At 41.3% G+C, this 72,089-nt stretch overlaps 1 protein-coding gene across 1 annotated transcript; it reads left to right on the top strand.

Annotated features, from left to right (window-relative positions):
* Positions 1 to 20,622: 20,622 nt before the first annotated feature.
* Positions 20,623 to 58,329, top strand: CUNH12orf75 (chromosome unknown C12orf75 homolog). Its single transcript, XM_007447304.1, has 6 exons — positions 20,623 to 20,906; positions 35,376 to 35,400; positions 52,060 to 52,095; positions 52,917 to 52,996; positions 54,338 to 54,373; positions 57,453 to 58,329. The coding sequence occupies exons 1-5, from the start codon at positions 20,861 to 20,863 to the stop codon at positions 54,340 to 54,342; spliced, it is 192 nt and encodes a 63-aa protein (XP_007447366.1). The 5' UTR covers positions 20,623 to 20,860; the 3' UTR covers positions 54,343 to 54,373; positions 57,453 to 58,329.
* The last annotated feature ends 13,760 nt before the right edge of the window (positions 58,330 to 72,089 follow it).

Here is a 72,089-nt window from a genome sequence, read left to right as displayed (position 1 = left end):
TTAAGTAATTTTTCCTGTCCAGAGATAAAGACTTCATTTTTGAAAAATGCTATCCAAAGCCTTGGGTGGAGGTTTTGAATAGTCTTCTAGGAAACAATTAGAAGTCAAAAAGCCTGCCAAGAAGCTTCTCTGGGGCTCCCTGCATGAGCAGCTTGTCATCCACTAGCAGTGAAATGTGTTTTTCTGTAGGGTGAATCTTGGCTGGTCAAATTCAGACTTGCTAAGAACACTAATTAAAGTAATGTAAATTGGAGTCCATTTTATCCCTTAGGAAAGATTATGAATGGTGTATGTGTGGGGGGACCTGAGACTATTGGGTCCATTAAATTCCTTAGTTTAGAGGAAAGGACCTGCCCCTTCAACCAGAACATCTCCCAGCTTGGGACAAGTGCTGGACATGATGAGTTCCCAAGGCCTGAAGATCAAGCTTTATTTTATCCACATCACAGTTTCTAAAATGAAAAAAAAAATCAAACAAAACTCAAAAGATTTTTTAAGCTTAAATTTTTTTTTGCCAAACATATACAGGAACAATTGGAATAGAATCTGAGCACTTTCAAAACACACAGAGATTCCAATTTGGATTTTATCAGCCATGGGACTATCCCATTTTGGAAATTACTCCTTTAAGCATTCAAACTGGGACCTCCCTGGTGGTCCAGTGGTTAAGAATCCACCTTCCAATGCAAGGGACGTGGGTTCGATCTCTGGTCGGGCAACTAAGCCCGTGCGCCACAACTACTGAGCACTCAAGCCACAACTAGAGAGCCTGCATGCTGCAGTGACGTGCCGCAATGAAGATCCTGTGTGCTGCAACAAAGACCCGACACAGCTCCCCCAAAACAACCAAACAAAAAAAAGAATTCAAACTGCATGAGAATGCATATTGTACCTCTGATAACTATGGAAGAGATGCATATTTTAGTTTGTACTTCTAGATTGGTTTCTGAAGAAGTACTTATTAATTTATGTATTTATTAGCCACTATATAAGTTATATTCCTTTGGTTATAGTTAGAAACCAAGTCAGGTTAACTTTAAAAAAAGTGGAATGTGTTAAAAGGAAATGACATAGCTTTAGAGAATCAAAGGAGGAATTTGTCACAGATAAATGGCTAAATAATAGCAAAGTAGTTAAAATGAAATAAATGTTTTTTAAAGCTAAGAGTATTTCCTTCTATCAAAATCGTATTTACCTTGAATTTGGGTCCTGGTGAATTGCCTTAACTATGTTAGTTAACAGCAGGCCTTTGGAAAAAAGTAAACACGGAAGATCTGGAGATTCCACGAACAGGATCTTTGAGGCATTGCCGTCAGGATGACTCAGCCCCACCTACTTTCCATACGAGGGTTACTCTGCTCAAGATGCAGATTCCTGGGGAAGAGCTGGATTGGCCCAGCTTGGATCACAGTCCACTGTGAACCAATTCTTCTCCTTGGTGAGCTGTCATGGCTCACAGTCCCATCAGGACCACATTGAATGGGAGATGCAGAGATACCCAAATGAAAGTCTGGTTCTTGTGATAAGGAGAAGGGAGAAGTTCTGGGTACGTCAAAACTAGAGCAGCCCAGAGGGATAAATTGGGAGATTGGGATCGACATGTACACACTACTATATATAGAATAGATAACTAATAAGGACCTACTGTATAGCACAGGTCTCTACTCAGTACTCTGTAATGACCTATGTGGGAAAAGAGTCTAAAAAGAGTGGATACATGTATATGTATAACTGATTCACTTTGATGTACACTAGAAACTAACAACATTGTAAATCAACTATACTGCAATAAAAAAAAAAAAAAAAACTAGAGCAGCCCACTACTGTCACCAAGTATATCAGTTAAGATGATTTCAGTGGCAAGAAGCAATACCTAACAGTATTGTGGAAAGTAGAGGTTTTACTAATCTCACCACCTTAGAAGAAGTCCAGAGGCCCTAGAAGTTACTCAACAAATACTCATGATGAGTAGACAGAGAGATCTAGAAAGACAGGAGGTATGACATAAACTGGGGAAGTGAGAACAGTTGGAAGGAGCAGTAGGGGGATAGAATCGAACAGTAGAATTTATTTCTACAACTGGGAGAGATATTCTCCCTCTGAAAGCCGGAGAAGAGGTAAAAGCTGATGATCTCTGTGGGAAAGAGGAAAGTGATAGAAGTGAGATGTCTTTTTCGGTAGCACAGGGGTGGAGTCTAAGGCACAGGAGGGTGACCTACTTGCAGAAAAAGTACATGTGGGAGCTTTCACATGTGGTACGGGGTAGATAATGCCCATCTCAATTTTTGATGTGCGTGACTGCATAATATGACTACTCCAGCAGCCCAACCCTGATAACAAGGCAAATGAGAGAGAAAACAAAGTTGCTGATTTTAAATGCCCTTATTCTACTTTTGCTGCCATAGGCTTTCTCGTATTAGATGTTGTTCATTCCCAGTGATGTTGGTGAAGCACTTTTCAGCACCATTCAGTGAGGGGATCTGGGGGTCAAGTCCCCACTTCTAATGGCAGAGCCTGAATTGGTCTCATGTATGTCCCTGGCCAGCTATGGAGGATAAGAATTTCATTCTGTGCCAATAGGTGGGAATTACTTCCAATTTATTGCCAAGGGGAATTTAGGTCACGGTCTCTAATAACCTATGAGAGCTCACTGGATGGCAAGAGAAACTCTAATTCCAGGACTGGGTCTCATGGGATAGGAGACTCCAAAGGTGTAGTTCTTGCAATGACTTTTCTCTTTTTGGATGTACATTTCCAGAGTAAGTGCTCCGAAGACTAAGGAGCGAGAAGGTCAGGAAATGCTGCTTGATTTTCCTGCACGAAATTGCTGTGGACGATTCTCTGATCTGGTTGAGTGACTCCTTCTTCAACAAGTTCTCCTTGACTGACTCCATGACTTAGTGAATATTTTCCCAGCATCCACCAGAGAAATAACAGCTCAAGATTATTGAGAGGTTGCCATGTGTTTGTCTAAGCTCTGAAAATGGAAAGTTGAATAGAACCTTGACCTTTGTGGAATTTGTATTTTAGTGTTGGTGGGGGAGGGTGGTGGATAAACAAGACCTAATGATACAATGTGGTAAGGAATGCACCTCCGTTATAGAGGGAGGAGGAATGATTTCTTCCTGGGAAGATAGGAGATGTTACCTTTGCTGAGAAGGTAACATTTGATGGGTCTTGAGGATTGAATATGAAAGTGTTAGATGGAGGATGGGGGAGGGAGACATGCCAGGCAGGGGCACCTCTGTGAGCAAAGGTGCTTGGAGTGCTCAGAACACAGTGCACAAGAAGAGGAGTGGCTGGAAATGGAGCTACAAAGGAGGAAGTGTCAGATGGTACAAAGCTTTGGAATGCCAGCTAGAGAGTTTAGCCTTTGTCTTCTTGGCAGTGAGGAACCAAGATGGGATGTAAAGGAGGGGAATGATATGATCAAGTGTGTCGGGACAGAAAGATGCCTTGGCAGCAGTGTGGGAGGTGGCTGCTTTCTCTCCTGGAATGAGCCCTTGTCTTCTCTATCAGGCTGGACCATTCATATTGAAAGGTTCAGCTCAAGTGTCACCCCCTTTAGAGCCTTCTCTGATCTCCATCTGGGGCGCCATGGAATCCCATGCAAATGTGTACCATAGCACCCCAAACAACCAATGGCACATTTCTTTCCCTGCTAGCCTGAGAGTTGTGAGGATTGGCCTCCTATCCTTGCATCTCTGTGTGGTCATCACCTGCCACAGTCTGCATCATTTCCTAACTGCTCACTAAAAATGTTTATTGTTAAATGAATGAGAATAAGCACCCACTGCCTTTATATTTTCTGAAGCTGGAAATACACAATACGTATCGTACTATTGATTGAATGCTTACTCTGTGAGATACTTTATGATCTCACTTAATTCTCACACAAAACTGTTAGCAATAGTGATAATAACATTTTTTTTCTTCTACCACTACTATGGCTACTACTATGACTACTAATACTGAAATCTCTTATGTGGCTCCTGCCCTGTGCCAGATACCGAAGTGATTTACGTATATTAACTCATTTAATTCTCATGGCAACCTACTGATGTAGCTGCTATTATTTTCCCTTTTTTTACAAATAAGGAAGCTGAGACAGAGAGTGCCTAGATAACTTACTAGTCAGTGGTGAATTAGGATTTGGACCCAGGCAGTCTGGCTCTAAGAGTCTGTGCGCTTTCTGTTGTTATATGATGTCCATACGGTAGGTCTAAAGATGTTAGGGGGTTTTAGGTTATTCAGTTATAAATGTCAGGACAGGGAACTGACCCTATGTCTGTCTGACTTCAAAGTTCTAAGGCTTCAATTTCCTGCCCTGTTTTATCTTAAACATAATATGAGTGTTCACCAGGGTTATCATTAAGGCATTCAGAAAACTGAATTTCTGCAGAATTAAACAAAGCATGGTAGGGAGAAGTCTGATTCACGGAGAGGTTAGAAGCAGCCAGTTGTGGGGGAAGAAGGAGAAACTCAAGGTGAGTGGACTGAGTGTCTGTAAGAGACTGGGATTTAGAGTCGCTCTAGTCGAGGAAGTTTCTGGCCTGAGCCTCTGTATCCAAGATCACATTTTAAGATCTTCAAGCTAGCAAACATCTGTAATTTAATAAATCTTTCTGGTCATCTGTCAAAGCATTTAAAATCAGAAAATGATGTCCTTATTGTCTCCCTGAATCCTGAAAGATTTTCTTTACTAAAGGGGCCTGACTGTGGAAATCACTTTCTTCGGAAATCCCTTTGTGTCCAGACACAGGAGTCCAAATTTCGTGCGCTTTAGCTAATGATTAAATATCCCCCTTTCACCTTCCAGTTCCTTCCCTCTTTTCCAAGCAATTTAATCTTAACCATTCATATATATTGTTTAGTTAGTCATGGCAACGAAGCTCTTTGATAGGCCAATTAGCAACTATATTTAGACATGATATTGACAGTCTGGCCCTGTTAGCCAAATTTTTGATATTCCAGAAGAAAGGTTTGACTGATCTCCATGGATTGCCAATTTGCTTGGAAATGATGATGTTGTATCTAAAGAAAAAAGTTTCCTTAGCATGTTAGACTGTATTGCTTTGGCTTTCAAATACATTGGTAAGGCAAACATAAGGAGTGACAATGCAGCTTGTTTGGTTTCATTTAAAGTAGTCTGTGAAAAAATAATCCAGAAGGGACTTCCTTTGGAAGAAAGGGGCTTTTCAGGAGAAATGTGGATTTGAGGATTTCAATATCAAGCTTCCTTTTATTTTCCTGTTTAGAGAAACAAATATGTAACTGTTAAAATCCCATTTTAAAATATTGAACTTATAGAAATGACAGCCTGTTGTAAGGAAAACTTCATATATATGCATCTAAACTGTCATTTCCAGTATTCTCTAAGGTTTGGTTGTGTTGTATAATTTAAAATACGTGATCTTAAATGTAATTCAAGTAAAAGGTTATCTACAAGTTTAACATTGCTTGTCAATGTTACTGCATGTTTTCTTAAGCCATTGAAGATTATTCAACCATGTTTCAAATCTTCAAAAATAGCATGTAAAACAAAATTCATAAACAAAAAAAATTTCAGGCAAATTACTTCCTATTCTTGGTTTGAATTCTAGCTTGATCTCTCTTTAATTCGTCAGGGCAAAGCTCATCCACTCTACACAGGCTAATTGTTGTCTTTCACATCTTGAATGTTTAGCTGACCAAGGAAAATGCTCACAGCTCCCTGTAGGAAATGAGGACATGCTTCAGAGAAAAGGACGTGACATTATTTATTTTACACGTGCATTAAACTTTCATCATGGTGCTGATTAGGCCCCGAGAAGCAGGTTTGCCACTTGCCCGCTGCAAAATTTTCCCAGCTTCTCTTCATTATTATAAATAGCTACTGACTCCCAATACAACTTTTTATTCTCAATCTCACTTGGACCTATTTAGTCTGTAAATTCATGGGCACACAAAACAATATACGAGCTTTGATAATGTAAAAATACTATGGAATAACCCCAAATTTAAACTGTAATAACATCTCCATTTATATTAAATACTCAGAATAGACAAATCCACAGAGATGGAAAGCAGATGAGTGGTTGCCAGGGGCTGGGAATGAAGGTGGGAGATGGGGAGTGAACACTTAACGGGTGCAAGGTTTCCTTTTCAGATAATGAAAATGGTTGGACCTAGATAGTGGTGATGGCTGCAAAACATTATGAAGATTAAATGCCACTGAATTGTATAGTTGAAAATGCTTTATTTATGTTATGTGTATTGTAGGTCAATTTAAAAAATGTAATGACTTCAAACTGTGAGGGCTGGCAATGACGCCTGGTGAGGAAAATGGTTGCTTTACAAGGAGACTGAAACCACATACCTATTTGTGGTCTCTGCCCCAGTCCCTTCCTTTAAAAATGGCCAAGTAATTAGACGTTAGCCTAGAGAAAAAGAAGTAGATACATCGTGTGAGCTCTAAGATGGGGTCCCCCCGGAGGCCTGATGGCAGGACATTGGACCACAATTCCTGGGATCCTTTCTTGCTCTGAAATCCCAGGAAATTTGCTCAGCACATTTTCCTCTCCACTCTTGGGGCCCCGCCTCTTCCTTGGTTCTAAGCCCCAAGTCTTGGAGTCCTGAGGTTGTCATAGCTGATGAAACACATAGCCAAGAAGCTCTAAGAGCCTAGCTCCATCCTACCCTCAGATGTCACCTTAAAAGTCACCATCACCATGTAAGGAGCTCCTCCACTTGTGTATTTGATCTCAGCCTGTTGCAAGGCTGAATCTCTTCATTGCACTTACCTCAGCTGATGATTTGGGGGCATCTATCTGTGGGGTTTTGTTGTTGTTGTTGTTTTGTTTTATTTTGTTTTTTTGTCTGTCAGCTTCTCTAGGTCAGCGCTACAGTGGCATGGATAGGTGCTCACATATATGCCTGCGTCCCTACTTTGGTCTAAGCACTGAGCGTAGTGCTGGAGAAACAATGATGAAGCCAAACCAAGCCCGATCTCTGTGCTAATGAATAGATAGCCTCATAGGAGACACAGAGGTTAAGCTAAGAGTCACACAGAAACCTAAACCTGCAACTGTGACAAGTGCTTTGGGGACAAAGAGGCTCTGTAATAGGGAAACTTAACCCTTTCAGGGAGGTGAGACCAGGCTTCTCTGACGAAGTAACACTTGAGTAAAGTTTGAAGGCTAACCAGGAATTAATTAGGCAAAGAGGAGAGAAAAAGAGCATTCCAGGCAAAGGGAACAGCTAGTGCAAACCCGTAGTGGTGGGAGGGACACAAAGAGAAACCCAAGAAGGGGCTAAGAGGAGCACAGAAGGAGAGGGGGATGGAGATCAGACCAAGACTGGCCTTGGAGGCCAAGTCTAGGACTTTTGTTTTTTATCATAAGAGTGATGGGCAGCTATTGAAGATTCTAAGATGGGAAAGGGGTGATTTGATCAGATTTACATTCTGAAAAGGCACTCTGGTTTTTTTTTTTTTTTCTTTTTTAGGCCACGCCACGGGGCATGCAGAGATTTTAGTTCCCTGACCAGGGAAGGAACCCATGCCCCCTGCATTGGAAGGGCGGAGTCTTAACCACTGTACCACCAGAGAAGTCCCTTGAAAAGGCTCTCTTTAGTGCAAGGAATGAAAAGGGAAGGGGAGCCCACCTTGGTGCCTGACTAAGGTCTTCTCTTCCCGGCCCCCAGTCCTACTCCCTGCAGCCTGGGAGGAGCGATTTGGGTGAAGTGAGCCTGGCCAATCAAATTGCCACACCCTCTTGTTCTCAATGACTCTTTCATGGATGAGCATGTGATGCAAAATGGCTCAGTCAGAGTGACAATTGGGAATTGAGCAGGAATTACCAGAAAAGATGCCTGAATTTTCTCTTTGGCCTTGAACTTGAGCACACATGAGGCTCTCATGCAGCTGTCTTGGCCACCATGATGTGGAGAGTCTGATCCTACCAGGGGCCACTGAGTAGGACCTGAGAATGGGACCGAGCTGAGAGATGGTGTGAAACTGAGTCCTGATGACTTTTTGTATCTTGTCAAAGCACAGCTGAAATAGTCTTTGCTTATGTGCTTTTCAGTTCCATGAGGCAATGCTTTCCTGGTTTGCTTTTGTCAAATTTCACCCAAAGGGTGAGAGGGCTGATGGGCAGTAGGGGCATGTGGAAGCAGTCTTCATCTGGGCATATGCTATGTGATGCATTAGGACCGTGGAAGAGACGGGAATTTCTGTTTCAACTACTCCAGCTAAGGAGCGTGGACACCAGAGGAGGAGTGAGAGGGAAATGGACCCTGGCCTGGGAAGATGTATTTCTCAATACTTGGTTATCTAGTTAGGATGAGATGTGTAAATTTACCTTTCTTTATGTTGAAAAAATTACGGTGTGGGTGCTGCTGTCTCTTGGTTTCCTGGTAAAGTTCATTTTGGTAGCTCGGGTTGGCTCTTCGCTGATCTGAGGGAGAAAGGGAGGGAATCGGGGAACCAGAGAGGTCAGAATGTCCTGGAAGCTGGGATACCGATGGTGTGGCAGCCACTGAGGCCAAATTTCAGCTCCAGGGAGATGTGCCTGTGGCCGGTCACCAGGGAAAGACATGACTGTCCTCTTCTACCCATGATGGGGGCTCCTGCTAAGTACCTGCCAACATTGCCTCTACAGCCAGGAACTCTGAGTTCTAACTGATGTTCTAGGTTTTCAGAGCCAAAGCCGCCTGCCAAATCTGATGGTTATTTGAGATTCAAAAGTTCACACCCCTCAATCTCTTGTCTACCAAAGGAAGAATAATATCTGCAAGGGAAGAGAACAGTCAGAGGGTTGTCAGTGGTCCAGTGTATCTTTAAGGATAAAAGAGGCAGGACAGTATAGTCTGGAGATGGAGGGTCGGGGGCGTAAATTTCCTGCTCTGCTATCTAACGCAGCAATGGTGAATAGACCTCTTTGCTGAGTTTCCTCACTCTCAGATGAGAGCATCGGAATCAATGTTCTTAAGTCAAACGCTGTACGTGTTATAGTAGATAAATGCCTTTTAAAACTACTGAGAAAATGAGCCCTCTCTCAGGTTTGGGGGAAATCACCTACTAAGTCAGGATGGGAGGCAGAGCTCCCCTTTCCCTCTCTCGATGGAAGGGAGACAGCTTCTTTTTCTCTCTGACCTTACATAGCATTTCACTTTGGATTTTTCCTCCTGGGGCTTTGAGTCTTGCCACAGAGTGGCACGTAGTTAAGTGAGGGTGGGGTGGGGTTTGTGACAGCAGCAGTGGTGGATAGAGACAGAGGCAAATATAGTGCCACTGGTGGCAGGTAGAGTGGCACGTAGTTAAGTGAGGGTGGGGTGGGGTTTGTGATAGCAGCAGTGGTGGATAGAGACAGAGGCAAATATAGTGCCACTGGTGGCAGGTATAGTGGCACTTGTGGACAGGCACAGCGCACCGTGGCTGCAGTGTCCCCATTGCTCAGTCTCCCTTGCCTTCTGACTGCTTCCCAGGTCTGTTCCCAATCTGCCTATTAAGTCTGTGAACCACCCAACAGAATCTACTCCTTAGGATTTTAATTGAATCCCCTTGAGGATTAAATGAGATAATTCATGCAATGTAGTTATCATTGTGCCTGACCACAGTCAGTGCTCAAAAATTCATTATTGTTTTCAGAACAATGATGTAAGTTCTCTGGAAAAACCAGTCCTAGATGAATGATGGCATTTGGGCTAAAATGTTGTTTTTACAGTGAATGATTCTCTTTCTCTCTCCCTCACCCCTGTCCATTTACACTCACACAAAGACATTTTACCTGCTCTCATAGTGCACTAAAGGAAATAAAAAATGGAAGACACATCTCTGTCCTCAAGGAGCTAACGGTTCAATCAGAGAGATGCGAGATACATATATTCAATGTTGTCTGTTAAAAAAATGTCACTTATGGGCTGAATAAGCAGCACATGCCATATGAAAATGTTTTGAAAATGTCCAAATATTAAACATGGAGAATGAGAAGGGAAGTCCCAATATATTTCAAACCATCATTTTCATAGTGATAATTCTTTCCAAGACAAATTAAAATCAGTAGTAAAAATATTAATGCATTTTAAAAAGAAATTCATTTGGAAATAAAAACGTTCTCAGTGATTCATGGATTAATAGGTAATGGAAGTTACAAAATACAACTGAACAATGGTGAAAATATGAAATATCAAAACTTTTGGGATACAGCATAAGCAATATTTAGAAGAACTATTTAAATGAGTTTAGTGATTAACTCAAGAAGTTGTAAAAATAACAAAGTAAACTCAGAGATTAGAAAGAAGAAAATAATAAAGATAAAGGCTGGAAATAAATGAAAACAAAACAAAAAAAGAGATGGTAAAAAAATTAAAAGTGGACTCTGAAGCTCAATAAAATGGACAAATCTATAGCAAGACTAATCAAGAAAGAAAAGAAAGTGCAAATAAACACTGTGGGACAGCAAAAGAGAGCACACCCATGGATATAAAAGAGATCAAAATCCAAGAGAAATACTGTGGTCAATTTTATGCTCATACATTTGAAAATGTGTATTTTACCAAACACAGGTTTCGTTGCTGTATCTGTGTTATGATACATTATGAAATGCTATGCTCTGTTTTGATATGATATGGTATGTTATGATATACCTATTGGTATATTATGATAACCTTAACATCTCAGCAGCTTAAACACAGCAGAAGTGTCTTTCTTGCTCATGCTGCAGGTCCCGTGGGGGTTTGGGTGGGAACCTGCCTGATGCAGTGACTTAGGGTTCCAGGCTGTTGGAGGATGAAACTCCTCCACATGTGCCTCTAGGGTCCTCACAGCTGGAGAATCTAGCACTTGAAATCAAGATTCATGCGTGGCATGTGCAGCAGGCTTGGAGATGTGCTGCTCAGATTTCCCTTCAAGAGAGAACCAGCTGTGAGGGGTGAAGCTGGCTGACAGTCCCCAGCTGTTGGCATCTTCGGGATCTGCTGCTGTAGTCAAGCTGAGGTCAAGATCTCTCTGGGCAGCTTGCAGCCTGGCTGGGATACTAAGGCCTGGCCATCTCTGCCCAGCATGGAACCACCCTTGCAGGCGATCTGCACTTGAAGTTCTGCTGCCTTGGCTAAGACTTTCTCAAAGCTGCACCACAGTCTGAGCTTCTACCTACCCAGTCCTCCTTACAGACCTCTCTTCTTAGTCCTCCTGTGGGTGACAGACCGGCAATGCATCCCTGCCTACTTCTGATCTCTCTTCCCTGTGTATTTCAGGTGTTTCCTGTAATAAATCTCTTGCTCTCCTAACTCCTAACTCCCAGGAGACCAGAACTCATGGAGCCTCTAAGTCATATTTTACTTTTACTCATATTTCATTGGCTAAATCTAATAACATGTCTGTGCCCATCTTCAAGGGGAGTGGGACACCTAATCCAGAAGATAGCTAGATATTGGGGCACATTTGTAATATCTATCACAACTACTGATTTAAGCAGCTATTAATTATTCCTCCTTTTTTTGCCAGCAGAGCCCCAATTTTGTTCAGGTGTCTATCCTGCACTTCCTGTCATGACCGGGGCAAACTGTAACTTACCAGAGCCAGTTATAAGTGTCCTATTTACCTTCCCAGTGGCTGGATCAGGAAGGGGCATGTGATCTGATACTGGCCAATGAAATGGGAGAGGAAGTTCTCTGGGTGCCTCCTGGCTTTAGAAAGGAATATGAAGGGGGGAAAGATCCCTCTTTGTTGCTGAGTATTGTCGTGTGTGTGGTTGAGCTACTCAGAGCTGAGGCAGCTATCTTGCAACCTGTCAACAGGGAAAAATAGAAAAACAAAAATAAAACTCAGGTTGTCCAACTTTTTGTGGAGAGTCCTTTACAGAAGACAAACCATGAAAACTGAGACTGACTGAGCTCCATGTTCTCCTGCACCTTGTTTACTCTTTCTTGTCGGATCCATTTCAGTCACACGCCTTTTCTCTCTCTTTCACACCACATCAGTTCTTGTTTGAAGGATGAAAACAACAGCTAAATGGTGTGATTTAAAACTGGCACAGAGAGAGAAGCTAAAATTGCCCAGTCAGGAAATGAGGCATGCCTTAATGATTTTCTTTTGATTCATTGTTTTTCGAAAACATCCAAAGGCAGTTAGCCATTGTCCATGAAATAAAATAAGTTCCTAAAAAGGAAAAAGGAGACACTAGACTTATTCTTTCCCTCCATGTTAGGGAGAGGACTGACTAACATGGGGCACTTACTGTATGCCTGACATTTTATTAGGAACTTATCATCAAATGATTTCGCATTACCCTTCGAATACAATCTTAACTTCTTCCAAAGCCCATCCTACCCAGTGCAATTTGGCCTACTTTTTCAGTGAACCCCCTCCATTTCTGCTCTAGCCTAGCCATCCTGGCCTTTTTTTCATTTATGAAACATACCCAGCTTGTTCCTGCCTCAGGACTCTTGCACGTCACATTCCTTCTACCTGGAATGCCCTTTCTTTGGTCTTCACATGTCTAATTTCTTCTCATCAATCAGACCTCAGCTAAAATAGCCCTTCCTCAGAGGGGCCTTCCTTGACCATCCAACCTAACACAGACCTCCCTCTTAGGAACCTATTCCAGTATGCTGCTTTATTTTTTTTCCCATTGCACTTATAGTATCTGAAATTATTTTTTATTTGATTTTGATCTGTCTCCTTGCATTAGATTTTTCCTCTATGCCTTGTTCACTGCTGTATGTCAAGCATTTAGAAGAGTGGGTGGCACAAATGAGACACACAATAGTGTTTGTCCAAAGAATAGGCAGATAGCACACTCTATAACCTTATAAGGCAGAATACGTATGATTTACAAGGGCCAATGTCCTCCAGTCAAAGAATTCCAGGAACATCCTGGTAGTTGAACAAGCTGGGTTTATTGCTCATCATAGTGACAGAGAATGCACACCATGGGGAACCATGAAGCATCTCAGTAACAGAGTGTTAGAGAAGGACTTAAACGATCTGGGTTCAAGTTAGGTGATTTTGGCTGGGATTTAAGGCAGCAGCACTTTTATTTCTGGATTGGATGTTGTCGGGAAGCATGGACAGTTCTATGACAGGATATCCTTAATGAATCTCACTTACAAGGCAGGAAGACTGGAATAGTGCTAAAATTATAACTGGTAAAAAAAAAAAGTAGCAATCATTTGTATTAGTCAGGATCGGGTGGTGTTTTTTGGTTTGCCAGTGACTTTGTTTTTGTCATGTTCAGACAAGATAACAGAGTGGTCTTACTTTTGGTCTACTTTCTCAGAGTTATTGAGCCACCATCTCTGATACTGGTGTTCTGTGCAATTATCTTTAATAGGAGAACATGAAGACCTAGCTGTGAATGTCAGACCATTTTCTGGAGGTTGGTGTCTGTTTTTCTCTTTCTTATGAGTGTTCTAGGGCTCCAGTGTCATACAGTGAAGAAATAAGCAAGAGTGTTTCTTTTGGCTGTTTGATAATTCCCCTCTTTCTCCCTCACCAATTCTGTATTTGTAAGCGGGTAGCCGCTGAACCAAGTTGGTGGAGGCCAAGGTAGAGAAGCAGCACTTCTAAGACGGCCGACAACTCAAAAATGCCCTATTTGCCCAAGAGTTAATTACCATCTCAGCATGAGCCCAGCTATACCTAATTTTCAAATGGAGCATGGTGTATCTTTAGTATCCTGAATGATAGGACTACCCACTCCTCACCATTGTCCCAAAGATCATGTTCAACCATCCACCAGGGCCTTGGTTCTAGTTCAAGGTTTCATCTAAACACAGCTGTATGCCTTTAGGAAAGTCTTTGTACCAGTATCCCAGCATGCCCTGGGTTCCCTGTATTCCTCTGTTAGCATTCCTGATATATTCTAATTAATTTGTTTATGAACTGTCTGCCTGGTTAGACTGTCTCCCACATGTTAGTATCCCTGGAACTTAATTTTAACAAAGGTCTTGGCCCAGGCTATATTCTCTATAAATATTAAATGGATTTAAAATGGAGATTATTCCTGCTATATTGTAATTAATTTGTTTATAATCTGTCTGCCTGGTTAGACTGTCTCCCACATGTTAGTATCCCTGGAACTTAATTTTAACAAAGGTCTTGGCCCAGGCTATATTCTCTATAAATATTAAATGGATTTAAAATGGAGATTTAATTCCTGGCTTGAATTCATCTCACACAACATTTATTGAGTCTGTCCTATGAGCCAGGAGGACATTTTAATAAACCAGATAGTCCTTACTTTCAGGGAAATAGTGCTCATTTCTAATAGGTTTTAAAAAAAGAAGAGCTGGTATTTATTTAGGGTCAAGCACTGTGTTAGGTGCTTTGCATGTATCAGAATTATTATTGCCGTTTTACAGGTAAAACAACTGATAAGTTGTGAGTTAAGTAATTTTGCTGAAGTAACACAGCTATTAAGTGGCAGAGCAGGGATTTTAACTCAGACAGTCTGACTCCAGCAATACTTGCCCAACTATTAGGTTGAAAGATGCCACATAAATTCACAGTTCTGTCATTAAATCAGAGTTCAGGTTGATCTCGGGTGGACTTGGCCTGCAGTGGCTTGAAACAGGATCTCAGTTCCCTGACCAGAGATTGAAGCCAGGCCATGCCAGTGAGAGCTCCAAATCCTAGCCACTAGACCATGAGGGCCAGTGGCTAGTGACAAGGCCCTGGATCGTCTGCTTTGGAGAAAGGAATTTCAACCAAGAGATGGAAAGTAGTGAAAAAGTAAAGCATTTATTAGGAGGAAAAAAGTACATGTGCATAGACACGCATGGGTGGGCTCAGAGAAAGTGTAGTTGACAGAGCATGCTATGGTCTAGTGCCCCCTCCCTTCTCTGACCTCTGAGGAAACCTTTTGCTGTGTGTAGTTTAGGAGGTCTCCTTGACCTCAAGAATGAGAAATAGACCAGAGAGCAGACAGCAGAAGCAAGAAGAATTACAATCCTGCAGCCTGTGGAACAAAAACCACATTCACAGAAAGACAGACAAGATGAAAAGGCAGAGGGCTATGTACCAGATGAAGGAACAAGATAAAACCCCAGAAAAACAACTAAATGAAGTGGAGATAGGCAACCTTCCAGAAAAAGAATTCAGAATAATGATAGTGAAGATGATCCAGGACCTCAGAAAAAGAATGGAGACAGAAATTGAGAAGATGCAAGAAATGTTTAAAAAAGACCTAGAAGAATTAAAGAACAAACAAACAGAAATGAGCAATACAATAACTGAATTGAAAACTACACTAGAAGGAATCAATAGCAGAATAACTGAGGCAGAAGAACGGATAAGTGACCTGGAAGAGAGAATGGTGGAATTCCCTGCTACAGAATGGAATAAAGAAAAAAGAATGAAAAGAAATGAAGACAGCCTAAGAGACCTCTGGCACAATATTAAACACAACAACATTCTCATTACATGGGTCCCAGAAGGAGAAGAGAGAGAGAAAGGACCAGAGAAAATATTTGAAGAGATTATAGTTGAAAACTTCCCTAATATGGGAAAGGAAATGGCCACCCAAGTCCAGGAAGCACAGAGAGTCCCATACAGGATAAACGCAAGGAGAAACATGCCTAGACACACAGTAATCAAATTGGCAAAAATTAAAGACAAAGAAAAATTATTGAAAGCAGCAGGGAAAAACAACAAATAACATACAAGGGAACTCCCAGAAAGCTGACAGCTGATTTCTCAGAAGAAACTCTGCAAACTAGAAGGGAGTGACATGACATATTTAAAGTGATGAAAGGGAAGAAACTACAACCAAGATTACCCAGCAAGAATCTCATTCAGATTCAATGGAGAAATCAAAAGCTTCAGAGACAAGCAAAAGCTAAGAGAATTCAGCACCACCAAACCAGCTCTACAACAAATGCTAAAGGAACTTCTCTAAGTGGGAAACACAAGAGAAGAAAAGGACCTACAAAAACAAACCCAAAACAATTAAGAAAATGGGAATAGGAACATACATAGCATTAATTACCTTAAACATGAATGGATTAAATGCTCCAACCAAAAGACACAGGCTCGCTGAATGGATACAAAAACAAGACCCATATATATGCTGTCCGCAAGAGACCCACTTCAGACCTAGGGACACAAACAGACTGAAAGTGAGAGGATGGAAAAAGATATTCCATGCAAATGGATATCAAAAGAAAGCTGGAGTAGCAATACTCATATCAGATAAAATAGACTTTAAAATAAAAAATGTTACAAAAGACAAGGAAGGACACTACATAATGATCAAGCGATCAATCCAACAAGAAGATATAACAATTATAAACATATACACACCCAACATAGGAGCACCTCAATACATAAGGACAACTGCTAACAGCTATAAAAGAGGAAATCATCAGTAACACAATAATAGTGGGGGACTTTAACACCTTACTTACACCAATGGACAGATCATCCAAACAGAAAACTAATAAGGAAACACAAGCTTTAAATGACACAATGGACCAGATAGATTTAATTGATATTTATAGGACATTCCATCCAAAAAGAGCAGATTACACTTTCTTCTCAAGTGCACATGGAACGTTCTCCAGGATAGATCACATCTTGGGTCACAAATCAAGCCTCAGTAAATTTAAGAATATTGAAATCATATCAAGCATCTTTTCTGACCACAACGTTATGAGATTAGAAATCAATTACAGGGAAAAAACTGTAAAAAACACAAACACATGGAGGCTAAACAATACATTACTAAATAACCAAGAGATCACTGAAGAAATCAAAGAGGAAATCAAAAAATACCTAGAGACAAATGAAAACAAAAACACAATGATCCAAAACCTATGGAATGCAGCAAAAGCAGTTCTAAGAGGGAATTTTATAGCAATACAAGCCTACCTCAAGAAACAAGAAAAATCTCAAATAAACGATCGAACATTACACCTGAAGGAACTAGAGAAAGAAGAACAAACAAAACCCAAAGTTAGCAGAAGGATAGAAATCATGAAGACCAGAGCAGAAATAAATGAAATAGAAACAAAGAAAACAATAGCAAAGATCAATAAAACTAAAAGCTGGTTCTTTGAGAAGATAAACAAAATTGATAAACCATTAGCCAGACCCATCAAGAAAAAGAGGGAGAGTACTCAAATGAATAAAATTAGAAATGAAAAAGGAGAAGTTACAACAGACACTGCAGAAATACAAAGCATCCTAAGAGACAACTACAAGCAACTCTATGCCAATAAAATGGACAACCTGGAAGAAATGGAAAAATTCTTAGGGGAGGTACAATCTTCCAAGACTGAGCCAGGAAGAAATAGAAAATATGAACAGACCAATCACAAGAAATGAAATTGAAACTGTGATTAAAAATCTCCCAACAAACAAAAGACCAGGACCAGATGGCTTCACAGGTGAATTCCATCAAACATTTAGAGAAGAGCTAACACCCATCCTTCTCAAACTGTCCCAAAAAATTGCAGAGGAAGGAACACTCCCAAACTCATTCTATGAGGTCACCATCATCCTGATACCAAAACCAGACAAAGATACTACAAAAAAAGAAAATTACAGACCAATATCACTGATGAATATAGATGCAAAAATCCTCAACAAAATACTAGCAAACAGAATACAGATACACATTAAAAGGATCATACACCATGATCAAGTGGGATTTATCCCAGGATGCAAGGGTTCTTCAATATATGCAAATCAATCAATGTGATACACCATATTAACAAACTGAAGAATAAAAACCATATGATCATCTTAATAGATGCAGGAAAAGCTTTTGACAAAATTCAACACCCATTTATGATAAAAACTCTCCAGAAAGTGGGCACAGAGGGAACCTAACTCAACACAATAAAGGCCATATACGAGAAACCCACAGCAAACATCATTCTCAATGGTGAAAAACTGAAAGCATTTCCTGTAAGATCAGGAACAAGACAAGGATGTCCACTCTCACCACTATTATCAACATAGTTTTGGAAGTCCTAGTCACAGCAATCAGAGAAGAAAAAGAAATAAAAGAATACAACTTGGAAAATAAGAAGTAAAACTGTCACTGTTTGCAGATGACATGATACTATACATAGAGATTCCTAAAGACTCTACTAGAAAACTACTAGAGCTAATCAATGAATTTGGTAAAGTAGCAGGATACAAAATTAATGCACAGAAGTCTCTTGCATTCCTATACACTCATGATGAAAAACCTGAAAGAGAAATTAAGGAAACACTCCCATTTACCACTGCAACAAAAAGAATAAAATACCTAGGAATAAACCTACCTAGGGAGACAAAAGACCTGTATGCTGAAAACTATAAGACACTGATGAAAGAAATTAAAGATGATACAAACAGATGGAGAGATATACCGTGTTCTTGGATTGGAAGAATCAATATTGTGGAAATGACTATACTACCCAAAGCAAGCTACAGATTCAATGCAATACCTATCAAGTTACCAATGGCATTTTTTACAGAACTAGAACAAAAAAATCTTAAAATTTGTATGGAGACACAAAAGACCCTGAATAGCCAAACCAGTCTTGAGGGGAAAAAGCAGAGCTGGAGGAATCAGACTCCCTGACTTCAGACTATACTACAAAGCTACAGTAATCAAGACAATATGGTACTGGCACAAAAACAGAAATATAGATCAATGGAACAAGATAGAAAGCCCAGAGATTAAACCCATGCACCTATCGTCAACTAATCTATGACAGAGTAGGCGAGGTTATACAATGGAGAAAAGACAGTCTCTTCAATAAGTGGTGCTGGGAAAACTGGACAGCTACATGTAAAAGAATGAAATTAGAACACTTCCTAACACCATACACAAAAATAAATTCAAAATGGATTAGAGACCTAAATGTAAGACTGGACACTATAAAACTCTTAGAGGAAAACATAGGAAAAACACTCTTTGATGTAAATCACAGCAAGATCTTTTTTGATCCACCTCCTAGAGTAATGGAAATAAAAACAAAAATAAACAAATGGGACCTAAGGAAACTTAAAAGCTTTTGCACAGCAAAGGAAACCATAAATAAGATGAAAAGAAAACCCTCAGAATGGGAGAAAACATTTGCAAACGAATCAACGGACAAAGGATTAATCTCCAAAATATATAAACAGCTCATGCAGCTCAATATTAAAAGAAAAAACAACCCAATCCAACAATGGGAAGAAGACCTAAATAGACATTTCTCCAAAGAAGACACACAGATGTCCAAGAAGCACATGAAAAGCTGCTCAACATCACTAATTATTAGAGAAATGCAAATCAAAACTACAATGAGGTATCACCTCACACCAGTTAGAATGGGCTTCATCAGAAAATCTACAAGCAACAAATGGTGGAGAGGGTGTGGAGAAAAGGGAACCCTCTTGCACTGTTGGTGGGAATGTAAACTGATACAGCCACTACAGAGAACAGTATGAAGGTTCCTTAAAAAACTAAAAATAGAATTACCATATGACCCAGCAATCCCACTACTGGGCATATACCCAGAGAAAACCATAATTCAAAAAGACACATGCACCCCAATGTTCATTGCAGCACTATTTACAATAGCCAGGTCATGGAAGCAACCTAAATGCCCATCGACAGACGAATGGATAAAGAAGATGTGGTACATATATACAATGGAATATGACTCAGCCATAAAAAGGAACGAAATTGGGTCATTTGTTGAGACGTGGATGGATCTAGAGACTGTCATACAGAGTGAGGTAAGTGAGAAAGAGAAAAACAAATATCGTATATTAACGCATATATGTGGAACCTAGAAAAATGGTACAGATGAGCCGGTTTGCAGGGCAGAAATTGAGACACAGATGTAGAGAACAAACGTATGAACACCAAGGGGGGAAGCGGTGGGGGGTGGTGGGCGTGGTGTGATGAATTGGGAGATTGGGATTGACATATATACACTAATATGTTTTAAATGGATAACTAATAAGAACCTGCTGTATAAAAAAATATATAAAATAAAATTCAAAAAAAAAAAGAATGAGAAATATGTGGTCTCTTTATCTTCTATCCAAGCAGGACTCAGCTCATCTTTGCTCCTGCCATTATCTTTATCTTGGAGTATCTGTCCACAGGGGACAGGTTCCAGCTGCTCAGCCTGGGGCCCACCTATCTCCTGCCTCAAGGTTCTGGATCCAGATCATCACAACTGTGGCAGATATCCATTTTAAAGTCGAGTAGGTTAATATGACCAACATGGGGAAGACTTATGTTGCAACTGTGGATGGGGGAACAGAGTTGCATTGGTTTTCTGTTAGAGCAGAAATGGATTTCAGTGCTGGTTTCAGTCTGTAACATATTTTGGGCGCCCACCGTGCTCAAAACAGCTGTTTCCTGACACTTCCTATCTTCCCCACATCCTGGAGCAGGGAGGGGAAGTGGCGAAAAGGAAGAAAAGGCAAAGAGGATGTGGAAGGCAAGCAGGTGGGCATCCCCTGCCACCCAGCCTCACCCTCCAGCCGGCACCGGCCACGCCCCTCGGCCCCGCCCTCGCCCCAACCTACTTTAAACTCCCGCCCCCTCTTAACGACGACCAGTGCCCAGCCGGGGAGCCCGCAGGAGGCTGCGGATTGGCCGGCGCCGCGGTTGCCCAGGTGACGGGTGGGTCCTGCTGGGTCCCAGAGCCGGGCGCGGCGGGGGCGAGGGTTGCCAGGTGGTTTCCGTCCCGGCCCGCCCAAGCCTGCGGCGCCCTGGTTTGCGCCCGTCGGTAGCTGGAGGGGGCTGTCCCCGCGCGCCCCTCCGCCCAGTGCGTTTCCTGCCGGCCTCCCGCTAGGGGCGCGACGCCCTCCGCCTCCGTCTCCGCCCCCAGGATCTGCGGCTGCCAGCTTCCGAGCGCGGCTTCCCTGGACGGCGGCGCGATGGGCTGCGGGAACTCCACCGCCACCAGCGCGGGCGCGGGCCAAGGTGAGCGCGGCGGGCGGCTGGGGGCGCGGTGACTGCGACTCGGGGTCTGTGTGGAGCTCTGCAGGGCGGGCCGCCTCTGCGGGAGAGGCCAGGAGAGAAGCGGCGAGAAGGAAGGATGCAGGGACCTCGGGCAGGGAGGGCGAGAAGCCCCCTCTCCCCGTCCCCATTTTCGGGACAGGAGCCGACCGTCCGGTTTTGGAAAGACCGAAAGCAGGGCATGTCCCCCCTGTGCGGGGGGCGGTCGCGCCGGGACGAGGCGAGCCTGCAGAGCGATCCTGCGGAGGGAGCGCAGGGAGTCCTGGCGGCGGGCTCCCCTGCAGCGCGTAGACCCGGAGCCCTCCTAGGAGAGAGGGTTCCTACTCGTGGCCGGCGTCCGCGCCCCCTCGTCCCGCAGTCGCTCCCCCAGGCCTCGCCCCCAGCCCCTCGGAACCCAGAGGCTGCACCTGGAAAAGTGCAGCAGAACAATTCAGGACTTTTTTTGCGGGGAGGGGGTTGCTAGTGCTTTGGGAAGAACTGCAAACAGGGCTCTAAAAATTCATCCGAGTCTGTCTTGATGCTTAAGACCCGCTGGGCTGCTTGTACGATTTCTCTGAGAACCTGCAGTATTGAGGATGCTTTAGAATATGTGTGACAGAGCTTTAATATTAGCAGTGATCTGTTCGTATATTTTTCATTTAAAACATAAAAAATATTGAAAGTTCTGTTTATACCTCTTCATTTTGTTGGTTGGCAGGGGAAGTCTTTTACAGATTTACGCAGTCAGCCAGGCTTTGTATCGAGTGACTTATTCCAAAACTCAGCCGTTCTCTTTGACCCAGCCAGTGTCTACTGATTTATGAGTCTGGATCTGTTTTGAGTAATATCTGCTGACCTATTTTGGTGTCTTTTGGATAAAGAACTCATCTCATCCAGTTGAGATCAGTCAGATGCCACATTCCATCCTAGCCAGCAAATGGGAACAGCACTCTGATGCTGCAGTATTTCCTAGGCGGGCATGGATGCCCTGTCAATGACTTTGTGACCTTGGGTCTGTCACTTCCCTTAACCCAGACCTCCTGGAAGATGTAGTTTAAAATTTAAGCCTTATTCATTTATTTAAAGTTTATTTTGATGTTCACGTATGGGATCAGATATGGAAATCTGCTCATTTAATTGGCCAAGTTTGTTATTCCTCTTTGGCTGTCAGTGACCACACAAATGGAATATTTTAAGAAACGGTGCTACAATATGTGGGATTCTAGTCCTAGAGCTTTGAATGAACCCAGGTAATAATTCATTGAAAAGTTTATCTCTTGCAGGTAACCTTTACCATCGCGCATTAAATTCTCAATCTTGTGATAGGCAGAGAGCCACTGGGGAACACATTTTTCAATTCCTGTAACAGTGATGTAGGTTAGTTAGCTTAGTTAGTGCCTTAAGGCAAGGACAGCATTCTAACTTGAGAGTGGCCAGAGAGCTCTGCGTGGAAACCTGGAACAGTGTCAAGGCCATATCCTGCACCAGGAATTACAATTGACTCTTGAGCAACATGAGGTTGAACTGTACAGGTCCACTTATACACGGATAGTTTTCAATAGTAAATACTATGGTACTACACGCTCTTTGGTCGTTTGAATCCGAGGATGTGGAACTGTGGATATAGAGGGCTGACCATAAGTTATACTCGGATTTTCAACTCTGTGGAGGGTTGAGGCCCCTAACCCCTGCGCTGTTCAAGTGTCAAGTGTTTATCTCTCAATCTAACATGCACTGTGGCCCTATGCCTTCCACTGCATGTTCACCCTACTTTTAAAAAGGTTAAGAACCATTAACCACAATACACAAAAAAGGAAATCATAGGAAGGATTTGTAACAGATTTCCTTTAAAGTGGAGCTAGTGTACTTCATTTACATTTTTGTTTATTAATGAACTGCTTGTCAGGTTTGGGGATAGAGGGAGGAGTTCCACTGCTAAACCAGAATGATGGTAAGGGAGCTCTGCAATGGTAATGTAACAAACAGAGAAAATATAATCCTCTTTACAAATATTTGGTTGACCTTCCCTCCCCCACCAGGAGCACATCCCTTATTATGTAAAGGGAAATACAGTTATATTGAAAAAAACCACTCCAAGTGCATGTCTTCTTGATGAGTAGCCTCACTTTTGTTCACGAAGGACAGCTCCTGTAAAGAGCATGCTGTTCTCTCCTCAAGCTCGCTCTTTGCTAAAAATTACTGTATGTTCAGAGAAGAGCAAGATGCCGAGGGCAGCCTGTAAAACATGAAGGAGGAGAAAACATTTGAGTTGGGAGTTGTTGCATCACTTCTTTGATGGCTCTGCCCTTGTCTCTGAGAAGTCACCCCCCAAACATTTCTCTGCTAGTGAGTCCAGCTGGCTAGCTTCGGGATTTGTTCATTGTTATTTTGAAATTTTCTATCAGCTGGTGGTAGGACTTCTGTTTCAGAAAGGAGGAGAGATGCAAGGTTAAGAAAAAAGTTCAGAGAAAGATGGTGGGCAGGTGCTGAACTTGAGTCTGGAGAGTGAGGCTCAAGCTTGACATTGGCACTGTGCTGGCTGCGTTACTGTGGGCATTTCATTTTACTTTTTTGTACTGTAATTATTATATTACAGTACTCTGTACTGTAATTATTATATAGTAGTAGAAAATACAACGTTGAAGGTGAAATGGTTTTCCTTGAATATTTTTCTATAAGAACATGGCAAATCTACTTTCAGAGGATGCATTTGCACTTTATAATGATGCCCCCAACCTGAAATCTCCATTGTAAGCCCTGTTTTACTACCTAAGTAATTCAGGTAAAACCAGGTAATTGTTTCTCTTTTCCCTGAGCTATTTGGACAACTGCTTTTCTTGGCTTTTGTCTGGTGAAATTGGTTTCTATGACAAGTTGATATTTAGTGGTGTACTTGAGTAAATTTGATTCTGTATGTCCAACATGTGGAAAAACTAAAATGCAGTACAATGGTCAAATGGCCAGAAGGAATCAGATCATTCAGTCCCTAGGTAATTCAGGTTAGATTTCCTTTATAGTAGATTTCTAACTCTAAGCTTGTACAGAGTCCACCTCTATGTGCAAAGCTTTGTACTCTTTTAGGAAATTTCAGGGCAAGGGTAGGGGCAGCCAGCAAGGGATGATTGTAGAATGAAATCAAACTTTCCCCCTCTTAAGAAGCTGATTGTCTAGGTAGGAGGGTTAACCATTTGAGAACAGTTGCAAAGCAAGGTGTAGTAGAATATACATCGAACGTCCAAATGCCCAGGAGATGTTGAATAAGATGCTAGTTTAATCGGAGAAGTCTTTGGGGAGGAGTCAAGCTATCAGTGCTTCAGTGTAGATGGGATCATGAGAACCATTCTGCTTACACAAGCGCTTTCTCCATTCTAATGTTTTAATAAGATCACCCTCTCAATGTAGGAATTTGATTTTTCCCAACTTAGAATTATACAAGGACTTCTTGTATTTTCCATTCATTGAAGATTCAGTACATTTTTCCTGCATAGTGTAGAGTCTAGACCCTAAACTGTAGAGAAACATCTGGGTTAAAGAGTCCACTTTTAAAAATTGAAGTATAGTAGATTATAACATTTTGTTAATCTCTGCTGTACAGCAAAGTGACTCAGTTATACATATATATACTTTTTTATATTCTTTTCCATTATGGTTTATCTCAGGATATTGAATATAGTTCTTTGTGCTGTACAGTAGGACCTTGTTATTTATCCATCCTATATATAATAGTTTGCATCTGCTAACCCCAGATGCCCACTCTATCCCTCTCTCACCCTCCCTCCGCCTTGGCAACCACAAGTCTGTTCTCTGTCTGTGAGTCTGTTTCTGTTTCATAGGTAGGTTCATTTGTGTCATATTTTAGATTCCACATGTAAGTGATATCATATGGTATTTATCTTTCTCTTTCTGACATAAAGAGTCCATTAAAAAAAAAAAAGTCCATTTTTAAGGAGTTGCATTTGCTATAGGGCAGGGAGCTTTTGCTTTCTGTGTGTTTTTCTCTGCTCTCCGTCCCCACCATTCTCTCACTCAGCAATCAGATTCTCTATCCGTTTGTTTTCCCTTGAATGTATTCTCTAATTAGGCGGAGACATGAACACCCTTGCATTTGAACTGATGATCCACAACAGGTCAGTCGTTTCCTGTATACAGTCATACATGTAGATTGTTGAGCAAGTCTGTAATGTAAACCAGAAAATCCTATTTCATGTGAACCAGAAAATCCCTTCAAAGTTTGGACGGTTCCAGATATCTACAAGAGCCTATTTCGATGCAGGCTATCTTGCAGGCAGTAGAAGCTTTTTGCAGGGCAGTCATTTCAGAAGTGTTCTGCTCGTGGTAGTTGATTGAATTGGTGAGTTGTAGGTTTTCTACCAGAGATGTGTGACTGGCAGCTATCTGACCATAGCTTACTACTAGAATGTTTCTATAATGGTTCTTCTGTTATTTATATACTAATAGCCTGAGGAGGCGTGGAGGAGGAATTTAACAGTTCTTTATCCTATTTTATCAGTGTACCCAGGGAGTTACTCTAATTCTTTTGGGTCCAATTACTTAGGTTAGTTATCTCCTTATCCTTAATTAGATAGGTAATTGCATTCTCTTCTTTTGCTGTAGCTGTAAGGTCCAGCCTTAATCTACATCTGTAAATGGTTTGGTAGTATTAAAATTCTTCCACCGTGCTCAGCATTAGTCCAGGCCATGTTGGGGGGAAATAATATAAAATTTTGCTGATGTCATCAAAGAAGTCATTAATATCTTGTGCTGCTTCCCCCCAGCTCACTTAGGTCCCAGCCCTACCATCCTTCTTTCTGTTCTTTATGCTGAACTCATTCTTGTTTTCTATCTGTTTGAAACACTCTTTGCTGGAGAGCGGATATTTTGTTAATTTATTTATTGTCTTTTTTGTTCCCCTTCCCCAAAGGTAGGCCTCATGAGAGCCTCGCGCATCTTGTTCACAGCTGGACCCTCAGCCTCTAGACCAATATCCAAACTTTCAATGGAATTTTTAGGGTCTTAAAATTTTTTCTTTTGTTGAATGAATAACTATATTGGGGAAACAAAGAAGTTGTAATACTGAGTCCTAGATTTTCATCATGTACCCTGTGACTGATGTAACACTGGAGGGAATGAAATAAAACCTTAAGCAACCAGGGAAGCCTGCTTGGAGGAGGTGGGACTCGATTTAACTTTGAAGAATAGGTAGGATTTGAATAAGCAGAAAACAGAAGGGAGGGCATTTTTAGAGCAGTATGGAAACATAGGGACAGAAATGGGTTCGGTGCATTTCAGGGCAGTGAGAAGTAAGGCCTGACTGGGTTAGTAGTTCATGTTGGTTGCAGGGTGTTGGAAGTAAGAACAGTTAGGAGGGGGGTGAGGAGGACAGAGAGGCAGGAAGGCCTCAGAATTGAGAGGAGGCACTGGAGCCAAAAAATCCTAGTTTGAATCCTGCTTTCATCATTTATCAGCTGCATGACCTTGGGCCACTTGCTTAAACTGTCTGTACCTTAGTTTCCTCAGCTGTAAAATGGGAGAGTAGTTATAGAACCTACTCAAGATTAAATGAGTTAATATATGTAAAGTGCTTAGAGCAGTGCCTCATGTAAGTACTCAGTATGCTATTTATTATTAATATAGGGAAAGCGTAAGGGGAAAGACATTCATGACTGGTATAGAAGGAAAGAGCGAGGATGTAGAGTGACATAATTTAACGCTGTTGTCAGGAGTGAGTGAAGTGAGAGGGCCGTCGGTGAGTGATGGAGGCATTGATGTCAGGGACCCCTGGAAGCCAGCTAGGCTGAGGATGGGCTATATGTGAGGGAGGAAGGGGAAGGGAGAAGGAAAAATGAACCCAAACTGTTAAAGTCTGGGCAACTGGGAGATGTTACTTCCTCTAAAGGAAGGTAAGAGGATGCAGGCGATCCATATACTCTTGGGTGTACCGCATTTGACGTGATGTGAATGATGAGGGGTGTGGAAACGCCTCTGCTCAGACAGTTACCACTGATGCAGCAGAATCAGGAGGTTCACTTGTTCCCACTCCCTAGAATCGATGTTGGTTCACGAAGATGACCCAAGTGAATTACCCAAGTTCTGCCATGAGCCACTTACAGCTCAATCTAGACATGGCTTAACTTATAGCAGCTAACTGTCAATGTGTTACTTTATGTCTGTACTTATATGGCTACCTTTATTTATTAATTTTTACCTGCTGAAAGCATAGCTACTCAGCAAGGACAACCTGTAAGCAAAGAGATTTTCTGTAAGAGCTTCCATGTTCATTAACATAATTGTATTTGCAGTAACATGGATGGACCTAGAGGGTATTATGCTAAGTAAAATAAGTCAGACAGAAAATGACAAATACTCTATGTTATCACTTACATGTTGAATCTAAAAAATGAAACAAATGAATAACTATAACAAAACAGAAACAGATTCACAGATACAGAAAACAAATTAGTGGCTGCCAGGGGTTGGGGGTGGAGTCATGGGTGAAATAGATGAAGGGGATTAAGAGGTACAAACTACCAATTATAAAATAAGTAAGTCACAGGGATGTAAGGTACAGCACAAGGAATATAGTCAATAATATTTTAATGAGTTTGGTGCATAATCTATAAAATATTGAATCCTATGTTCTACACCTGAAATATAATATTGTAAAGCAACTATACTTTAAAAAAATTATATTTCTAGGACACGTTGACCTGAATTTTTTTCTGCATTACTGAAGAAATGACTAATGAATCTGTATCTCTTATTGGCTTATTAAAAAATAAACACTGCTTTAGATGAACTAAAGAGCTGTTGTTCCCCTTCTTTGGGCCAAATTGAGACTATGACATAGTTTTAGAACTATTGTGGGTCAGAGGAGAAGTAGCAAGCTGTCAAAATTAGAGGGAACCCTGTTTATTTTTCTGTAGTTATGTTTATACAGTTCTCAGGGGGATGTTTTTCTTTTATAAAACAAATAAAGAGTAAAATGTTTCTGCATATTTTTATTATTTCCCATGAGAGCCATAATCATTTATATTTCTGATGATTTATGCTGAAAGAAGAGTGATTTGTAAATCTTTAGTACCTTTTAGAAATTCTTCATATACATAATTTATTTTTTGGTGTGTGTGTTTAAATTATCACTACTCAGTCTGAACAAAGAGACATGATTTAATATGTAATTTAGCAATTCATTTACTTGTGAATGTTTCCAGTATGTTACATGAAAGCTATAAAGTGCATAGAGAACAGTGATGAAAAAGGCATTAATAGACTATATTCTCTAATATACAGATGTATGTGACCTTTTAAAAGAGAGAAATATTTTCTTTGTATTAGAATTTGGCACATGTAAGGAAACTCATAACAATAAATGTATGACTCTGAACAATATTGAAAACATACTGGTCAGTACAGCTCAATCTTTTTAACTTATAAGACTGATTAGATTACAAAGGAACATCTGTCTATAGGAACCAAGATGTTATAAATATCTACTTAATATCACTGAACTGACGTAGTATCTTGCAGCTGGCTTTCTCATGCACAAGGAATAAAATTTTGTCTGTGTTTGCAGAATGTATGATATGTCATATTAAACTTAATTCTCCCCCCAAGATTAATTTTGCTATGTATTTCTTTTCAAAAGGGAATTTCTGTTTTTGGAGAGCTGGAGGAGGCCAGGGATGAGAAGGTGTAGTGGGTTGAATGGTGACCTCTAAAAAGATATGTTCACATCCTAATCCCTGGAATGTGTGAATGCTATCTTGTTTGGAAAAAGGGTCTTTGCAGGTATAATTAAATGAAGAATTTTGAGATGAGGACATCATCGTAGATTGTCTGGGTAGGCCCTAAATCCAGTGATAAGTTTCCTTAGAAGAGACAGACGAGGAGAAGACAGAGATACAGAGAGAAGGTGGTGTGAGGACAGGTGTAGAACAGAAAATGCACTATGTGGCCACAAGCCAAAGAATGCCAAGGAGGGCCTACTGCCACCAGATGCTAAGAGGCCTAGAACGGATTCTTCCCCGGAGCCTCTGTAGGTAGTTGGGAACTCCTGACACCTTGGTTTTGTACTTCTGGCCTCCAGAATTCTGAGAGCACGTATTTCTGTTGATTTAAGCCACCCAATTAGTGGTGATTTGTTACAGCAGCCCTGTGGAACTAATACACAAGGCTTTTTCTGCACTTGTTCTGGGAATGGGATAAAATAAGAAAATATAGTTTACAAACTATATACCTGGAGCGTAAATAATTATTTGCTGAAGCAAATACAGCGCAATTTAATCTTGGTGTGATTCATAAAGCATTTCAAGGTTGTTCAGGGGGTACCCGATTTTTATGGGGGTACCCGAGTTTTAAAAAACATGAAGAATATCTGAGAGGTTTATTCCCTCCAGGTGCTATCCACTTCTCCAGTTCTCGTACACCAACTGGGCTGTCCTACCATCCAGTTCAATTCTGATGCTCCTACCCAGAGTTAGTGTCTGTCACCACAGGTTTGAGGGCTCAGTCCCCCGAGATGGTCTCACCTCAGATGCCAGTAGCAAGGATCAGGTCCCCAGCTTACTTGCATTGCCATCTGACTTGGCAGCAAATCTGAGGGTTCTCACAGCCCCCCTCCTCAGATTTGACAATTTGCTAGAATGCCTCACAGAGTTCAGGAAGGCACTTTTCTTACTGGTTTAAACATACCAATTTCTTATAAAGGACACAAATGCACAGCCAGATGAAGAGGTACAGAGGACATGTTAAGGGTCTCAGGGGCAGGGGTCTCTGTCTCTATGGAGTTGGGGGCTGCCTCCTCCTGGCACATGGATGTGTTCAACTCAGAAGCTCTCTGAACCCTGTCCTTATAGGTGTTTTTTTTTTTTTTTTTTTTGTGGTACGTGGGCCTCTCACTGTTGTGGCCTCTCCCGTTGCGGAGCACAGGCTCCGGACGCGCAGGCTCAGCGGCCATGGCTCACGGGCCCAGCCGCTCCGCGGCATGTGGGATCTTCCCGGACCGGGGCACAAACCCGCGTCCCCTGCATCAGCAGGCGGACTCTCAACCACTGCGCCACCAGGGAAGCCCCTTATAGGGGTTTTTATGGAGGTTTCACTACATAGGCATGACTGTTCAAATCATTGGCCATTGCTGATTAACTTAATTTCCAGCCCCTCTCTTTTCCCAGGAGGACAGGGAATGGGGCTGAAAGTTCCAAGCTTCTAATCAAACCTTGCCTTTTCTGGCGACCAGCTCCTGTCCTGAAGCTGTGTAGGGGCTGCCAAGAGTCTCCTCATTGGAATGAAAGAGGCTCCTATCACCCCTGTCTCTCAGGAAATTCCAAGGGTTCTAGACGCTCTGTGCCAGGAATGGGGAACAAAGATCAAATATCTTTCTATGACTCCTCAATTTCAGATTAAGTTTTTTAAATGTTTAAAATAAATTGAATTTGCTATGCATTTTTAAGTGACTGAGGCTTTTGACTTGGAGAATCATGAATACAATTTTTAAATCTTTTGATGAAAGTATTGATAAAAGGTATAGACTTCCCTGGCGGTCCAGTGGTTAAGACTCCACGCTCCCACTGCAGGGAGCACAGGTTCAATCCCTGGTGGGCGAATCCCACGTGCCATGCGGAGAGGCCAAAAAAAAACCCAACGGTGTACATAATCACGGTGAAGTGAAGTGATATTGTGAACAAGCAATAATCTTTAAGTGTTAAAGAAACAGTTACATTCAGAAGGAAATATTCTTCTTTACATACCCTAACCATTTACAATATTTGTCACTGGAACTGAATATGATACTTGAGAGCAGACCTTCCCCCCTTCTACTTTTTAGGAAGATATTTAAAATTATAATTATCAGTACTACAATTTAGGAAAATAGTCATTAAATCTTTTGACTGACAAAAATTCTAATGGTCTATATATTTTGTGGTGCTTTTATCCCACAAGGAACATTTTTACCTTTCCTCCCTTATATTAAGGTACCACGGCTATGTTCAAATAGTAAAGAGTCATTTTGGCAGGAAATAAAGTGGTACTAACAGGAACAAATGTTCTATCCCAGACAGCTTGAAAGAAGTAGCTGCACCACTATAAATATTTGTTCAATAAATGATGAATCAAATGAACCATAAACATAACTTAAAGCAATTGGGATTTTGGCACTATCTGAATAGTTGTAGTCAGAGGATCTTTTGCATGAATTATCTAGAGAAGAACTCTCCGTCTGGTTAATTATAATCAATACATAGGTGAAGTGCGATTAAAATGTTGCACTGAGGGTAATCAGAATTTTTCTTCTATTTCTAATAATTTTATGATTTTATACTTTTGCAGAACAAAGAGATATTTCACATTTTATATGCCTAGATACTCTGATAGTTTTGCTGAGGGTTTCAACAATTACAGTCGTCTTTTTTTTTCCTTTTTCTCTGTGAAGCTGTGTGTCGGGAGTCATGTTCTACCTGCCCTGGTTATAACCTTATCATTAACCCCCTGCTACCTTGCTCCTAAGAAGATGCACATCTTCTTCCCTTTTCTAAATATGGAGTGTACATTACAATCATATGTATATACTGGATTTAGTGCTTTTGACTTCTTGGCCTCCTTCACTTTGCAGTTATTAAATAGACGTTGCCCTTTAAATGAGGGACATTTGAGAACAGAAGAAATGGCCTGCTGACTTCCTTCTGGAAGGTAGTACCTGGCGTCTGCCTTGAGCCTGCTGGGATGTTAGATGGTGAACCCAGCAGGGAAGAGGCCATAAGGGTGCCTGGAGCCTGGTGCAGTCAAGGTGAAGTGGATGCAGGGTTGCTGGTGGCTGATTAAAATAGGTACTGAGGAGGCAACGTGTGGCTGTTTTGAAGCGAATTTCACAGCCATTTATTGTACTTTGTCTTCTCAGCTGCCTTTGTCGGCCCAGTATTAGAAACTGAAGCTGGGTGAACTAGTGACTGTCAAACAAATACTGGAGCAGGAATTTTACTTGGGTCTTCTGCCTTCCAATTCCACGCTGTTCTTTCCCTGCCACCCTGCTGCCATTCCCTGAGACACAGTGGGGCAGCTTCTGTCTGCTGTGCCCTCCCCGTGGATTGTGCCCGATGGCCCTTCATCTCTAAAGGCCCAGCACTCATGACCCATCATGATCGCTTTCTTCTCTCTGTAAGACATCACAGAATCAGTTCCCAACACCTCCGGCTCTCCCTTCCCCTGAGTGCAGCAACCCCACAATCATTCCCTGTCCTTTTCCATGAAAATGAAAATAAGAAAATGAGGATATTTATTTTCTTTTTAGACTTTCTTCCAGATTCTCATGCTTGTTTTGACTCTGAAATAAAACGTTAATTTTTATGGGTTTTTGGTGGCACTAATCCTTTATTTTTACCTATCAAAACACTCCACTGTTCTTATGGTAAGGTTTTAAAAATTTTAGTTTTTTTTTTTTATTTTTGGTTTTATGATCTCAGATTCCAAAGCAGTTTTTATTTATATAATTTTAATGAGAATTGTGGAACAGAAATGTTACTCTTCCCTGAGTAAAGACTCAAGTTTGTTACAAAGTTCAGGTTTGGTCAAAGCCTTAAAAGAATTTATTTGAGACATGGTCTTGATTACCTTTATGCTCTGCTTTGAATTTGCAGAATTATAGATCCTAGATTAATATCACTGGGGTACAGTTTTTACAGTTTTGGCAATAACTTTTTTGCAGACTTATTTATTTTGTAGCACATGTTCCTTTATTTTCACACCTCTGTGACTTGTGCAGAAGTTAATTTAATTCCCATTTCATAGATAGGGAAATTGAGATATTAAGGAAAATGTGACTGCTAATAATAACAACTTAGTGAGCTATTTTTATGTGCCAGACTTTGTGCTGTTTACATCTTTTTATAATTTTTAAAATTTATTAAATTTTTTTTACTGAGGTGTCATTGACATATAAGATTGTATTGGTTTCAGGTGTACAATGAAATGATTCCATATTTGTATACACAGTGAGATCATCACCACAATAAGTCTAGTTACCATCTGTCACCATGCATAGTTAACTTTTAGGATTTATTGTCTTGGCAACTTTAAAGTATGCTCTACAGTATTATTGACTGTAGTCACTGTGCTGTACGTGACATCCCCATGACTTATTTATTTTAGAACTGGAAGTTTATATCTCTTGACCCCTGTCACTTGTTTTGCCCATCCCCTAACCCACCTCCCCTCTGGCAACCACCATTCCTTTCTCTGTATCTTTGACTTTTGTTTTGTTTTGTTTTGTTTTCATTTGTTTTGTTTTTTAGATTCCACATATAAGTGAAACCACATGGTATGAGTCTTTCTCTGACTTATTTTGCTTAGCATAATTCTCTCAAGGTCCGTCCATGTTTTCGCAAATGGCAAGATTTCCTTCTTTTTTTTTTATGGCTGAGTAGAATTCTATTATTCTAGCCTCTTATATATATAGGTATATCTATATATATCTCACATCTCCTTAATCCATTTATCCAGCAGTGGACACTTGTTTTCAATCTTGGCGATTGTGGATAATGCTGCAATGAACATAGGGGTGTATATATCTTTTTGAATTAGTGTTTTTGTTTTCTTTGGATAAATACCCAGGAGTAGAATTGCTGGATTGTATGGTAGTTCTGTTTCTAATTTTTTGAGGAACTTCCATACTGTTTTCCGTAGTGGCTGCACCAATTTACATTCCCACCAACAGTGTGCACTGGTGTCCCCTTTTTTCCAGATCACTTACCAATACTTGTTATTTGTTGTCTTTTTGATAGTATCCATTCTAACAGGTGTGAGGTGATATCTTGTGGTTTTGATTTGCATTTCTCTGATGATTAGTGATATTGAGCATCTTTTCATGTGCCTGTTGACCATCTGTATATCTTCTTTGGAAAAATTTCTATTCAGATGTTTGTGCATTTTAAAATCAAGTTGGTTTCTCTCTCTCTCTCTCTCTTTTTTGCTATTGAGTTTCATGAGTTCTTTATATATTTAGAATATTAACCCCAATCAGATATGTGATTTAGAAATATTTTTTCCCATTCAGTAGGTTATCTTTTCATTTTGTTGATGGTTTCCTTTGCTGTGCAGAAGTTTTAAAATTTGATGTAGTCCCACTTGTTTACTTTTGCTTCTGTTGCCTTTGCTTTTGGAATCAGATCCAAGCATTAATTTCCAAGACTGGTGTCAAGTAGCTTACCACCTGTGTTTTCCTCCAGGAGTTTTTATGGTATCAGGTCTTACATTTAAGTCTTTAATCCATTTTGTGTTAATTTTTGCATATGATGTAAGATAATAGTTTAGTTTCATTCTTTTGCATATGACTGTCCAGTTTTCCCGACACCATTTATTGAAGAGACTGTCCTTTCCCTATTGTATATTCTTGCCTCATTTGTCGTAAGTTAATTGACCATGTATGCATGGGTTTATTTTTGGTTTCTCTAGTCTGTTCCATTGATCTGTGTACCTCTTTCTTGCCAGTACCATACTGTTTTGATTACTATAGCTTTGTCATATAGTTTGAAATCAGGGAGCATGATGCCTCCAGACTTGTTCTTTCTCAAGATTGCTTTGGCAATTCAGGGTCTCTTGTGGTTCCATAAAAATTTTAGGATTATTTGTTCTATTTCTTTGAAAAATGTCATTAGTATTTTGATAAGGATATACATCTTTTAAAGAACTTCACAATAACCTTTGAGAAAGGTATTCTTATTTTCCTCATTTGTCACAGGAGAGAAGTGAGGTTTTAAGAGATTGAAGTATACTTAATGCCATGTGGGTTGTAAAGTTGGAACCAAGTTCTGTATTGTTCAGGTAGGGATATTAGGGGGAGGAAGTGCAGATGGAACTGTGCTGTGGGCAGAGAATCTGTGTTAAGTGATAGGACTGACTGGGGTCCAAAAGAGATGGGTTGTTTTTGGCACGTGAGTGGGAAGCAGAAATGAGAGGGTGCAGTAGCAAATAGAAGCAGAGTTAGAAATGTATGTTACTCCTTTTGGAGCTGGGCTGGCATCCTTGAGTCTTGCTAATTTATTTAGGACATCACCTCCATTTTGTCTCGTGACTTGGCTTTACTTTATGATTAGTACATAGCATGACATAACAGTTCCATGTAGGTACTAGCTTAGAAAAGAAAATATTTCTCAAATCTGTCAGTTTCCTAATCTGCTCATCTGTAAAATGGGCAGATTAGTTTGGGCGGTCTGTAAAATCCCTTTCAGAAACAACACCTTATAATTTATAGGAATTGTTAAAAATGGGCAGAATAAATTCTAAACCAAAGATTTGGATTTTATGATTTTCCTGCTCTCCTTTTCTTTTTTTAAGATGATCTTTCAAAAAATCATATTCTCAACTCATCTCTTATAAAATATTATTTTAGTTGGGTATTGGGCTTAAGATTTTTGTAACAATACTATCAAGATAATGGAAAGCTATCTTTTTCTTTTTTTCTAGGCCCCGCAGGAGCAGCTAAAGATGTGTAAGTACTTAATATTATGATTTTCTGAACTCTTTCTGAGGAAGACACTGTTTTCATGGTTATGACCTTTAGATATGTAGGTTTGGCTGAAAAGACATGGAAGTACTTTCTGTACTGAGCACAAATTAAGATTATCATTTGGTTTATAACTAAAGGGCTATTTGAAGAATGGGTTTATTTGTGACTTTTCATTTTAGCATTTCAGTTGCCCTAGCATTTTAACTCAGAACTTTAAGAAAGGGAAATGTTTAACTCTGTTTCGATACCAGCTTGTGTAGAGATTTCTTCTAATTGCAAGCAAGTGATTATGGGAGAATTAAGCACCTAGCTCCTATGACTATGCAACATCTTAGAGTTTAGCCCGTGAGGAGGGCCTGGAGCCAAGCATTTACCAAATGCACACTGAATCGTTTTAAAGTCGATAATTAGACGTTTGAGTGAATGTATATGACCATTCAAGGTAATCAATATTGAGTTGAACTTCAGACCACAGGACCCTTTCAGTGTTTCCATCATGCCCCTTCTTTGCATCTTCCTACCTCAAATCTAGGTATAGTAAGGACGTTGCAGTAGTTCACTATTTAAGAGTGTTTGTGGCACAAGAAACTGTATTCAGTATTCTGTAATAAACCATAATGGAAAAGAATATGAAGAAAATGTATAACTGAGTCACTTTGCTGTATACCACAAACTAACACAACATTGTAAATCAACTATACTTCAGTGAAAAAAATAAATAAAAATAAAAATCAGCAGTTCTGGAAAAAATAAATAAAGTGCCATTAGGGAGCTGGACATTGGGATTGGGGGAGGGAGAAGGTGGGGATGGAGAACCTCAAGAACGACAACAACAAAAAGAGTGTTTGCGGTCACTCCATGGATTATGGAATCAACCTCTGCCCAAGCCACCCCAGTTGGTTTGGATGTCAAGACCGATGGTGCCACACACACCAAGAGGGTAGGAAAAGATGTATTGCTCACATAATGAGGCTTTCTGGGGAGAGCAGGGTGGCTCCCGAACTGGTCCATTCAGTCTGAGTGAAGGAAGGGGTGAGCAGCTTTGGTTTTTATTGGGAGTGGGGCTGGGGTGAGGGCTCCTGCGCATGGGCAGAGGAGCACCTGGCTGTATCTTCCCCGCCAGCACACATGTACGAGTTCCCAGCTTTCTTAAAGGCTTTCACAGCTGGGGCAAACGGAATGGTGGGCCTTAAAAGCTTTCGTCAAAAGCAGAGTTGGACTTTTTTTTAAATTATAAAAAGGAATCTGGAGAAGATTAGAATAGGGTTGTAAAGTTTTTTGGGAATTAAATAAGCTTTTTATATGGGACTTTCGGTACAAACGAGGCAGTATAGAATGCTTCAGTGTCCTGGTTGCAGTGGTTGAGTTTATTACCAAAACGTTTAGCAACAATGTGTTCAGCATCCTTACCTGTTCCTGTTATTGCAGTATCTGGGTCTCTCTTCAGTCTCTCCCTCCCCTTTCTATACGTTGTTGCCAGATTAATCCCCTGCCCTTTTAGGCCCTCCACTCCCAACTTTTGATTAGTCTGCACTGCCCATGGGATTGAGCCCAGAATCCTTTGGGAATAGGAAGGCCCTTTAGGTTTCAGCCTTTAGGGGGAAGGAAACCCTGCAGTTAGAGAGTGAATGAGGCCAAGGACCCAGAGGTGAGCTGAAGTCCTGCTCTGAGACCACTCTCATGGTCTCAAACTGACCTCCTGTTTCCTGTCTTGGCTCCTTGGGGTTTTTTTGCTGTTCCCTCTGCCTGGAATGGCATTTTCGCCAATTCTGTCTGTGAAAATTCTATCTATTCTCCTGGGTTTATATCTTATCCTTTACGAGAAGAACTTCCTGGATCTCTCTACTGGATATGTCTTCCTCTTCTGAACTTTTGCAGCAGCTTGGACCTGTCTTATGATATGTCATATTGGGCTTATAATGTTATTTATCTCCTTGTCTTTTCTTCCTTGGGAATTGAGAGAAGTCCCCTCTAGTTAATAGTATCATGCTGTGGACATAGTGTTTAACAAATGAATTCCATCATTTCTCTTTAAGGAGAGATTGATTTCATGACTTCCTCTTTCTTTCAGAAGCATGGAAATTTCAAAGAAGATTTAGTGATACCTTTGTGGACATTTTGTCAACATTAACTACTCCAGGACATGAGATACCATTTAACTACTTTCTAAAATCCTGAATTCTCTAGAATTTAAACTTTCTGTGACTTTGTGTACCTCATAGGTTCTATAACTAAAAAGATGTAATTTTACTCAAATGACCCTTTAAAAAATAAATATGGTAAATTTAATTGGAAAAAATTGAAGAATATTACAGTATTATTTTTCCTTGCACAAAAGGTATATTCAAACCCTTTTTAAAGAAGAAATCAGAAGCTGTAGATTTATAAATCTTGACCATAACATTAGGGGGGTGCTATGAAATTAGGGGGTGCCATGAAAGGAGCTAAGAAATTAAGACAATTTAAACTTGTATTATGAAGATTTAAATTTTTTCTTTTTGTTTTAAATCTGAAGACACTGATTTCAAGGTAAAAGAAGTGGCCAAACTCACGTAATGGATGCTGAGAGTACAGAACTTCAAATAGGGCAACACCATAGTGTACAGACCACGTAAAAGTCTTTGTGGGGGAATTACGATTGTTTTTTAGAAGTCAGAAACGTTATGATTACTCCCTTAATATAGAATAAAAATAGTTCTCTAGGGAAGGCTTGGGATTTTTACTATATCTCCACTTACCTGTTTATTTGCCTGTTTTCTATAGGCAAGAAGCCAGGATTTAATAACAAATAAAATGATATTTCTGCCCTAAAGTAGGTCAGTGGCTACTGGGGACCAAAATACAGTGTGATTTTAAGTGTTAATTATTAAAATAGTTAATTATTAAACAGTCAAAATTTAATGCTTGTCTGGGTCTTGAAGGGTGAGTAAGAGTTTGTGTAGGAAGAAGGATGGCAACCCAGGGCAGGAGAAAGAGCACGAAAGGAGGCACATGGGTGCGGGAGAGCCCCAGCTCTTCTGGGAAGTCAGCCAGTCTTCCCTGAGTCTGTGGTGTAGGCTCAGCAGAGGTGGCAGATGAGGCTGGTGGGCTGGAGCCGGCTTGTGGAGGGCCTTTGGTGCCAGGCCGGTCATTGTACTTGGTTTTTATATGCATTCAAGAGCCATTCAGAATTTTAAGGTGGGGAATTACATGACTGTGTTTGAGCTTTAGGGTGATGACTCCCAAGGCAGTGGGATATGTGAGATGGGGGAGGGGTGGAGGCACAGGGGATTAATGGCGCTGAGGCCACGAGAGGGTTAGACAGCAGACAGGACACTGGAAAGGAGCAGAGGTGGTGTGTTCAAGGCGCACTCGGAAATACAATTGATAAGACCCGTTGAATGACTGAATGGGGAAGTAAAGGAAAGGAAAATCTGAGGCGAAGATGACCCTGTGGTTTCAAACTTGAGCCAAGGGAAGGGATGGCTGATGATCCAAAGAGATCACATGGGCTAAAGGGAGAAGAGAAGCCAGTGCATGTAGAGTGACAGCCACACTGGTCACTTGGGGGACTGGTTTCAGTTGGGTGATGTGAGTTCTCTGATGGAGTCAGGGTGAAAGCGAACTTAGGAGTGAGGAAGGGATGCCTGGTCTTTTGTTTTACAACAAAAAGGCAGTAAGGGATAGAAAGATGTTAGTAGCTTAAAGAGGAAGCCTATTTTAAGAAATACATTTCTTTTTTTTTTTTTTTGGCCACGCCGTGTGGCTTGTGGGATCTTAGTTCTCCAACCAGGGATTGAAACCCGTGCCCCCTGCAGTGGAAGCGCAGAGTCTTAACCACTGGACCACCAGGGAAGTCCCAAGAAATATATTTGTTATAAAAGGAATATTAAGGAAGTTCAGAAAGTATGGAAAAACATTTTTTTTAAAAAAAGAAAAAAATCAGCTATTATCCTCCCACCAGAGACAATCATCATTAATATTTTACACTGTTTTCTTCCATTTCTTTGTGATTATTTCTGCCTAGTTATGTGTATGGATGATTTTATATATTGAAGTCTGTTTTTCTTTTTCTGTTTATTTTTTACATGGAGGAGAGGTAGGTGTGCCCATAGGCAAAAGGGTAGGAGCAAGTTGAGTACAAAGAGCTGAGGGTAGTTTGGGGAGGTGTTATCTGTGTGACTGAGGGAGTCATCAATGTACATAGATTCTACGACTTGCAAGAAGGATTAAAAACATAGAAGGGTCCCCTTAGCAACTTGAGATAAGGAGGAAAGCATGGGTGAAGATATATAGAAATTTAATCATCATAAGACAGACCCACATGTATATCAGGGAGTGAGACTTTCTTTCTTTTTTTTTTTTTTTGCGGTACGCAGGCCTCTCACTGTTGTGGCCTCTCCCGTTGCGGAGCACAGGCTCCGGACGCGCAGGCTCAGCGGCCATGGCTCACGGGCCCAGCCGCTCCGCGGCATGTGGGATCTTCCCGGACCGGGGCACAACCCCGCATCCCCTGCCTCGGCAGGCGGACTCTCAACCACTGCGCCACCAGGGAAGCCCGAGACTTTCTTTTTTCTCTCCCTCTCTTTTCAAAAGTAAATCGCAATACACTAACATGCAGAACAAAACAGAAGTAAATTCAATGTGATGACATTTGGCTATTTTCACAAACCTGCGAATCAACCATGCTTTTATTTTTTATTTTTTTTAACATCTTTATTGGAGTATAATTGCTTTACCGTGGTGTGTTAGTTTCTGCTTTATAACAAAGTGAATCAGTTATACATATGTTCCCATATCTCTTCCCTCTTGCATCTCCCTCCCTCCCACCCTCCCTTTCCCACCCCTCTAGGTGGTCACAAAGCACCGAGCTGATCTCCCTGTGCTATGCGGCTGCTTCCCACTAGCTAGCTATTTTACGTTTGGTAGTGTATATATGTCCATGCCACTCTCTCACTTTGTCATAGCTTACCCCTCCCCATATCCTCAAGTCCATTCTCTAGTAGGTCTGTGTCTTTATTCCTGTCTTACCCCTAGCCATGCTTTTATTTTATTTCAGCGAATTATCTTAGCTATTTGGCACAAATAGGTCGTGTTGGGATATTTTTGGTTGGAAATGGCAGAAGCCCAGCTTAAACTGGCCTAAACAAACAAACATAAAGGAATTTATTGGCATGTGTAACGGAAAACTTCCAGGGGTTAGGCCTTAGTCACAGCTGGATCCAGGTGATTGAATGACAGGAAGAAACTCTCTCATCTCTCCTTTCCTGTTTTTGGCTCCATGCTAAGGCAGCTTTCCCCCAGTGGTGATGGAGATGGCCAGTTTCTATCTCATCAGCTTAATAATTCCTGTAGAAAAAGAGCTTCTCTTTCCCCGTAGTTTGATCAAAAGTCCTAGGGCTAGGCTTTCCCTGGCTAGGACGTGGGGTCAGGTGCCTCTCCCTGAACCAGTCAGTGGGCCAGGGGAACATGGGCTCTCATTGGCCAGGCCTGGGTCACGTGCCCACTGCTGCAGCCAATCGGTGTCATTAACCTCACCTAACCATATGGCTAAACAGTGGGAGAGTGGTGATGCTGTTACCAGAATGGGAGAGAATTATAACTGGGCAGGCAGAAGAGAAGCAGCTTCTCCATGTAGGTCACCTTCCATGTTATTTCAAAAAAATCTCTTGATTTTTAAGAATACATATATTCTATATATATGAATTGTCCAAATATATGTTGAATAACAAGTTGACTCAAATTTAATGTCTGCTGTTGAACATAAAAGCTCATGGCCACTCAATTTAAACAAGGTTATTCAAATTCTTCTTTCACTTAAAACTTGTAAAGTGATATTTCATTAAGATTTTTTTCTGGATAAAGTAATTTTATTGTTATGGAAGGTGACAGCTATAGAGAAAAATATCTTGGAATGAGTTATCATAAAACATGCCGAAGGGACTTCCCTGGCAGTCAAGTGGTTGAGACTTTGCCTTCCAAGGCAGGGGGTGCGGGTTCAATCCCTGGTCGGGGAGCTGAGATCCCGCATGCCCTGAGGCCAAAAAAACCCAAAATATAAAGCAGAAGCAATATGGTAACAGATTCAATAAAGACTTTAAAAATGGTCCACATCAAAAGAAAATCTTTAAAAAAACAACAACAACAAAAACATGCTGAAGCTCTGTCTTTTTTTTTTTTTTTTTTTTTTGCGCTACGCGGGCCTCTCACTGCTGTGGCCTCTCCCGTTGCGGAGCACAGGCTCCGGATGCGCAGGCCCAGCGGCCATGGCTCACGGGCCCAGCTGCTCCGCGGCATGTGGGATCTTCCCCGACCGGGGCACGAACCCGTGTCCGCTGCATCGGCAGGCGGACTCTCAACCACTGTGCCACCAGGGAAGGCCAGCTCTGTCTTTTTTAAAACATGAAATTATGTATCTCTAATCTTGAGTTTCCTTGGAATTCTTTATAAATTTCTCGTGTCATATACACCCGTGTCAGCTGAGCCCTCTCCTAATTACAAGCCTGAGGGTATCTGATAGCCTTGTTTCTCCTCTGTGACATGGCGGGCAAGGCTGTCTTCTGAAGTGACGTAGCATTGAAAAATTCTACCCGTCTTCTGGGGTGGAAGTAGCATTGAGAAAGCATGCATTTTGGAAGCAGACAGACCTCTGTTTAAACTGCTCTCCATCCTTTACTAGCTGTGTGATATTGTGTCTTTAATCTTCTTATCCGTAAAATTGGGATAATAATAACTGTTCAGGGTAACCGTCTTCATCATTATCCTCATCATTCTCAATTTTAATAGCTCATCTTTATTGAGAACTGCATACCATAGAGTGATTTCCAGCACTTTAAGTACATTATCTCATTCAGTACCCCCAACAGGCTGATGAAGACAGTAGTGCTCTTTCATTTTACAAATGAGGAGATGGGACACAGAGAGGTTAAGTAACTGCTTAATGGTTATGATGGTTATTAGTACAGTATATTCAGCTCCTAGGATAATACTTGGTATTATGTGTTGCTATCCTGCTCCCCCATCCTGCCCCCCTGCCCCCCGCCCGTAAATGGTAGCTAGAATTATTAGGTGGTTTAAGGGTTGTTGAAAAGATTTGGCGGTGCCTCTGTTATGAATCCCTGATGGCAGAAGATCCAGTGCATTGAGGGCCTTGCTGTGGTTAGAAGTCTCACATTCCCATTGATTGCCCATCAGTACATGGTCAGATTTTCCTTGGTGGGACCCAGTGGAATAAAAGGCAGAGAAGCAATTGAGTGGGTTCATTCAGGGATAGAGAGGGGTTGGTGGTGACTGGCAAGTATGGTTGAAATGCTTGACTGCAAGGCACATGCTAGAGAGAAGGGGAGGGAAGCCCTAAGGGGCTGATGAATGGGGAGAGCTGGGACTGGAGGCTTCTTGGGAATTGTGGGGAGGGGAGAAAGAAGGATTTTTTTTTTTCCTTAAGGAGTAGGATTGTCTACTCTAAAATATCAGAGGTGAAATGATTGCAGGAACTAAGCTCCATGGAGCACCCCTGGGATGAAGTTCTTAGAGCAGCAGTAAAAGTTGCTGGGATAGAGGAAGTCAGCAAAATGTGAAGCAAGAGGTCGTTTAGGTGATTTTCATGGGATTTAAAATTGTCCAAGGTAATGATGGTTAGGAAGAAAACCTTTGAGTCAGGGCCAAAATGTTTAGTGCATCCGGGGCTGTTATGGCAGGGCTGATGCCAACGAGGAGAGTTTTTGAGTGAAAATGAAATTGGCCCCATCTAAAAGAGTGCTTTGGGGAGGTTGGGAGCATTCTGGCTCTGTCTCCTGTTTGGAGACCCTGGGGTGAGGGAAAACAAGCTGCTTATTCCCAGGGTTTTGAGAAAAGTGATACATCTGGGAAAAGCACGGTTTCTTAAAGGGGAGAGAACACTCCTGCCTGCTTTGTAGCAAAGGATACTCCTACAGCCAATGTTGAAATAATCCAGCACCGTGTGCTTCTTAGAAGGAGAACAGAAGAGGGGTAGGGAAATTGCAATTGAATTCTTGATCCATTACCCCATACAAAGAGCAAATGTCACTCATGTTCTCCGGTAGTACATTCTGGAAGAAAGAAAGGGGCCCATCTAAGGAGAGAGACTTAAAGCTAACTGTCCTAAGAGGTTTTGAAATTGTGAAGACATGAATGAGATTACATATAGGCCCTAACAGTCAATGATAAAATGTTAATTCTGTCCAATATCATATGGAATTAAATGCTTGGTAGAATCGATTGGAACCTCTGTGAAAAGGAGGGGTCATCATAAAAACACAGAGAAAATTAAATGATTCCACTTTATCTGGAGGATGGTAGAGTCAATGGAAGTAAACATTGTCAATTAATAAGCGTATTCCAAAAGATGATCATGAATGGTAACTAAAAATAGATCATTGGAGCTACACGCGCGATCTCTTGAGGTTTCCATATTGAAATTGTACTGTTTACACATCAAAGTAAGTTTGGCCTGTGTAGCGACACTGCAAATATGGAAAAAGAAAAGGCTGCAGCCTGTTTTTATGCTTTTTAGATCATCGCTAATAAGGATAGCTCTATACTTAGAACATTTTTGTTGATGAATAAGTGAAAAATAAATCCTTTCTTTGCCACAGAACTATGTAGTTCTGGAAGTCTAGGGCAGTGAGAACGTTCTGAATTTTAAGGCACCTGTAGCCACCATGCGTGAGGAGATATTAATTGAAGTGGCTAGCGGCTGCCTGATGTTTATCATCTGTGTTTGTTCTAGAGAATGCACATAATGTATCCATGCCGTGGTTCCATTATTTTACCTTTGAAACCTTTTTTGTAGGTCACTTGGGACAGCTATTTTATACAACCCAGAAACTAAGCAAATATTGTGACGAAAATATTTTGATTACCATGTGCTACTGAGGAAGAAAAAAGTAGTGGTTTATATTTACTATAGTAACTCTGAATAAGGTCTCGCTTCATTGAAGTGATCGCTATTGATAGGATGGTAACCATAGCGGTATAAATTGATTGAAAGGTTTATGTGTTTTGTGTGGATAGTTAGTTTTAAATAGGTATATGCACGAAATACATTAATGAAGAAAGGACAGGCAGAGGAAAGCCAACCAGCCCCAAAGAGCAACCACAGACATGGAGCTGGTTTGGAAGTGTCTCACCTTCTGGACTTAAAAGAAGTCAGAGCTTTATGGTTAGAGAGAAATTCAGTGTCTCTGGTTCATTTAGGAGAAGGTCTGCAAAGCTAATAGGAAGCAGATGGGTGTGCAGTGACCTAGAGAATCTGGATTAGTATAGATACTCAATCTGAGAAGTCTGAGGAGAGTACCATGCTGGCTTCAAAGGAAGTAGACTAGAAGTATTTGGTGGAAACTCTGAGATATAAGAAAGCAGTTTTGAAACCAACGGTTGCTTTTTTTTTTTTCTTTTTCTGACATCGCCCCAAATAGGGGCAACTTTGGTAAGATAGCGATCACTAAACACTATATCGCTCTGCAAAGGTGTGTCTTTTTTTTTTTTAACATCTTTATTGGAGTATAATTGCTTTACAATGGTGTGTTAGTTTCTGCTTTATAACAAGATGTGTCATTTTTAAACTGTCAACTGAGGATTTAGCTTTTCAGCAATCCCCAAAGTGGGGGGAAATGATGGATTGGTGGTCTACCCTCAATCACACTTGTCTCCGCAAACATTTTTATGAATGCAGTGGCTGAAAATCTGAGTCAGGCACTGGGAGCATGTGATCTCACTCTAGGAGATTATCATGAGACTCAGTGGATGGTTTTAACTTGGACACATTGTTTCTCTTCCAATACCTGTCCTTTGATAAAAGAAGCTAAATCTTTGTTAACAAAGAGAGACCCGATGGTAATTAAATGTCCAGTGTATTTTTAAAACCTGGTCCCAAATTGTTAACATATGCTCCATGGTTCTTAGGAAATGTTCTTGCGGTTTAAAAGTTTTTTTTCAAAAGATGTGCGGTGACCTTTTGATTAAACAATATCGCGCACTATTACATTTTCTTTCTAAATGTGACATCACTTTCCACAAATTTTCAGATGCTGTATATGCCCAGAAATAAGACACTGTCTTGAGACCAGAGAAAGCAATTTACCAAGAGGCTTTCGGTCATGCTCCCTCTGGAAAAAAAAAAATTTATTACACAAGTGTACTCTGTAGACTAGTGGCTCATGGGGATTTAAAAATGGAGGAACTACTTGCTAAACTTAATCTATAGGTCTTTTAGTACCACTTCGCTCCTTTACTCTTTGGACCCGAGAAGTAAGTCTTCCTTCTAAAATGTGTCCTGGGCACAACTGTGAAACGGACCCTGTTTACACCCGAACCCCAGCTCTTAGTTCCAGCCCCTCTCCTGGGGCCCGGCTCCCTCTTTCTCGTGCCTCTCTCTTCATTGACACTGAGGCACACATGATGGATAATAGAGAACTTGAATTTGTAACTTTAGCCAACAGGTAAACTTAAACTATATTTAAATCTTAGCATTCCCAGACCCTTAAAATTATCCAAATGGGTGGTTGCTTACACCACTGAATAAAAAAAGCCAGCCTACCTGCCTCTTTACACCCCACCCCCCTTCCTCTTCACTTAGTTGGGGACGCCAGAAATCGAGGGGGGCCGTGACCTTCTCATCTTGTTGCATTTGCCGTGATATTAAGGCATTAAGACTGTGTTAAGTGGCCGGGCTTTCTCTGTTAGCTGTTTTAGACTCAGTTACACATTGCAGGGGGTAGTCTGTGGCCATTTAGTCCCTGGTTAGATTAGAGACAGCTGTTGTAGCCTCGTCTATTTCCCATTTCCTCTCTCAAGAGCACTAGACTGGGCTAAATTAAAGTTGAGGTGAAGCTAATGATGAAGAGCTGACTTTCTCTTCCCATCTTTGCCAGCCAGAAACTTCCTGTTTTCCTGGCAGGGCCTTTGAGAATGGGGTAGACCAGCTGGGTAAGAGGCATGGAATTGGGTCCCCTCGCCTGGGTGATTGCCTTGTTAGGGGGTGCTTGTCCCCCTCAGGACCTATGCAATCACCCCTTATTGCTACGGGACCCACAGATAGAATCAGATCTCAGGATGCTCCCACGGGACAAGCACAATGTCTGACCTGGGAGGAAAGAGCTTATACTGCAAAGTAATTGCAGGCTTGTGCATTTTCTTCTACCAGAATCCTCAGGAATATGTGTGGAAATGGCTTCTAAGGGTGTGAGACCAAGGAGAAGCAGTGTATGCTGAGACTGAATTTATTGATACTGTTGTATTTAGCAGAGATTCCAGATTTAATTTAGGTGCATGGCTAGGACTCTTGACAGTTTAGTCAACTTGGTTGATGAAACTGAAGGAACTTATGCTCTCACCAGGGGAGGAGTATGTCAGAGCTTCTCTGGTGTGATGGAGAGGAAGGAATCCAAAGGCTTGAAGAGCTAGGAAAGCTGGTGTGAATTTCTCAAGTGTGAGCTGCTCCCCACTGCAGAGGAGACCCCCTTCCCTAGGAGACTGAGCAAATTGAGAGACACATAGTGAAGGGAGTATCCAAGATGACTGTCCTCTATAACGTGGCTATGACAGTTGGGAGATGCTGCCCTTGAGATGGGTTCTTTGTTTCCTTGGTTGTGACGGGATCCCGGAGAAGCAGAGGCCAAGAACTGAACCACCTAAGACAAGGTGGGCACACTCGCCATAACAGACAGCAGGGATGAAGAGGCAGAATGTTTCATCCTGGAAGGAATTTTGATGAGAGCTAGTTGATCACAATCTCCCTAGGGATAGATGAGAAGGATGGCCACCTAAGGGTTCATTTTCTCCCTCTGTATATTTTATAAGAGGAAGACTTCTGGTCTGTGAGCCAGAAAGCTAAGCTGAGTCATCACAATGGAAAGGCATAGCCTCTTAACCCAGCTTCCAAACCCAAGTTAGACTCAGAGTAATTAAGGCCACATTCCCTTGAGGGAATTTTAAACATGGCCACATGTATGTACGGTAGATATTTTTTCACATCTTCCCCAAAGGATTTGTGTTCATTTACTAGAGCAACTGTCCAGAACAAAAGGAAGTACCTGGACCTTTTAGAGATTTCTAGGCACTGGCTCTGAGTTGCTGGTAACACCTGAGGACCCAAAATGCCATTATGGGTGATCAGTCCATGTGTGGGCTTATAGTGGTCAGGTAAAAAATGGAATTTTGGCTAACCTAAAAATTGCAGTGAGTCCGGTAGTCTGCAGATCCCATACTCTGGTTATTTCCTCAGTTTGTGAGTTCATAATCAGAGTAGATGTATTTGGCAACTGGAAGAATCCCCACATTGGCTCTCTGACTTGTGAAGGAAGGGCTATCTTGGTAGGAAGGGTCAAGTAGAAGCCTATGGAATTTCCCTTCTATGCCAGAATAATATACAAAAAGGAATACCGCATTCCTGGTGGAGTTGCAGAAATTGGTGCCCTCACCAAAGACTTGAAAAAATGAAGACGCTTCTCATGTCTCCTTTTAACTTGCCTCTTTGGCCCATGTGGAAGGCAGATTTATTTTAGAGAGTGACTTTGGATTCTTGTAAACTTGATGAAATGGTGATTCCAATTTCAGCTGCTGTTCAAGGTGTGGTATCTTTATTGAAAACACTCAACATAGCCCCTAGCTCCTGTTTTGCAACCTTTGGTGAATACTTTACCTCTGAACCGGTTTGCGAGGATAACAGAAGCAGTTTGCTTTTACCTGGCAAGGCCAACAGTATACCATCACAGTCTTGCCGTTCATCCTCTATTCTGCAGTATGTTGATGTTACTGATGTACCACAGCACGTCATACTGGTCCAATACACTGATGACATAGTAATTGGGCCTGATAAACAGGAAATAACAGGTACTTTAAATGCTTTAGTGAGACACGTTCAATGCAGGGCTGGGAGAGAAACCCCACTCTTGCTACCAAGTAATGTGTCAGTTCGTGTCCAGTCAGGGTAAAGGAAACCACATTAAATATTTTAGCAGAGAGAAATTACTATTAGGAATTGGTTAAACAGGTCATGGAGGATTGAGGATGTAAGAAAGGAAGGCTGAGGTCGTAGGGAGAGTTATAACAGGAAGTGGCTACTGTTCCTAGGGCAGGAGTGACAAAGGAAGGAAGTTGGGGTTATTGGAATCTAGGACCTGGAAGAGGAATGGTTCTCTGGGGCTGGGACACTGACTTCTGGAGAGAGGGCACTGCCAGCCTGGTGTAATCGCAGCTGAATGTTGTAATCCAGCAGTAACCACAGCTGGAGGCCACGTAGTAGCCACTGCCCACCCACTTGAGCTGTAGTGACCCGAAAAGGAGTGTTAACAGGGCCTGTCCTGGAAACTGGAACCAGCTGCTGGGGTGCTGTAGGCTGGAGCAGCACACAGAGCTGGAAGGAGCAGCCCTTTCCCCTCTTTTTTCATTTTATGTCTCTTGAGCATCCCATTTGGTAGAACCTAACAGGGAGCCGGGCGGCAAAGGAGGATGTTTGTGAGTCCTCACCCCTGCGTTGCAGAACGTGGGGAGGGTGAGTCCAGCACAGTTTCCCTGGCCAGAGCAGAATTTGTGTTGATAGGCCACGTAGTTGTTTCCAGTTGTCGACCCCTTGGTAATTTGTGCTGGCTTTCCTTCCCCTTATTGACATCAGCCTCCATGGTGGTGAAATTGGGACCGGAGCGGGGGGGAGCGGGGAGGGAAACTGGTGAAAGTTACCTTTCACTTTTTGTTTTTAGGTGATTTGATTGATGGTATCTGGTCCCTTGCCTCCTATAACCCTGTATTTTGGTCCCCTTGGTAGAAGCCTTCTTCTCAAGGTTTCTTCCCTATTTATGGTAGATTCAGGGGTGTTCTCATCCCTGAATCCCTTCATTCACACTTCCCATTTTCAGTGCCTCTGCCTGTAGGCACCTGGGCATTGACTCCTGCACTGTGCTTCAGAACTATTATTTAGAAGTGGGTTTGCTACACTAGGAGATTTCTCCTGGTTGAGGTATGTCCACTTGCTTCTTGCCTAAAGGAGCAAGTGTACGGGTAGGCCGAGTTTGTGGAGATATTTGGACCAATTAACTCCCGAGCAGTGTGTTCTGGCCTCTTCCAGCTCATCTACTGTGAATCGGCCTCCTTTTCACTTTGTCGTTTCCCGCATGGACTAATTCAATCTTCAGTCTCTGTTTTCTAAGGGAAGACTCCAGGGTGAAGTCATCTCATTCTTTGTCTTTAGTACCAGCAGAAAATAGGGCCATGATGTCCGTGATCGAGGGCCCTCCAGACTCTGTCAGTGGCTGCTGTTCTCGCCAAGGCGGAGTCCGTGTGGCTTTCTGTCCTGCGCTTCCTCCCCACTTCCTTCCCTGCTTTAGGAACAAATCTTGTGATCCGTTAGCAATCACAGCTGCAGGCTGCACAGTAGCCACTGCCCTTCCACTAAAGCTGTAGTGACCAGAAAAGAAAAATAATCAAGTCCCTCATGAAAAACAGTGGCTCATCCAAGGGCTCCATGGTGGGGGGGTGATTTGGCCCGAGCGCAATTCCTAGCCCGATGCTCTGGATGGGCAGCGTCGAGGAAGGACCACAGGCTATTTTCATTACTTTAGAAACTGAACGGAAATCTGCACGTGCCTACAACAAGGCTGCACAGGCTCTACATTAGCAAAATATAAGATTTATTTGCCTTGGATTCGAATTACACAAACACCCTGTGGGAACCATCCCATGCACATCAGAGGCTCCCTTTGGCACTTGTGTGTCTAAGAAAACTATCAGCAAATGAGATAGTAAGGCCAGTTGATAAAAAAATCTTTCAAAATATGTTTTGTGAGGGGAAACAAGTACAGTGATTTAAAGTGGTGTACAGGTGGGGCAGCCCAGGTGTTCGGACAGCCAGGCCATTACTCAAAACCTAAAACAGTTGGGTTTTAGGGCATTGAATAATTTATGAGAGATAATAGGTTAAAAATAATTCACTATTTTTTTACATAGGGGAAGTTAAATATATTTTAAAACACTGAATAAGTCCTTAAGATGGATTAGGGAAAAGGGGAGAGATTTAAAATACACAGATATGTCATTGGATATGAAAAGAATATCTGTGAGAAAAAATGAGACATTATATATGTCCAAATCTGCCAGTTTCAGCTTCACAAACAATTTCATTATAATGTTGGCCATTCAGAGCCAGAGTAAACAGTTCTGACAATCTTGAATGAGTTTGTCACCATCATTTTTCCTAGTATCTGTACTAACGGGTTATAAATCCATTTTAATTAAAACTGGTAAACAGCACCTGAAAGTGTTATACCACTTCAATAAGCATAGCACCAGTTCTAATACAGTATGACTTTGACACCTTTGAATTAAAAAACGATCCAACTTTAGCAAGAGATAAATGAAGTTGATAATTAAAAGTGGGTTATGGGCTCAATTTGGACAAATTAGATTGCAGGGTGGTTTTTGCCCTCTATTGGAGTATTTTCTGTGTGCATGGCCAATGTTTAACAGATAATTTCCAAATCTCCACTTCCTTTCTATATAGACTTTTTGGGTTTACGGGCTGTTGCAATGAAGCAAAATCTCATGTACATATATACATTCACAGCTTTTAAATGTGTGAAACCATGATATGACAATCCCAGCAATTAAAAGATTCAGTGAAGCTGTTTAGATGTTTTCAGTCTGCTTTCTTCTTAACTGAAGCCCCTTATAATTACATGTTGAGTTCAGTGAGATACATTTGAATCTTGTTTTTTTTTTTTCTTTCAGAAAAATAACTAATGTATGCTAGCTAGTACTTTAAGGTAAACTTCCTGATCTAAAACTACGCCAAGGAATTCTAGTAGAATACGGATTCCTCTTATTCAAGGAAAGATAGTGTGCATTTTAAAGTAGTGATTCCCTCTAGACATTTCCTTTGAACATTTCCCTCTTTGCAGTAGATCATGTATAAAACGGCTGTTTTTTTAGATAAAAGAAAGTTAAATTGACTTTAACTCTTTTTGCACTAAGGAAATCTTTCATACCTAGAATTGTGCTGCTGAACTGGCATAAGAGACACAAACTCGTAGTGTGTTAGGACTAGAAGGGACCTTGGGCGTCATCTGGTCGACCCCGTTATTTTACAGATGAGATACAGGCTGGCAACTTGCCCACAGCCTGTCACACAGGGAGCGGGTGGCACAGCCAGACAAGAGCCCAGGCTTCCTGACACCCAATTTATGTGCTCTTTCAAGTCTTGGCTGCCCTCAGGCTTTTTGTTTTTGTTTTTTTGTCCCTCGAATTAGTGTTTTCTGTTTTTTTAATTAAAAAATTTTTAATTGAAGTATAGTTGATTTACAGTCTTGTGCCTATTTCTGCTGTACAGCAAAGTGACTCAATTACACACATATGGACATTATTTTCTTTATATTCTTTTCCATTATGGTTACCTCAGTGTTTGATCTTGTTCAGCAATTGGACTTGCTGGCATTTGATGGATTTGCACTTTTTGTTAAGTAGAAAACTGCCAATTTCTTAGTGTATAAATGATTGAGGTGAAGAGAGAATCCTGTGTTACAGAAATACTCGATGGACGAACTTGATATAAAAATTGGCTTTAACTCGTCAGTCCCTCTTTTCTCAGAGCCAAAAATGAAGTCTCTGACTGTGTAACCAAACGGCTCATAGCAAACGTTTTTGACCTTTTAGAACAGAAGAATCAATAACAGAAGATGACAAGAGGAGGTATGTTTGGTGTTGAAGCTACCTTTAATTTGAATAATTTTGGTCCCACCTCATGGATTTAATTTAACATGAATTAATTTAACTCATGCATTTAATCGACCACTGTAGCACATTGCCAGTAATACAGATTCCACCAGGAAAACTTTTGGCACAGAGAATACAGGTAGGAGCATGCAGTATGATAAATATCTTGCCCAGGGACCATAATCTTTGCTTCTTCCAAACGAGCTTGGTTTGTCATGTGCAAACGGCTTGTGCTAGTTTCCATCTTGTGGCCTTTGGATGTGCTGTTCTCTAAAATTGGATGATATCTCTTCCTTCCTTCCGCCTTCTCCGTCCTTCCATCCTCTGATTAGCAGAACTCCACTCTCATTACTCCTTATCTCTCTCTCTTCCTCCTCACTTTATACCTACCTACAGGTAAAGTGTTTTTGTGTGTCCATAGCACCTCATACCACATTGACCACTCTGAATTCTTGATAATGTTGACTGACTAACTGTAACATGTCACGCTACTGATATTTATTACTCTACTAAATTGTAAAAATCCTAACTTCTCTTCTTTCTCATTGCAAGTAAAATATCTAAAAATTCTACTACACAGCTTTCTTTTTTATATATATAGCTTCTTTTTTTTAACATAGAAAAACAGTTATCTCTCCAAGGGCAATAATATTCTGAATTCTACTTTTGAAAAGTCATGAGTTATTTTAATAATTCTATAATTGTTTGAAGGGCTCCATGCTCTCATAATTTTCTGCAAATGTTTAGTAACCATGTAGTTTGGTCTGATTTTTCTATCTCTGCTTCTTTTTATCAAGAAACTATGGAGGGGTGTATGTTGGTCTACCATCTGAAGCTGTCAGTATGGTGTCCAATCAAACAAAGACTGTGCGAAAAAGTAAGTAAAACCATGTGATGTTTACTCTCTCTACATGTTTTTTTTTTGTTTTGTGAAAAACGTATGAAATGTATATTTCAGCTTGCCTGACTCACCCTACATGTTACTGACTTGCAGTGAACTGTGTATAAGAGCCATAGCTGGGACTTCCCTGGCAGTCCAGTGGTTAAGACCCTGTGCTTCCACTGCAGGGGGCGTAGGTTTGACCCCTGGTCAGGGAACTAAGATTCCACATGCCGCTCGGTGCGGCCTTAAAAAAAACAAAACCAAAAAATCCATATCTGCTCATTGTAATCATTCGTTGAAATTGCCACCCACGTGATGAGGGTAATTCCAGAGCAAAATTTAGCTTCTGTTTGTCATTATGCTCCGTGGATATTTTAAATTTCTTGTTAATTTCAGTGATGATCAGTGTGAAAATGAAAGCAAACATTTCAGTAAGTTTATGGAGTTTTTGTAGAACATAAAGGTACATTCCTATAATATATTATAAATGTGACTGATAAGTAGTCTGGTGATTAGAAGAAAATTAACTGTATTTTGTATAATGAAATGAAGTGGAGGCTCCTTTTTCTGAGTTTTAGTAGTTAGTAATTGCAGGGCTAATGAAGTTCTTTTGATAATAGGTACGATTGCAGCCTTGTAGATAGCTTCTCGCTTAAGTAAATTTTTTTTAAATTTATTTTTATTTATATTATTTATTTTTGGCTGTGTTGGGTCCTCTTTGCTGTGCACAGGCTTTCTCTAGTTGTGGCGAGCAGGGGCTACTCTTCATTGCGGTGCTCGGGCTTCTCGTTGCTGTGGCTTCTCTTGTTGTGGAGCATGGGCTCTAGGTGCATAGGCTTCAGCAGTTGTGGCACATGGGCTCAGTAGTTGTAGCCCTTGGGCTCTAGAGCACAGGCTCAGTAGTTGTGGCGCACAGGCTTGGTTGCTCCGTGGCATGTGGGATCTTCCTGAACCAGGGCTCGAACCCATGTCCCCTGCATTGGCAGGCGGATTCCTAACCACTCCGCCACCAGGGAAGTCCCTTAAGTAAATTTTTAAGTGTGGCTTGTGGTGAAGAATGCTGATTTACTAATCACTGTACAGTTGTCTGATAATATGGTTTTAAAGAACTATTAATATATACACATAAAATTACATATATGTAATATTTGATTTAATTTGTACACAAGCCTTAATTATTTCTTAACGTACTATGGTTATTTGTTCCTCATTGTTTTTTCTCTACTCTATGATTTAGACTAGCAAATACATATATGTCTCAACTATTTGTAGGAAACTAGAATATATTCTTTATAACTGAACATTTAACTTTTCTTAATTTTCTCTTTTTTTAAGATTAGAAGAAAGTAATATCATGACAATAATCAAGAGGTACTGTATATTTTTCTAAATAATTCTATATATTTAGCCTGGATGAATGAACTGTAGATATTAATGCTCTATATTTCTAAGAAATCTCGAACTTGAGTATGAGGAGGGGTCTCATCTTGTGGTTAAATCTATGGAACCCAATATATTTTATTGTAAAGAGGTCTTTAACGACTAGATCAATTTTCTTTGCAGTTACTTTTTTTTCATTAATATTTTTTCAAATGTAACTTAATTCACTTAATAAGAACAAGCTGTTTGCCTAGACTACCAGGGTTTCACTCTTCATTGCCAAAATCTTTGAGGGGCTAGGGCCTTGGAAGTGACAGACAAGGAGAGACTAGAGAGGTTGGGAATTAGATTAGGATCAATATTAAATGTTTGGCAATAGTCAGGGGTAGTTGATATACAGAGAGAAGATGTACCAGTACCAAAACTCCAGTAGAGACAGGCAGTCGTCAGTGTGCAAAGATGCAGTTTTTCAGGAAGGAATAGTAAAATCATAGACCAAGTTTAAAAGATGAAGCACTGTGGACCTGGTGAAGAGCTTGGAGTTGGAATTATAAGACAAGCAAGAACAAGGACAGAAGAAAAATAGCTTTCATTTTTTAACTACTGTCTGGGTACTAGTCTCTAGAAGCTACTGAGCAGCATTTCCATTGAGGAAGAGAGTTTCTGTTTACCTGGACCAAAATGCATGCAATGCTTAGATCCCCACTGTCTTTCAGTCTTGCTGAATGACATCCCACCTCTTTTGAGCATCCAGTGATCAGGAATGCTCTGTCTCCTGAGATAGCCCATTCTCTTTTGGGTGTCAAACAACCCTGGATTTGAATTCAGGCTCTTTCACTTACTAGCTGGGCAAGTTTCTTCCCCTGACGCTCATTGAAGGGTTTGTGTTAGGATTAAATGTGAAGTAAATGGTAGCTTCTGCTATAATTGTCATTGTCATCATCACCATCAATATCATCATCACTGTACCATCATCCTTTTTAGTAACCAGAATCCAGCCATTGGTAGATCAGAAGCAAGACTGATTTGATATTGAACCAGCATCTGGCTGAGGGCCAGTACTGATGCTGGTGTCTGGGATGGGATGGGTTGCAGAAAAAGCTCACAGGTGGAGACAAATAAGCTTTCCTACTGGAGAAAAGGGACATGGAAGCTGTAACTGGTTTCTTCTGGACAAGAAATACAACAATATTGGGCAACTGCTTTTTCAGAGACCCTCTCATCAAGGCTACAGCATTATGGAGCATTATTCCCTAGTGCCCATAACCGCGTTAGGGTGTTGAGCTTCTCTTTAGGAACTTGCTGGAGATTTTCTATTTCTAGTATTTTTAACAGAGTTCTAACTCTCATGTAGATTTCTGAGTTCCCTGCTAGTTTTCCCTGATGCAGCAGTAGTTTTACTATTTGCATCAACTAGAAAAGATAATCTAGTTGAAAGTAAACATATATTAGTGTTTACCCTCCTGAAAACAGGGTGTATTTCAAAAAGCATCTGAATAGAGTGGAAAGAAGTGCTGTGTAGATAGATATCTGGAGACTCGGTAGCTCTGCTGTTAACACAGGACCTTAGATGAATCCCTTACCTTCTCCCAGCTTCACCCAATTTCAGTTTTTACATGTCAGAGTTACACAAGATGATTGTCCAGCTTTGTATATGGATCTAAAATTTCCTGATAACAGTTGAACACTATTGCTGGTTAGTCAGTCCACATAACATTAGACAGCTAGGTAGAATATTTCCTTACTGCTTGTGGCTATCAATATAAAAATAAAAACTATTTTATTGCCATCCCTCTCTCCTCTCAGTTTCCACCATTCTTTACCTCTATTGCTAAACAATCCATTTGCCTCTTTTGAATTATCTGAAAAGTTTTCTAAGTTGATAGGCTGTCCATTTACTCAATTGATAAGCACCCATTGTGGTACTTATCTGTGAGGCATCTGGATGCATGGCATCTGAGCTTAAATTATTGGGCAGAAACCCTGATGAGAAGAGACATTTTATGGAAAAGATTGGAGACACTTTTTTTTTTGACCTAACATATAAAACCTCTCTAGAAATAAAGCCACCGAACTCACTCAGTGACCCAACTTCAAAGTTGATTTGGTTACTTTTTTTTTTTTTTTTTTTTCAGTATGCGGGCCTCTCACTGTTGTGGCCTCTCCTGCTCTCCTGTTGCGGAGCACAGGCTCCGGACGCACAGGCTCAGCGGCCATGGCCCACGGGCCTGGCCGCTCCGCAGCATGTGGGATCCTCCCGGATCGGGGCACAAACCCCTGTCCCCTACATCGGCAGGCTGGTACCCGGGCCTCTCACTGTTGTGGCCTCTCCCGTTGCGGAGCACAGGCTCCGGACGCGCAGGCTCAGCGGCCATGGCTCACGGGCCCAGCCACTCCGTGGCATGTGGGATCCTCCCGGACCGGGGCACGAACCCGTGTCCGCTGCATTGGCAGGCGGACTCTCAACCACTGAGCCACCAGGGAAGCCCTGATTTGGTTACTTTCTGAAGCAAATTGAGGAATGATTTCAGAATCAAAGTTACTTATATCACGATACAAATGTAGTTTCTTCCCTAGATGACCCAGGGGTGAAAGTTATGCCCATTTAGGTATACGGAGTGCTGCCAGCACAGTGATGCTTCTCAGACGCCAGTGGATGGGCTCGCTGCATCAGATCCGCTCGGGGAGCTCGAGGTGAAGTGGATGGCTTGCCCCTCTTCCCAAGAGGGTCTGACCAAACAAGGAAGGGATAGATTGTGGCTGAGCCGTTGGTATCTTTGTGAGGTTGCCGTGTAGCTTGGTTCAGGCATCCTCCTGTTGTATTTTGGTTATAAGTTTAGAAGTCTCTCTCTCCACCTGACTTTGTCTCTTCATATAAGTGTCAACAGTGCTTCACGCTGTGCTGGCCACATATTCAGTCTCAAATCAATACTGGACGGATGTTGAACGTGTGTTTTACTGAAAAGAAAATCAGTAAATAATTTGCAGGCTTAACGCTGATGTGTTTTTATCTAAGTGGTGCCTTTTCGTGCTTGCTAACTCTTCCCTTTTTTGTTTGTTGCCTTCATAGCCTGCTCATCAAGATCTGGATGGAAGTTTTGCTTTGTGGGATTTTGTAATAACGTGCACAGACATTTCCAAGGAAATTCTAAGCAGTCGCCCCCCACCGCCCCAAATTCTTAGTTTATAGTTAAAACCATGGTACATATTGAATGTTGTGGTACTAGAAAAGAATTGGTTAAACAACACACGTATATGGAACTATATTTGGTCCACCTGTGGAAGACAAGTTTACAAAGGGTTCTTGCCCAGCTGGCTGCTGTGTCCCAGCTGTGTTCTCACCCTGGCCATCCCCACAGCTCATGAAGATCATGTCTTTTCACTGATACGTTTTTGATAGTTTTTATATAACAAAATCCTTCATCTGTTTATAACTTAGAATAATAAGGCACTATCGATGAATTACCCGAAGTAATATATTTGTCTGTTATCTTTCACTATTTCTACTTCATGTGAATTTTTAGCTGTCAAATTGTTAAATTGATGCTTACTGTTATCTCTTTCCTTTTTTACTATTTGGTTTTCAGCTTTATTTAAATATGAGAGGAGTTTCTTTATTGAGAACAGTGTACTACATGGCAGTACTTAAACTGTTGAGGTTTGCATGCCGTGTGTACATTTTGATTAATTTCCTATTTTCTTTAGTCAAAGGCTTAGGTAACTACAAATACATCATAGCCATTGAGTCTCCCATTCTACCTGTGTGTGATCAGAGCATCTCGTCATGTTAATTCTACACTGTTTTCAAGGACTTGTCACTGATGTTAGACGGATATTTGGAAAGTTCTTAATTTGATAGTGATCATGTGTATCCACTTAGTACTGAAGTGTAAATCACTCAATTTACCAGTGTATTTCAACAATTAAAACATTTTTATCCCTCTTTACCTGGATTTCTTCATTATTTTTCAAAAGAGCACTTTCAAATAAGTCACACATTGTGATGTATAGATATATCAGTATAAAAATAAAAATGTATAAATAGACTACTATGAAAAACCAAAATTTTTCACAAGAAGAAAAGCATTATCTTATGTAATTTGGTCCATACAACTATCATAGGGATATCAGATTTTTCTTTTTATGTCTTTACTGGAGTATAATTGCTTTACAATGTTGTGTTAGTTTCTGCTGTACAACAAAGTGAATCAGCTGTACGTATACATATATCCCCATAGCCTCTCCCTCTTGAGCCTCCCTCCCACCCTCCCTATCCCACCCCTCTAGAGGGACATCCGATTGATCTGAAAAATAAAGCTGAAGGTTAGAGTCACTGAGAAGTGATTACGATCCACCCACTCCTGTCCCACATCCACACGTCCATAATGAAATTTAGGTGAAACAGCAGTAGTTTATCCCATTAGAGATAACAGATTAACTTTTTGAAAACTTTTAATTTTGAAATAACCTTAGATTTACAGAGGAGTGTAAGGATGGTACAGAGAGTTCCTGTGTGCCCTTCATCTTTTAAAACATTAATTTTTATTGGAGTATAGTTGATTTACAGTGTTGTGTTAGTTTCTGCTGTACAGCAAAGTGAATCAGTTATACATATACATATATATCCACTCGTTTTTAGATTCTATTCCCATATAGGTCATTACAGAGTATTGAGTAGAGTTGCCTGTGCTATACAGCAGGTTCTTATTAGTTATCTATTTTATATATAGTTGTGTGTATATGTCAACCCCAATTTCCCAATTTATCCCTCTCTCTTCTTCCCCCGTGGTATCCATAAGTTTGTTTTCTACGTCTGTGACTCTATTTCTGTTTTGTAAATAGGTTCAATTGTACCATTTTTTTTAGATTCCACATATAAGCAGTATCATATGATATTTGTCCTTCTTTGTCTTTCTATGTCTGACCAGCTTCCCCTAATGTTAAATAACATCTTACAAAACATAGCACATTTGTCAAAACTGAGAAATTGAACTTTGGTACAATGCTATAAACTAAACTGCAGCCTCTCATTGGATTCCATTAGTTTTTCTATTACTATCCTTTTTCTGTTCGGGGATCCAACCCAAGATCGCATTGCATTCTGCTGCATTTAGTCATCCTGTCTCCTGAGTCTCCTCTTCCTGGCATTTTTCTCAGTCTTTCTTTGTTTTTCACCACAGAGGTGAAGTGCCCTTCTCATCACATCATATCATAATATCTCATGATTTCAACATAACTTGTTATTGGTGATATTAACCACGATCACTCGGATAGGGGCGTCTGTCAGGTTTCTCCACTGTAAGGTTTCTTGTTTACTGTTTCCATCCTCTGTTCCTTATAAGTGAATCATAAGTTTAGACCACACTCAAAGGAGAGGGGAATTAAGCTCAACCTCCTGGAGGAAAGAGTACCAAGAAGTTTCTGGAATTTTTAAAAATTTATTATCTTAGCCATTTAAAAAAATATTTATTTATTTTTGGCTGCGTTGGGTCTTTGTTGCTGTGCGCGGGCTTTCTCTAGTTGTGGCGAGTGGGAGCTACTCTTCGTTGCATGGGCTTCTCATTGCTGTGGCTTCTCTTGTTGCGGAGCATGGGCTCTAGGCGAGCGGGCTTCAGTAGTTATGACACACGGGCTCAATAGTTGTGGCTTGTGGGCTCTAGGGCGCAGGCTCCGTAGTTGTGGCACACGGGCTTAGTTGCTCTGTGTCATGTGGGATTGTCCCGGACCAGGGCTCGAACCCATGTCCCCTGCATTGGCAGGCGGATTCTTAACCACTGCGCCACCAGGGAAGTCCCTGGAATTTGTTAAAAGCATTTTTAATATATGTGTGTGTGTGTATGTGTGCTTGCACTTTTATATATAAGCATTATATATTATGTATATAATGAAATATTATTCAGCCATAAAAAAGAATGAAAATCTTGCCATTTGTGCCAACATGGATGGACTTAGAGGGTATTATGCTTAATGAAGTAAGTCAGACAAAGAAAGACAAATACTGTATGATTTCACTTATATGTGGAATCTAAAAAACAAAACAAGTGAACAAGCATTACAAAACAGAAACAGAGTCATAGACATAAACAGCTGTTTGCCAGAGGGGAGGGGCTGGGGGGAAGAGTGAAATCGCTGAAGGAGATTAAGAAGTACAAACTTCCAGTTACAAAAAAAGGAGTCACATTGTGGGGAATATAGTCAATAATAATGTAGCATCTTTGTATGGTGATAGATGATAACTAGACTCCTGATCATTTTGAAATGTATAGAAATATCAAGTCACTGTGTTGTGCACCTGGAATTAACAAAATGTTGTAGGTCAGTTATACTTCAAATCAAGAGGGAAAGGGGAAAAACCAAGCACCACAGTAATTATTAATTATTTTGGGGGAGATACTTTGAGACTCTGCACATGTCCTGTTTCTCCTTAAAGATTTGTCCACTAATTTTAGCATTCACCTTTGGACGTTGCCTGTAGCATATACTGTGGTGTTCCAATGCTGATTTCCTACTTCCCTTGTTCCTTCACATGTGTTACTTGGAATTCTTCTCTAAGGAATATTTGTCTTATCTCCCAAATTTACTTTTTATTCAATCATTTATTTATATCCATATGGACTCATAGATATTAATTTCTTTAGGTTATAATCCAACACTATAGTCATTATTATTTTATTTTATTTTATTTTTTTTTGCGATACGCGGGCCTCTCACTGCTGTGGCCTCTCCCGTTGTGCAGCACAGGCTCCGGATGCGCAGGCCCAGCGGCCATGGCTCACGGGCCCAGCCGCTCCGCGGCATGTGGGATCCTCCCAGACAGGGGCACGAACCCGCATCCCCTGCATCGGCAGGTGGACTCCCAACCACTGCGCCACCAGGGAAGCCCTATAGTCATTATTTTATTGCTCAAATTGTTCAAGCTCTGCCCATTGGTAGTTTTTTCATGTTGGTTCTTGACAAACCCCATCCTTTTTTTCTTCTTAGGTTGACTTTTAATAGCAAGCAGAATAAAAATCCAATTCAAAAGTTAGTTAAAACACATTCCTAAAAAACTTCATCAAATTTAATTATAAGTGAATAGTGTTTTCCATATTATGACAAGTCTTACCATTTTCCTTCAACTAGACATTATTTAAATTTAGAACCTCATGATTCTTACCAGTTAATAATACTTACCACCCACTTACCTATGTCTTAAGGTTAATGATTATAATTTTTATTAAGTATTGCAAAGATCTTGAGTGAAAGTCTTAGAGAAGAATAATTACTAACATTAGGAGCTTTCAAAAGAAAAGTGAGAGATTAGAGAAGCCTTTAAAATGCCTGAAATTTAAGAGTTAATAGCTTTTCAAACTATATTCTGGTTCTTTGTAAGATTGTTATTGAAATGTATGTGTACTGGAGAGAGGAGTTTCAGAGAATTTCTGATTAATAAAATTGTTTGTTTTGATTAGAAAAGGTTTTCTTAGGAAAGCTTCTAAGTCAGGAGACATTTATTCCTAGACTTGGTTAAAGGAGACTGCTAGAATTTAGTTTTGGAAGAACTGTTTCAGTCTCTGGAACGTAGAAATCTGGTTTGGCAAGTACAACTAACTTCTGGGATTTTGTGGAAAAGTGGCTGGCTTGATGAACTGAGTTCTCAAAAGTGATCTGGAGGGCTTCCCTGGTGGTGCAGTGGTTGAGAGTCCGCCTGCCGATGCAAGGGACATGGGTTCGTGTCCCGGTCTGGGAAGATCCCACATGCCGCGGAGCGGCTGGGCCAGTGAGCCGTGGCCGCTGAGCCTGCGCGTCCGGAGCCTGTGCTCCGCAACGGGAGAGGCCACAGCAGTGAGAGGCCCGCGTACCGCAAAAAAAAAAAAAAAAAAAAAAAAAAAAGTGAGCTGGACTAGGCTTTGGGGAGAGGAACAGAATGATAGAAGGGGCTAAGTTAGTACAACTGGGAAGTTATCTCTCTGGGCTTTTGAACTGAGAAGAGCTTGAAGAGAAGAAAAACAGGTTCTGTTTTGCAAATGGGAGCTTTATGTAGTCATGTTATATCTATGCCCAAAGTTGTGAAGAATTTCAGGAGGAAAAAATTATGTAAGGAACTCATTCCCAGGAAGATTCATTTCATTTTACAATTTCTTTACATTACTTTTACTTAATGCACATGATAAATCCCAGCAGTACAAAATGATGTGCTTTTCCATAGATTGGGTTCTGATACCCCATTCTCATTTTTAGTTGTTTATCAATCGTCACCACTTGAGTTCTTGCTGTGCCCCACTTGGGGCACACTAGTTACCAAGGGTACTGCTGGAAGACCCACCCCCTGCATTTGGGGCTCTTTAGAATAGTGGGGTTACACTGGTTAACCTGTAATAAACACAGAGCAACGCCCAGGGGACCATGATGACTTTGGGAACACAGCATAGGGGCACCCATGTCAGACTCATGGCTTAGGGAGGACTCCCCAGAGAGCAGTCCCCTGCAGAGCCACAAGGGGGAGCACTAGGTAGCCAACTATAGGCAGGAAAAGAAGAAAAGTTTGGGCAGAGAACCATAGGTGCAAAGGCACAGAGCCCTGAGGACCCTCAGCGTGGTCTGGGAACTGCTGGGAGTTCATCCTGGGTGGCTGGGAGGAGGTGGGAATGGGGTCAGAGAGGTGGGCAAGGTGAGCTGCGGGGAGCATCATGGGCCGCGCTGGAGCTTCTCCTGAAGCCTGTGTGAAACCACTGTGGAGAGAAGCAATTGTGAGGTTTACCTGCTGGGTCCCCCCATTCACCTGTCACCTGGGGACCATCAGAAGGCTTTGTCTTATGGTCTCTTCCAACTCCTGGTTTGTGAGTCTCTCTCTGTAGGAAGCGTGATCAATACTTGCAGTTGAGTTTTGTGAAGGTGGGCTTTTCCCATTTAATCCATAATGCAAAAGACTTGGAGTTTTCAGACACAGTGCAATTTGTAGAAACGTTTGTTAGACAAACAATAAGGTCCATCTCCTATACGAGACACTCCTTCCAGACTGGAGAGGTGGCTGGCTGTTTAATCTAATGCATAGAAACCAACACAGAGAGTCAAGGAAAATGAAGAAACAGAAGTGTATATTCCAAACAAAACATTCCATTAGGAAGGTCAGAAACATTCCATAGGGCAGGGCCCTGCCTGTCCTAGCAGCAGGTATGACCAGGTGCTTAGTAATTGGGTTTCTGATAATGTTGAAGCCATCCTATCGCTACACATTGCTCTCCCATTTCTCTCTCCACTAAAGCAATCCCTTAAATGAAGACAAACTTCTTTCTCCACCAGTAGAGTCTGTAACACTTAGATAATTTAGCACTCGATTACCTATTTTGCTTATCCTCTAAATATTTAATAGCAGAGTGCTGCAGACTCCCTAGAATGCAGGTGCCTTGTATATTCTTTTCCATTCTTAGAATTGGGTCCCAGGAACGTATTATGAAGAAATGGCCTTGGGTTGGTGTGAAAGCAAGATAATTTGTGACTCTCAGACAGGGACAGACTGTGGTGTCTTCTCTAGAGCAGTAGTATCTTTGGAACAGATTTAAGGCCTTTGGTAAATCATTTGGCTTTTCTGTGCCTTGGAAATTTTCAATGAATGGGACAAAATCTATTCTAATTTTCCTCTAGGATTATTAGCAGAATTAATTCATTCATTGATTCATTCATCAAACTATTATTTTCTGAGTGTCTACTCTAGGCCTGGCATTGTTTTAGGTATTGGAGATGCAGTGGTGAACAAATCAGACAAAGGTCCCTGATATCATGTGTTTTAGGTTTAACAGAGGGGAGATGCACTAAGTGAATAAATATTATATATGTAGTTATCAGAGTAATAAGTTCTATGGGGAAAGCTAAACCAGAGAAGGGGGAATAAAGAGCTAGTTGGGAAGGTGGGTATTGCAATTTTAATCTTAAATAGGACAATCAGGGAATTACTCACCGAAAAGATGACATTTGAAGTCAAAGAACTGACGGAGAAGTAACTACCCGTGTGGGTTCCAGCAGAAGGTTATTTTAAGGAGAATTGGCAAGTTAAAATGCCCCATGCAAAAGTGTGTCTGGAATATTTGAAGCAGAGTAAAGAACTCAGTGTGGCTGGAAAAGGATGGCAAATGGGAGAGCCACAGTAGAGGTTAGAGGACTGCTGGGAAGGGGGATTTTGGAGGAAGATCAGGACTATTACAGACCATTTGCTTTTTAATTTTTTAAAATGTATTTTAAAATAAAATTTGTATATATTTATGGTGTTCAACATGATTTGATATACATAGTGAAATGATTACTACTGTCAAACTAACACATTATCTCCCATACATTTTTTTGTGTGTGATGAGATCACTTGAAATCTACTTTCGTAACGTATTTCAGGTATTCAACACAGTATTATTAACTATAGTCATCATGCTGTACATGAGATGTCTAGACTTATTCATCCTCCATAATGGCAACTTTTTACCCTTTAACCAGCATCTCCCCATTTCCCCCACTCTCCCAGACCCTGGTACCCACTGTTCTACTCTGTTTTTTTGTTTGTTTGTTTTTTAAATTTATATTTATTTATATTTATTTTTGGCTGTGTTGGGGCTTCGTTTCTGTGCGAGGGCTCTCTCTAGTTGCGGCGAGCGGGGGCCACTCTTCATCGCGGTGCGCGGGCCTCTCACTGTTGCGGCTTTTCTTGCTGTGGAGCACAAGCTCCAGACACGCAGGCTCAGTAGTTGTGGCTCACGGGCCTAGTTGCTCCGCGGCATGTGGGATCTTCTCAGACCAGGGCTTGAACCCGTGTCCCCTGCATTGGCAGGCAGATTCTCAACCACTGCGCCACCAGGGAAGCCCTACTCTATGTTTTTATGAGTTCATTTTTTTTTTTTTTTGTAAGATTCCACTTACAAGTGAGATCAGACAGTATTTCTCTTTGGTTTATTTTACTTAGCATAATGTCCTCCAGGTTCATCTATATTGTTGCAAATGGCAGGATTTCCTTTTTTATGGCTCAGTAGTATTCCATTGTATATGTACACCACATTTCTTTATCCAATCCTCCATCAACAGACACCGAGATTGTTTCCATGTCTTCACTATTGTGAATAATACTGCAGTAAATATGGGGGTGCAGATACCTTTTTGAGATAGCGATTTCATTTCTTTCAGCTATATACCCAGAAGGAGAATTGCTGGATCCTATAGTAGTTCTATTTTTAATTTTTTGAGGAACCTCTTTACTGTTTTCCATAGTGACTGCACCAATTTACATTCCCATCAACAGAGTACAAGGATTTCCTTTTCCCCACATCCTCTCCAGGACTTGCTGTTTGTCTTTTTGATGATGACCATTCTCACAGGTGTGAGGTGATGCTTCATTGTGGTTTTGATTTACATTTTCCTGATGATGAGTCACGTTGAACACTTTTCACATACTTGGCTGTTTGTATGTCTCCTTTTGAGAAATGTCTATTCAGGTTCTTTGCCCATTTTTTAATTGGGTTATTTGTTTTCTTGCTCTTGAGTTGAGTTTATATTTTTTGGATATTAACCCCTTATCAGAAAGATATATGGTTCGCAAATATTTTCAACCATTTCCTAAGTTTCTCTTCACTCGATTGTTTCCTTTGCTGTGTTCAACAATAAAGGAATACTTAAAAATTATGAGTCAGCTACACAGGAATATTACATAGTCAGAAAAATCATGCTTTTGAAGAATATGTAATTCAATGGGAAAATATGCATAGTATATTTCAGAAAGCAGAGATAAAAATTATATACAGAATTATCCCGTGTGTGTGTGTGTGTGTGTGTGTGTGTGTGTGTGTGTACACACAGAATAAGGGTGAGTGGGGGGTAGTGCAGTGGTGGGGAGGGTCCTTGTCTCTCACTGTTCAGTGACCTTCATGCCTGGTACACCCTGACCCCTAGCACTAGTGCAGTGTTAGGCTCACAGGCATGAATAAAAAATGAAGTGAGGCTCACAGGCATGAATAAAAAATGAAGTGAATATTGATGGATGAAGTCCTTTCATCAGTTTACCAGATCTTGACAGTTTATAAGACATTTTAAACTATATTATATTTAACCCTCACAGCAATCTTCTACACTTTAAGGTGATAGGAAAAAGTTTGAATTGATTTCTTCCTTAACAATCGGCGTAAAATCTGCGATAACTTTCAGACTTTAACGTCTTAAAAAAAAAGACAAACTCCGTGGGCTAGGGTCATGCCTATGTAATGCGTACATTTACTGCCCTCTGGTGGAATCAAATCTAATAGCAGCTTAATTTTTTCCCCTTTATTGCTGGTGGGAAGTAATCCTTATCTTACTTTCCTTAATATATTCATGCATACGAGGATTCATCAGTTTCTTCATAATGGCCAAGAGTTTATATCCTGGCTTTGCCACTTACTAGCTATGTATCTTGGGCAATTTACTTAACTTCTCTGTGTCTCAGTTTCCTAATCTGTAAAATGGAGACAAGTAACTACGATAAAATATCAAAAAAGCAATAGGTAACAAGTGTTTCCTACATGCCATGCATTAACTCATTGAATTTCCACAATAATCCTATCATAATAGGAACAAATGTTATTTCCATTTTACAAAACAAGGAAACCAAAGACGCAGAGAAAAATAGTTTCTACTTCTTAGAGGTGTGAGAATCAAGCGAGTTAATATATGTAAAGTGATTTGAAGATGGCCTGACTGGAGTAAGTGTTCAGTAACGTCATCAACATTATGAGGATTACAAGACTGGATCTGTGCCAAAGACATTGCCGTGGACCACATGGATCCTTATTTATGTTTGGATTACTCCCCTTTGTAACACATGCCAATTACTTGCATAATGAAACATACACTATATCAAAGAGTAAACTGTGTTTATTTATACATATTCTTCTAGACACTTTTCTTAAGTCAGGACATAACTCCTCATTTCTCCAGGGGCTGATGTGAGATCAGCCTATTTCACTGCTGACTGCCCTGGGAAATTCAGGGGAGGGGGAGAAAGGATAAAAGGGCAGATGTAGTATTTATATTAGTTTGTGATTGTCTGCAGATAAATGGGATCTCCACATATTTTCCCAGGTCTGAGAATGGGGAGTGTGAATGAGGGAACCAGGATGGTGCCCAAAGCTATTCATGTACCTCATTATGCTGCCCATTGCTTTATTCATCTACTCAAAAAATATGTACTGAGTCCCCTCATGTCTTGTATTATTCTAAGCACTGGCCTCCCTCTCAATTCTCCTTTACGAAATTCATCATGCTGCTGATACCAACAGAAATTAAAGAACTGGGGACACAGATCAAGTTGAGAACACATCTAACATATGGATTTTCTCATAGACAAATTTTTTTAAAAGTTTTATTTATTTTTATATATATATTTGGCTGCATTGGGTCTTCGTTGCTGTGCCCTGGCTTTCTCCAGTTGTGGCGAGTGAGAATTTCTCTTCATTGCGGTGCGCAGGCTTCTCATTGCAGTGGCTTCTCTTGTTGTGGAGCATGGGCTCTAGGCACGTGGCCTTCAGTAGTCACAGCACGTGGGCTCAGTAGTTGCGGCATGGGGGCCCTAGGGCGCGCGGGCTTCAGTAGCTGTGGTGTGTGGGCTCAATGGTTGTGGCTCGCAGGCTCTAGAGCACAGGCTCAGCAGTTGTGGCACACGGGCTGATAGGCTTAGCTGCTCCGCGGCATGTGGGATCTTCCTGGACCAGGGATCAAACCCGTGCCCTCTGCATTGGCAGGTGGATTCTTAACCACTGCGCCACCAGGGAAATTCCAGACAAATTTTTTTACATTGCTTCTTAAAAAGAAAAAATAGGTATCGTGTAAAGAAATTCAATATATGTACTGTGAACATTTGAACGTTCAACAACTGACATTACATTTGATTCTTTTTTAAAAACTATTTTATTTATTTATTTGGCTGCACCAGGTCTTAGTTGCGGCATGTGGGATCTTCGCTGCTGCTTGCGGGATCTTTTTAGTTGCAGCATGAGGGATCTTTAGTTGTGGCATGTGGGATCTAGTTCCCTGACCAGGGATTGAACCTTGGCCCCCTGCATTGGGCGCGTGGAGTCTTAGCCAATGGACCACCAGGGAAGTCCCACATTTGAATCTTGATCAAAGGGCTGCTCATGCAAAATTAAAAATTGAACTTCTTACAATTTAAATAATCAAGTCCAATATTAATGGAGGCAGATAATTGAAGGTGGGAGGGAGTACATTTTGGAACTTGATTTTTTAAAAAACAAATAGAGCACTAGAGGACAGCACATAGAAAGCTGAGGGAGTATTAAGAGAATGTGCTAGGGAATGACCAGCACATAGGATGTTCCAGGGAAAGATGGGCTTGGTGCCCATTTCACTTTGAAGATGAGTGGTATAATGACAGCATGGCTGCTTCATGGGAAACAGGCAGCTGCCCTGCAATGCCTGTTACCTAAAACTGCCAGTTCTTACCAATACTGTTGCTGTGCAAGTACATACTGAATCTGTCCAGCTTTCTACCCAGCATAGAGTGAAGTCTCATCCATGGTCTTTCAACTTAACCTGAAGACTTAGGATCTAAATCCCTTCCTTCTTTCCTTCCTTCTTCCCCCTCTCCCTCCCTCCCTGCTCCTTTCCTCCCTCCCTCCCTTTCTTCCTTCCTTCCCTTCCTTCGTTCCTTCCCCCTCCCTCCCTCCCCCCTTTCTCTCTCTCTCTCTCTTTCTCTCTCCCCCTTTCTTTCTTTCTCTTTCTTTCCTCCTTCCTTCCTTCCTCCCTCCCTCCCACCCTCCATCCCTCCATCCTTTCTTTCTTATTGTTGCCAGGATGGGGAATCCTTTTAGACAGGATCGCAGAAGTGCAGACCGTGATCCATCCTACCACTCACAGTCCTTGAATCCCTCAAGCCCATCGTACTGCTCAGGATAATGGCCATGTGACCCCTGGCCCCCGGCTTAAGCTTCACTTTTCAAGGACATTTTGTTTCCCGAGATCACAGGTGATAATATAATTGCTGGATTTACCCATGAAATGCCATGCACTACTAGAGTCCCTTCTTACAATTTTAGCTGTAATCTCCTAACTTCAGAGCCAGTCAAGCCAGAAATCCATCCTTGATGCCCTTGTCCTCGAGTGTCTGCTGCCGGTGACAACCCCTGACACTATTTACTATAACAGTCAGGGCTTTTGTTGAAACACCAGAGTCTGCCTTAACTAATTTTAGCATAAAATGAATTAATGAAAGGATATTAGGAGTGCAAGAATCTGGGGTGAGGAAGAAGAAGGAAGGCAGAGAGTGTCAGGCTCTGAGGCTATTTCAGCCAGAAGCAACACCCAGGCCATCCCAAGGGGGCTGCCCCAGTGAAGATCCCACCGCTGCTGCTGCTGCTCAGTGCGCAGACACTGATGGTGATGGAACTGGACACTCATGCTGTTGTGACTGGATACCAGAAGTCCTGCCACTGCTGCCTGGCTTCAGCCACCTCTTCCAGGAAGCCTTCCCTGACTCCATGAGGAGTCAGGCCCGAAGGGCTGGTAGATGGCAAGGTGGGGCTTGAGTCTAGGTTTGTACAACCTCAAAGACTTTCTACTACAGCATAGCAATATTTGTCACAGACTTAACTAACAAAAGAGTGGTTAAAAAGCAAAAAGAAAGAGAGATAAGAGGAGATGACAGGGAAGAAAAGAAAAAAGTATGCAGGAGAGAGATGACCTCATTACTGTGTGGTTTAGAGCAGGGGTCCCCAACCCCCAGGCCACAGACTGGTACCGATCCGCGGCCTGTTAGGAACCGGGCCACACAGCAGGAGATGAGCGGCAGCCAAAGCTTCATCAGCCGCTCCCCATCACTCCCCATCGCTCGCGTTACCGCCTGAGCCATTCCCCCCATCCCCCCCAATCCGTGGAAAAATTGTCTTCCACGAAACCGGTCCCTGGTGCCAAAAAGGTTGGGGACCGCTGGTTTAGAGATTGCAAATAGGCAACATTCGTGTTAGATACAACAGCTGGACTTTTAGGAGATAAAGAAACAACAGTCTTTTCTTCCTCTCCCAGTTGGAACCAGTGTAGAGATAGACACAGGAATCAGACAGGTGGAGATTAAAATATCACTCTTAAAAAAAATCTGTTTAGTTGAATAGCATCCCCCTCCAAAATTCATGTCCACTCCGCACCTCAGAATGTGACCTGATTTGGAAATAGGGTCCTTGCAGATGTAATTAGTTAAGGTGACGTCATGCTGGATTAAATGGGCCTTAAATCCAACATGTCTGGTGTCTTACAAGAAGGAAAAACAAAAACACAAAGGGAGCATATCATATGAAGACGAAGACAGAGGTGGGAGTGATGCAGTTGTAAGCCACAGAATGCCAAGGATTGCCAGGAGGCACCAGAAAGAAGCTAGCAAGGGCAAGAAAAGATTCTTCCCTAAAATCTTCAGAGGATGTATGGCCCTGCTGACACCTTAGTTTTGGATTTCTGGCCTCCAGAACCGTGAGAGACTACATTTCTGTTAAGTACTGGTCTGTATTACTTCATTATGGCATCCACAGAAAACACCACAAAAGCAGTTTGGAGAACACGACTTTCTGCTCACAAGGAAATGGGTTTGTGAGTGCCGCATCCCTCGATAGATGGACTTTCCCACCCAGCCTTTCTTTGAAGCTTTACCCCAGGGCAGGCTGGCTCAGGAGGAGGATGGAGATTAGCTGAGCAAGCCCAGTTCCTTCCTGGAAACTGACCAATCAGAGGGGAAGGATGGGGGACTAGGGGTAGTCCAGGTAAATTTCTTCCCACAGGAAACACGAGGAGTGGGGAATAAGAGTTCCTGCCTAACAGTGGACTGTGGATGCCAGTTTTCCAGGCTGCCCCATGTTTTTTCTAAAAATATTTGAATCAGTTCCCATAAAAGTTGGGAGATTTCATATAAAATCCAGATTTCAAGCTTCTCTTGGAAAATGGAAAATCTGGCCACACTGGGCCACTTCCCCACAGGGCTAGGACTGGCTGCTGCCGCCAGTTGGTGCCTTCTTCAGATGGGGGCCCTCCGGCTCCCCATTCTGCCTGCCACTCCCCATATCTTACCCCTGGTCCACACCATCCTCTCTGCTCCCACTTGGCGCCTTTAGACGTTTTGGCTTAGGATTCTCAGATTAGTGGTTGAGAGAAGACTCAAGTCAGACAAACCCTGGGTTCAAATGTGTGTTCCTTACTTCCTAAATGTGTGGGCTTGGGCAATTTACTTCACCTCCTTGAGCCTCAGTTTCCTCATATGTAAAGTGGGGATATAAATAGAACCTACCTTATGCGGCCATGGAGAGGATTGAAGAATATAATCATGTGAGTCTTACACATGCCAGACACATTGTAAGTGCTCAATAGACGGGGGCTCTTGCTGCTGTTTGAAAAGCAAAACCGGATACTGTAAGAGGAAACCTCACAGAGAGAAAGCCTCTGGCATGAAGTGTGCTTTGTCTGGTTTTAGGGCTGCCCTCCATCTCACCAATTTTCAGAAAAATATTTTAATAAGCCAGCTACCAAGGAGCTCCTTTCTGTACTAAGAAGTCCAATAGCAGTTTTGGGAATCAGAGGTCCAATTAAGGTGGTTTTTTCCTCCTCCTCGACAGTTTGATTCTCTTCTGGAAGGAGGTCTTGGGGAGGCAGGAAACTCTGAATCCCATCCAAATACTTTGATGTCTGGGTTTTATAATAGTTGCGATCTTAGCTGGCTTTGCAG

This window comes from Lipotes vexillifer, unplaced genomic scaffold (assembly GCF_000442215.2).
Source record: "Lipotes vexillifer unplaced genomic scaffold, Lipotes_vexillifer_v1.1 scaffold1017, whole genome shotgun sequence".
In the NCBI taxonomy this organism is placed as follows: domain Eukaryota; kingdom Metazoa; phylum Chordata; class Mammalia; order Artiodactyla; family Lipotidae; genus Lipotes; species Lipotes vexillifer.
This window is presented reverse-complemented; position numbering and strand designations above follow the sequence as displayed.

Coding starts and splice junctions, on each gene's coding strand:
- CUNH12orf75 (XM_007447304.1), top strand. CDS start 20,861: ATGGGCTGCGGGAACTCCACCGCCACCAGCGCGGGCGCGGGCCAAG. Junction 20,907..35,375: donor CAGCGCGGGCGCGGGCCAAG/GTGAGCGCGGCG, acceptor CTTTTTTTCTAG/GCCCCGCAGGAGCAGCTAAA. Junction 52,096..52,916: donor ACAGAAGATGACAAGAGGAG/GTATGTTTGGTG, acceptor CTTTTTATCAAG/AAACTATGGAGGGGTGTATG.